The 72,089-nt window shown below is 38.0% G+C and overlaps 2 protein-coding genes and 1 pseudogene across 2 annotated transcripts; all 3 read left to right on the forward strand.

The window, feature by feature from the left end:
• The first annotated feature begins 9,135 nt into the window (after window positions 1-9,135).
• On the forward strand, window positions 9,136-18,235 carry LOC149249906 (putative protein phosphatase 2C 44). Its single transcript, XM_089453513.1, has 3 exons — window positions 9,136-9,351; window positions 17,642-17,915; window positions 18,084-18,235. The coding sequence occupies exons 1-3, from the start codon at window positions 9,214-9,216 to the stop codon at window positions 18,233-18,235; spliced, it is 564 nt and encodes a 187-aa protein (XP_089309639.1). The 5' UTR covers window positions 9,136-9,213.
• Window positions 18,236-20,146: 1,911 nt separating this feature from the next.
• On the forward strand, window positions 20,147-20,551 carry LOC149249907 (protein-tyrosine-phosphatase IBR5 pseudogene; annotated as a pseudogene).
• Window positions 20,552-25,454: 4,903 nt separating this feature from the next.
• On the forward strand, window positions 25,455-25,859 carry LOC149249908 (protein-tyrosine-phosphatase IBR5-like). Its single transcript, XM_089453514.1, has one exon. The coding sequence runs from the start codon at window positions 25,455-25,457 to the stop codon at window positions 25,857-25,859; it is 405 nt and encodes a 134-aa protein (XP_089309640.1).
• The last annotated feature ends 46,230 nt before the right edge of the window (window positions 25,860-72,089 follow it).

The following is a 72,089-nucleotide window of genomic DNA, read 5'->3' on the forward strand; positions in this document are numbered from 1 at the left end:
AGTCGAGCCATTATAAGCAATATTTTTTTTCCAAATATAAAAATATAGGTATCCAAAATGAAGCTCATATCTCTAATGAAAGATGCTACATGAAAGATCTAATGATAGTGATTGACCAACTCTCACAAGTAATACCTAAATATCGGAAAATAAAAAATGAACCGAGAGAGGTCATTATGAAGAAGGAAGTAATGGTGAATCGACAAAGTTTCAACTATGTCATATATAATATGAAGTATATTACTTATTGGTCTCTAATAACTTGTAGGCTAATTATTGAACTCTACCTTTTTTCAACATTTGTCCAACAAGATCTTATGGGTTTGTCATCTATTTGTCCAACAAGATCTTTTGGGTTTGTCATCTACTTGAGTGAGAAATTCACAAAATGCATTTCACTTATTACAATGATAATAAGATCTTCCACATTTGTCCAACAAGATCTTATGGGTTTGTCATATAGTTGAGTGAGAATTTCACAAAATGCATTTTAACGTTAAAAGAACTTTTTTTTTAATATAATTTATATTATTATAATGATGATGTCAAAAACTATATTAATTAGAGGAAAAATTTAATTTTAAATCAATTAATTAAAAATATATTAAATTTATAAATTTAAATTTAATATATAAAATTAAATATATGAAATCTATTTTTTTATTAAAAAATAAAATTTTAAATTTATAATAAAAATTAATAGAAAATTCTACACTATCTTTTATATTAAACATTAATTATAAACACATTTAATCTTCAACATGATAATTTAATTTTCTAAATAATAATTATTTATACCATAAATAAATATATAAGATGATATTAATAATAATAATAATAAAAATGACCTCAATGACAATCATAAGAAAACTCGGTCATTGATGAGTCATGATCATTCACATAATGAGCTTTCATTACTTCCTATGCAGGCGATGATGGATATGAGTAAGTTATTTATCAAACGTTGTGCTAGAAAAGAATCTATGGTTTAATTTTGATCACATTGTTTAGTGTATTCAATTAGTGAATGGAAATACATTACGTTATTAGATTACCTATTACATCACGACCACCTTGCAATTCACACCACTACTATCACATAAATGGGGCATATTAAAAATGCAAGTCAATAAGCTTTTTCGTTTCTTCGCTTTTTTCATATTTAAGTTGAGTCTAGGTTAAGGCCACTCTCAATGTTGGATGAAAGAATGATCTTCCACTAATGGGATTCCATCACTGAGATTGTGCGAAGCTCGATTAAGCTTGGACACCCCTTGGAATAGTTTAACTCCCCCAAAGGTGGCTTCCATCCTCAACTCCTTTCCATGAGGTTAGAGCCTTAGAGATCGCGGGGACTAAACCCCACACATCCCAATTGGTATACACCTCATAGGTAAGCCAATATGATTATTTAATAGAAAGGGGAGATATAATAAATCCCACAAAGGAGGAAATTTATGGTGAATTACACATGGAAAATGCTCAAAAACATAATGATCCCTATGCATAATACCATTTCAAAAGGTGAAATGATGATAGCCATGTTGGGGTGCTCTCACATCATTATGTGGTTTAATTTCAAGTGAAATTTAAAGTACCAATTATTCTATTCTACCATAATAATATTTACTTTTCTTAACCTCCTTCACTATAACCTCTGATATGATTTCAAAATCCTTAGATCCATTGACAAAATCAAGATTGTACAATTCAGGAACCATTGTCATGCAACATAAAAACATAGGGACTAGTCCCAAAATCCATAGAAATAGAGGGAAGCAATATAGAGCATTCAAGTTGGTATTATGTTGAAGATTCAACCCCTATCAAATAGCTAGAGTAACATAATCAAGAGTAATCAGAATAGACTCATGTAGTAGATTATTTTAGATAAAGTGACTTGATTGGAAAATATATTGATAGAGAGCTACCACACAAAAACAAAATGCGACATAACAAGCATCTATTTGAAGTAGAAGGAACACAATCAAAATACCTAGATGAATTTGCCAGAGAAAACAACATTGTACTACAAATCTAGTAGCGTGTGACTTGAAATGACATCCTTCCATTTATTTTTGATAGATGAAAAATGATAGAGTGGCTCCCCCCTTAAAAAACGTCTTTGATGTAGTTTAGTTAATTTTTTATTTAGCTCTACTATACTTTACCTACAAGATTCTTCAATCAATCATGGTATTGATTTGGATCTGAGATGCCAAAATTTCCACAGTAGTCATTTTTAAATGTCAACGTTTTGAGTCTATACCAAGACCCATTGCCTTGACAATGGGTCTTGGTATAGACTCGAAAAATTGAGATTAAAAAATGACTACTATGGAATTTCCAACATCTTAGATTCAAAATCGACCCCACAAAAATCTTCAAACCCTAATGTTATTGATTTATTTGTAATGTTGTTGGAGTCACTAATATTTCATAAATATTCTATATTTGTTGTGCTTTAATTTACATGGTGAATGAGCCTAAAAAACATGGGAAAAAACTGAGTATCAATGATATTGAAGTTGGTTGAATATAAAATATCTTATAAATAGAATATGATAAAATCCCGCTTAAAAATAATATAATATTTTCTTAAGAAATAATAAAATGCATAAATTGTATTTTCATATTAAGAATAATAATACCTCTTTCGAATTAGGAATGGTCCCTCCTTGAACAAAAGCCACAACAAGGAAAATATCCATCAACAATGGTACAAACCAACTTAGATGGGGATACAAACTCGTTGGTACCTTTATAGTTAAAGAGGCTTATCACCTTATATTGGAGCACAATTAGATCAATCATGATACAATTTGGCTGCATATATGGACCCTAAACCTCTAACCTAAAGTTTCCCACTTCCCGTGGCATGTTTCTAGACACAAACTTCTTACTTAGGATCAAATCACAAAATGAGGCTTTGAGGGGAAATTAGTTTGTCATCTATGCATAAATAATTAGGAAATTATAGAGCACATCTTCAATGCTTGCACTTTTGAAAAACACATCTAGTCTCATGTGGAAATTTGATTTGGGCAATATGACGGGCACAATTCAGACAACTTAGAATCCTCAAGAACATGACAATCCTTAGCTTTCCATAACCCCATCCTTAATTAAGCCTGATTCCTCACTCATGGATTTGTTCTCTGGTTGATTTGGAAAAAAAGAAACAACCACATTTTTTGCAGTTAAAGTCTAAATGATGACATAGTATGGCATCGAGCTTCCAAAATATTCAAGAATCCACTTTGTTTTTCCCTTGGTCCCCTGAATACTGGAATACTACCTCTAAGGAATCCATTCTCCCTTCCCCTGTCATCCCCCCCACCTCACCCCACACCTTCCCCTCATTCACCAGTTATTTGGACCCCCCCACCACCCCCAACTCCTAGATTCCTCAAATACAATTTTGATGGGGCTTCCAAAGGGAATCCAAGTTAAACTAGTTATGGGGGAATCTTCAAAGATGAGGAAGGGAATCTACTTTATGTCCTAGCAGGCTCCATGGGTTTCAATTGAAACAATGCTACTAAACTCTTTGCTATTGAAAAGGGACTCCTAGCTACCAAGAACTTGGGATTCAACAAAGTGATCATAGAAGGGGATTAATATTGCTTAATAGTTTCCATTCTTATGAAGATCCTCAATGGAAAAAGGATGGATGACTTGTCCCTCAATTGGAGACTTGATAACTTCTTGTCTCGTATTACCTCTCTCCTCCCCCATATCCCTATTCTCATTCCACTCCACTTTCGTCACTTAGGGAACAAGGTAGCCAACTTTTAGGAAAATTTTGGATGCTCAAAGGAAAATTTATCCCTCTCTTCCCATTGTTCCACCATCCATTCCTACCCCCTGTCACAAAACTATTTCCCCCTCCTCTCCAAGGATCGAGATCACAATGTTACTATGACTAGTGAGCCCTCCCTAGATGAAGTGACAAATATAAGGCAACTTTAGACACGTGTAATAAATGGGGGGTGGGGGTTGGGGAAGGGGTGGGGGGTGGGGTGGGGGGATCCATTGTCATCAACCTACTCATGCGAATGGGGAGGTGTGGCTATCCCACACTTTATTTAATCTATAACATAGCTTCATGCTTCCCCATGTCAATTCCATTATGATGGCGAATTCATTACTCATAGTTGGTGTAGGTGGGAAACTTAATGAAGGTAATTGGGATATTTTCATTCCATTTACTCCATTGTTGCACTGGTTTGAGCCTCTATTTTATGTGCTCCTCTTTTTTGTATCATCAATATCCAAATACATATTGTTGTTTCCTCAATCTGTAAGGGGGTAGGACCAGGTTCTCTTAACTTAGCCTCTCAGGATTTTATCCCAAACTTGTCTAATTTTCCTCTGCTTGAATCCAAAGTGTGTCTGTGCAAGGTGGTGGCACCAATTTGAAGCTTTCATGCTGGGTAGATAGAAGTTCATATTGTAAGTGACCTAAAAAAGTGGGAGTGGAGATTATGCTCCAAATGGGCTTCATTCTGCAACTTCTATGTGCAGGTACTCTCGACTTCCGTTTCCCAATGTAGTATTTTACTAAGAATATCCAAGTGTATGTATTCTATTTTGCTTTTTGGAGCATGAATGTTCTTACACTATTTGTTCACTGTTGTTTAAACTGCATGGTGTTTTCTCTATCTTTTTCCAACACCTTTTAAGCCAAAAATTCATCTCGGCTATTAGCCCCTTACTTGTACATCTCTCCTTGTAGTGTTATTAATTGTCTTAACATTATTTGGTCCATGTAAACCCCTCTATTCAATAAATTTCCATATGGGAGTTCTCCCTTCCATGACTTCCTCTTTGTTACCATAGTTGCACTTTGTTCCTCTCCTCTTGCGGGCTTCTCTTATCCCTAATTTTTTCGCTCCTTCACAACATGTCGAGATAGAAGGCTAGAAGTCATGAAGGTTCCTCTATTAGGATATAATGGAGTGACAAAGCTTTCCCTTGGGCCCATAATGAAACTAGAAGATACCACCCCAAGAACCTATTAAAATTTGGAATGAAATTGAAACTACTATAATTGAAGTCCATGTCAACATAGATGAATTTTTAGATGCCAAGGTGTTGGCCTCTATGGTAGAATGGATCCCTGATCTACAACACACCCATAGACACTATAACCAATACCTTTTCACTATATAGTTATATTGGAATATCATGTCCCTCCTTAATAAAATTCTTTTGGAGTGTAATGAAGTAAAACGAGAGATTTTGATGCAGTTAGATGAATTGCAATTGGAGCATCAGGACTTAGGACTCAAGCATTGCGATATGGCTATGCATCTTATCCATATAGAGACCATTATTAGTGGGGAAAATAGTCTAACCTCACCTGGGACTCCAAGAGAGCCTGTTGATGTGTCCACGTCCTCATTAGATGTTTTCATAACGTTCAATTTTCTTAGTGTGACCTCCCAGTCGTGTGATAATATACCTTCTCTTGATAGGTTTTTTGTTTTCACTTGTATGTTAATGTTAAGCATGGGTTTTTCTATATAATTAACATTGATGAAGGTAGTGAACTTGACAAACACTGGTACAAAACGTGTTGTTTTATTGTTTTTTATTTTTTTAAATAACGGTTATATTTCTATTAACAAAACTGGATTCTGGCCGGAACTGATACAATCAGAAGCAACATCAAGTTCATATCCCTACTAAATAGCTCTGACCATAGACATAAGATTTTCAAAATTTTCTTGCATATTTCTTCTACTACATTTTTCTTATATAACCGCCAAAACCCCCCAATTAAACTTTACATACTTCCATAGCAGGAAAAACTATATAAATTAACTATCTAATCTGCACCATATGGCTCATGCTGTCCAATTTCGTCCATCTCTATTGCCTCAACTTCTGTTGACAGACTTGCATCCTCCTTTTCCAGTTGTGCAACCACTTGTTGAATGTCCAGGTGAGCCATATTCTCTGGAGCATGAGTGCCTTGAACGCCTCTATCTTATTCATTATAGCCAACCTCCCAAATCCCAAACGCCTTGTTCAGGACAAAGACGAACACTATTCCCACCTTTTCCTCCGAGTTTTCTAGATCCAAATTCTCAATATTTGTCATAATAACGTTCGAGGCTACATGCATTATTTCCATATCCTTCCTCAGACCTTCAAACTGACTCATCATGAGAGAGCAATGGGACCTAGCTTCAGAGATTATTTTCCCTCCTATGTGTGATATCATTTGCTTTATTCCATGCCTGAACGCTCCAGAAGAATTCTCAGAAGAGTCCCCATAACCGTTTCCAGATGGGGAATCCATAAATTTACTTTTGGCAGGGTGCAATGCTAACCAAAATTCAAAATCCTTAGCCAACCATCTCCTTATAACTAAGATCAACTCCACATTGATGGAACCAAAGGTCACTTCAGAATCAATGCTTCTTGTTAATGCACTTCGTGCAAATGAATTCCTTTCCATAGCTTCCTTCTCTAAGAAAAATTCCCACATGATCGACCGGTGACAATCCTCCTCGAACTTTGCATGGATAGGTTCTTCACATCCCCTCCACATTAAATCTTGGCTGATTGCCTCACAGTTGTCTGGGTTCTTGTCAAGCTTCACCATTATTTTCCACCTAGGGGATGAGACTATCATTCATGTCCCCAAGCCTTCTTCTGCGTATCATATGTGCCAAATAGTTGAGAAATAAATTAAACCTCCTGACAGTTGTATCGCTCTTATCCAAGCCATTCATGCAATTCATGGACCTACATTTAATTCAGATCATGGAACTTGACATTTAGATGGGGTACCCTCATTCACCTTTGAATCCCCTTGCTCTAGGGAAACTGCCTTATTTTCCTGCTCATCCGCGACCTTGTTGTGTTCCCTTTTTATGTGAAAGAATTCTATAAATTCGAGTTGTTCCATCAATAGTATTATTATTTGCATGGTTGGGCTTAGATCAAAAACTTGTTGTTTGGACCACTTGATACATTTTTGAATGGTTATAAGGGAATCACCCAAAAATGATAAATGGGAGATGCCATCGTCTAGAGCCAGTCTTAATCCTTGCCATAAACCATGTTCTTTCGCTCAATTGTTTTTGGCTACTCCTAGACCCGGGAATTTTTTTTCTAGGTATCATTTTCATTTTGTTGCTCCTATGGGGCTTCTTAGATTCAGAATTTGAAGGGACCAACATCGTAATAGTGTTGTTTGGTGGCTTGGGCCTGTAACACATGAACTGGTACTTAGCCCCAAACAACTCGAGAGTGTACAAATTTCCGAGGACAAAGGATAAAAAGGAGTTACTATTAAAATTTAAAATTCCCGCTTAACAAACTCTACCTGGGATTTCTTGAAAATTTTAATTTACCAGCCTCTGCATTTCATCAAAAGATAAGAGCCTTACTGTAAAATAAGGATTGAAACTGAAAAGTAATGAGCTGTTATCATTTTTTTCTATTCCACCAGTCACAAAACATTAAACATGTATGTACCAGTTCACTCTACATGATTCATGATTTATTGCAGAAATGGTAAAAAAATCAATGCTTATTTCTTCTGATCTCAACAGAACTTTGCATTTTGAAATCTTATAAATCTATTAAAATAGTAACAATAGTACAAAATTATATCTTATTTTTGAGTGATCAGGAACTTTACAGCCCTAAAAGTTTTATTATGAGTAAAAGCTTATAATTTCATTGTCTTCTAACAGTTTTGTGTGAACGAACTCTAAATTTCTTGCACCATTCTGACTTGAAGTAAATGCACAGGTGGTATATTGTAGGGAGACAGAGTCAACCTGCAATTGTTTTGGAGAAACCTATAGAGCTTGTCAATCAGTAATCCTTCAAAAGGCCTAGCGCTCTTATTAGTCTTCAATGTGATTTTTCCTAGAAGATACACAAACCCTGTATTCTTTGCCAATTCAATCTACTACAATTCCTCATCTAAGAGTAGTTACTTTCTTCCACTGTATTTCTGCTTGCATAACTTCTGTCATGTGAGGAGGAATGAGTTCCTCTAAGCTTGAGATAGTCTTTTATGCTTTCAAAAACCTGGCTGATAAATTCAGAGCCTTCAATGTTTGGGGCATCTTTGTAACCATATTGGGCTACACATTTATATACACCTTTTGGCTCTAGTTTTCCAACCATAAATCTCTCCGACAAAAGTATTGTCTTGACTGGAACCATTCTTATGGTGACAATGATAAGAACTTCATGCAGAGACCCCACATTCTTTACATAATGCTCAATAATCGGTGGTAAGTCAGAAATAAGGTCACTGCAAAAGAAATGAATTCCTGATACAAGTGAATTAATCCCAACAATCAATCCATTCAAACCTTCTATGCTGAGTTTTCTCTGTGCTAAATATTTATACTTTTTCTACCTTCCTTATTTCCAAGAGAACATTATGGTCAGAAAAATTGTTGCAATGACGAAGGGACACCAACGACCTTGTGGCACCTTATTCAATACAGATGATAGATAAACTCCTTCAAAGATAGCAAAAAACAGAGTGAAGGGTAGTATAAGAAAAACATGCATGTTCCAAACCACAAGCATGACCAAAATTGTTGCAATTAGGAAGGGACACCAACCTCCCTATGGCACCTTTTTCAATATAGATGATAGATAAACGCCTTCAAAGATAGCAAAAAATAGAGTGAAGGGTAGTATAAGAAAAACATGCATGTTCCAACCACAAGCATGACCAAGGCTACTACGCACGTTGTAATGAACATGACCCCAACCACTGCAACCTCTGCACCACCAAACACCTAAAATTATCCTTGGAAACACAAAAGAATCGATAAAAACTACCAAATTCGGTTGTCAGATATAAATTCGTATATTCTTACCATATGCATTACCAAATTGTGTTCCATCCCGGAATCCTACGACAATTGCAAGGCAGATAACCATGAGAACATAGTTAACTTTAGGTGAATAGATCTAACCCTCGTAGTTTTGTGAGGTATGAACAATATTCACTCGAGGGAAGCAACTAAGAGCCATGGACTGTCTTATGATTGAGAATGTTGCCGTAATCAATGCTTGACTGGCTACAATGGCTGCTAAAGTGGCAACAATACGGCAGTTGGCTTCACTCCATCCTCATTTGATACAAGAAAAGGACGTTGCAAGTTACCAAACAATAAAGTAATTCATGGATTTCATTTAGTGAAGGGTAAAACAAGGCATGATATGGAGGACTACCATGTCGCAGAGTATAGGCATGTAGAAGATCATGATTTGGGGCTTTTTGCTATCTTTGACGGACATTTGGGACATGGCGTCCCATGTTACTTGCAATCAAATCTTTTTGACAACATTTTAAATGAGGTAGGTATGAAGTGCTCGTGCCTTGGATGGTCATCTCAAATTTTCTTGGACTTTTTGCAAGATTTTGTATTGCATTTCAACCTTTTTCGTAAATTTTTGAACTGATCAACTTTATTCAATTTTGTTAATGATGATGTTTTAATACATTTTTTAAACATTTTTTTAAAGGGTTTTATTAAAACTAGTGTAGATTCATCAAATTTGGGTTCATCAAGTACTGAGAGGGATCAAATTTCTTGAGGTGTAAATTTTTATTATTATTTGATCTCTCTTGGTATTTGAGAGATCCGGGTTTAAGATGGATCTATGCTATTTTATTTATTTTTTAGATATTGCCATATATATATGTAACAACATCTATGTAATACTGGGCTGTAGAGCACCTTGTTACTGTCGTGAAATTCCCAAGAAAATACTATATTTTTCTTTTGGTAAACTGACCTTCCAATTCATGAAGTAAAACTTATGATGAGTGTGCCTTTCGTCCCTAAATGTGTAAAATTTTTACAGCTAAGAATAACTGCAAGTAATATTGAGAATTTATAAAATTTAAATTTCTCAAAAAAAAAATGATATTAGTTTATTTAATAATATTACTGATTTAAAAATTTTAAATATTGTGTGGGGTTCAAAGATTTTAGGGTCTATTTTATTTATGGTGGTTGTGAAGGGTTGTTTTGCAAAAGACATTAATAATACATATATTTAGGTCAATAATTCTAAGCATTCACAATCCATGAAGCCAATTAAAGAGTTTGAAATGTATTTAAAAGCTAGGGGAAAATTAAAATACAAAAGTCAATAGTTAAAACCATTTCTAACCCATCACAATAGAAATTGGAATTTTACTTTGAATCAACTTTTTGTGAGTAATTTATAAACCATGGATATAATATTTTCCAAATACAAATTCCCTAGAACCTCTTGAAAGAGACTTTTAAATATCAATTTTCTTCATAAAATTTGAAAAAATTCAGTCATAAATGGTGCGAAAAAAGGTCTTGCCTACTACCACTACATATGGTTAATTCTAATTTTTTAACAGTGAATTACAAAAACACTATTAACAAAACTGCATGCAATGTTCATTATTGAAATGTATGGCATGGGCTAATTATACACCAACAATTTCAAACATTTACTCTCTATACCAAATAAAATAAAAATCAAATTTGTTAAAAAAAACTAATAAAAAATTAAAATAACAAAATTTATTTTATTACACAATTTTGATGGTACTCAATCCACTATTATTATTATGTATATAGATCTGGGTAAAATTGGATCCTGCTTCCGATATTAAATATGGGTCAAATTGGATCCTGCTTCCGATATTAAAGATGTAATGTAGAATAAGCCTAGAACCCAATGGCTATTGAGGCCATTGTACCTCAAAAAATTACACCGTACAAAACAATTATTCAAGTGACACCTTCCATTAATTCCATTTCAGCAAACAACAATCTCAGTTGTATACCATGAACCATGTCGTCAAAATTTTGAGGTTCAGGGTAAATAACCGAGATTGCTTTTGCTGAAACGGAATTGATGGGAGGTGTCGCTCGAATAGTTGTTTTGTACAATTTAATTTCTTGATGTACATTTGGATTACGTGGTTCATGGTATGTAACTGAGATTGTCGTTGCTAAGATGGAATTGATAGCAGATGTCTCTTGAATACTTGTATTGTACAGTGTAATTTCTCGATGTACATTGGCCTCAAATATAGAAAAGAAAGTATAGACACTAAGTGCTCACCTAGATGAGGATCTAAATTGGTGAGAGTTAGTCCTAGCTATTTAGTATTGTTTTTATATTACAGTACCATTTCCTATTAACATACGACAGAAGATAAGATAAGACTAGTTTTATTAATGGCAGTGGGTGACCAAAAGAGAGGTCGACGGGGCTCAAAAGTACACCAGTTACAACATACTGTGGAAGTGCCCATTACTTGTCATTAGGTATAGATGTAAAAAGTATAGGAGGGAGAAGAAGCATCCACATCTGTATCAATCACTCTGTAGCTACTGATGCGCTCCTTGATAATGTCACCTAGGGAGTGCCTGGGTAGTACCAATCTATAGTCTACATATTTAAATTAGTGCTGGAAAGGGGTTTAGCAAATTTCAGTCCTTTCATTAGTTGAGTAGGGTTTGATTCCCAACTTAAATCGTAATCTAGAATGAGATTCTTGATTTTGCCCACAATGAAACTCTCTAAATTAGCTAATTTGTAAGTCTATTTCAATTGTTACCAACCTATATCCTTTCTGAGCTGGATGATAGGTATCACGCCTCGTTACCAAATGCATATATTTTTTATTATCTTATTTTTGAGCCCTGGGGTTGGCTTGATTGGCCTTGGAGTTAGACATTGAACTTCTCAGAAATGGGATGTCACAAGTTCAACTCTTACAATTCCTTTGGGGTTATGCACTGTAATCAATGCTGATGGTCTACCTGGTTTACCATCTATGAATCATGGGGAATACTTGTAATCAAAATTCAACATCTATTTAAATTTTATAGTTGATTGTATTGTGACATGTATTGTTTTGCAATCGCTAGTCAATCAAAAATTAAAATTATACATTAAATTGGAGCAGGTTCAAAGTTTCTTTCCATTTTCCAAATTGCATATGTTTATCTCAATTCCCTAACTTGATTGTAACTTGTGAAACAATTTCATTTTCTCCTCTATTGGTTCTATTATGGTGTTTTTACTTGCATTGACTTCATGGGCTAATTTCCTGTGTTTTATCTTTGGCATATGATATATATTGTTAATTGTAACAATGATCTGTATCAATGACCAATATTTTTCTAGTTGTGATATATTGCCATGTCCATTTCTCAAACCTCAAAGGCGAAGATTCTCCAACATTTTACTTCTCACATATAATGAATTTCTTGTTTTTCCCCATCATATTTCTAGTTGAATATGTTTCATGCGTAAATCCACTATTTTTCAAATAGCTTAAACTGTTCATATATTTCCTATACTTATATGTTCATTTGTCTCTTGCACCTATCCAAAGAAAAAACGTCTAATAGTAGCATTACGTCATGGCATAAAGCAATAGTGCTTCCTTATTGCAAAAATTGCGTTTGTGACAAATCGTTATCATTTTTGATAATTTCCTTCATTTATATAAATATGATGGTTCTCAAATGACTCTTTAGAAAAAAAAATTGTATATTAGATGAGATTTCTGACTCTGATGCACATCCAGTAAAATGCTTTTACAGCTGATCTGCCATTCGTTGTATTGATTGTCACTTGCTATTTTCAAAGTTTCGTATGGTGTAAAATGCTAATTAAGTTTTTTTTTTTTTTTTTAACAGTAACGGATATCTTTTATTAGAAAAATCTGGTTTGACCAAGGTCTAAACACCCAGTTTTACATAACATTCCTTTCTATTTTCCTGCCTTAGGAGGTTCTGCAAGCTTGTAGACTGACACCTCTCCTCTGCACATTTTCCGGCTTAGGGACAAGGATTTTCGTGGCTTTGTTTGAAACCGCAAGCCTGTGAATCGACACCTCTTAGGACTCTGCGCATTTTCCGGCATAGGAACAAGGATTGCCGAGGATTTATCTGGAACCATTGAAGATCTTGGCACGTATTGGTTTGCTGTTCACTGTAGACTTATAGTTTTCTTTATCAGATCATTGCTATCCTTTGTGGAACCCTCCAAACGAGCCCAATGGCGTCGGCAGAGCCCTGTCCAGCAATATTCGTTTGTATAGTCCTCCAACCGTTCCTTTTCTGAGTGCAGTAACGTGACAAAGTCCAACTGATTGTTTAGGTGAGATGCATATGCCGCCTTCAGATTCGTTGGAGGAAAACTTGGCATTTGCAAAAAGGGGCTCCTCTGTTCCGAAATAATTTGCAGGCCTCCATCTTTTTCCAGCTGCAACTTCCCTGTGAGAATTTATTTGCTAAGGAGTAAGTTCCCCAAATTTTACCTGTACACCTCTTGCTGAGCCCTGTATCAGATGATGTGCCGAAGATATCAGTCTTGTTCCTCTCATGCTTGTTCAGTGTGGTATGATCCTTGCTTTCTGCTTCTTATTCTGATCTGCCCTTTAGCTAAGATATGCTATGTGGCTTAGCGCTGTTTCCATTGTAGTTTAGAGTTCCCGGTTCTAATAGGCAACCTTTGTTTGCCATTTCATCTGCCTCCCTATTCAGACTTCTGAGGATGTGATAAATTTTGTAGGAGGTGAAGTCTTGCAGGATTAGCTTCAGCCTATTCAGAGACTTATTGAGGATTGCATTGCTGAACTGGTCATCTGAATTGATCTTCCTAATGAGGATTTCGGAGTCTCCGAATGCTTGCCAGTCTTTGATGCCTTTATCCCGCACTATTTGGCAGGCTTTTGTGAGGGCGAGAAGCTCTGCCTGATTGTTTGTGGAAATGCCAAGCCCCCAGCAGAAATGGACCTTTCTGAGATTGTCTGCAAAGTATATGACTCCACCAGCTCCCGCAGCCCCCGGATTTCCTTTGGAGGCTCCGTCAAAGAAGATTGAAGTTGTGTTTTGCTTCTTCCACCAGTTCTGGAAAGCTGCTTCAGATTCTCTGATTTTCCATGAAGGAGAGGGGAGGGGAGGGGGAAGGGAGAGGGCTTTGCAAGAGGGATGAGGGCTGTGGAGGTTCAGCCAAGCCTTTTCAGAAGGGAGAAGGGAGGAGTCAGAGAAATGGGAGTGCTGGAGGACTGATTCTATGAGGAGGGCTTTAGCAATTGAGGCGGATTTAGCAGGAGAGCGAGAGGAATTATTGAAAATTAAATCATTCCGGGCCAGCCAAATTTCCCAGCTTACAAATTTAGGAATGGAAAGCCATATGTGAATCCACAAGGATTTATTTGGAATGGGATGAGGATAGTGATGAATCCATTCAGAAAAGAGAACAGCGATGGAGCTGTGATGGGGCGGGGAGACGGGCAGACCCAGAAGGGTTAATGTCCATACTTCTTTGGCAAAAACGCAGTCAATGAACAAGTGGGAGGCTGTTTCTCCTGAGTTCCTGCACAATGCACATCTATGGGGCCCAACAAAGTTTCGTTTTGCCAAGTTGTCCCCTGTGAGCTGTTTATTCTGAATGAGGGTCCAAAAGAAGAGATTGACTTTGGGAAGTCCCTTGGCACTCCATACCTGTTTCCAGAACGATGGCGTTCTCAGTCTATCTTTTTTGATCTACAGGGCAGAGTAACCCAAGGATGGTGTATAAAACCCAGTTTCACCCCACCCCCATCTATCAGCGATATTGCGGTGTATCGGCGCTGCATTTAGGAGCAGTGATTTGAGAATTTCAGTTTGGTGTTGAAACTGCGCTGGCACTGGAGGGATCGCCCATTCGATCCAATTTCCTTTGTTGTCCCACTCAGAGATATCATTCAACTTTCTTATTCCTGCATCGTGAAGCCAGTTTCTGATGTCCCGGATTTCTGCATGGGAGTTAAGAGGAGGGCTGTTCATGATGCGGTCTTTCCAGAGAAGGGTCTTCTCCCCATTGCCCGGGATGCGGTATAGATGTTTACTGAAACTGCTTATGCTTTTCCTGCAGAGATTCCAGGTGAGAGTGCCTGCTGAAGTATTATTTGCTGACAGGTGCCTGAGGGAGATCCCCTGCGCATATTTTGAGATGAACATTTCACTGACCTGATGTGTAGGATCTGAGTATATTTTCCACAGAAGCTTGCATCCAAGTAGCAGATTAGAGAGAGCAGGATCTCTGATCTGGAGCCCACCATCGAGAGTTGGCCGCTTGACTAGTTCCCAGTTTGCCAGATGAATTTTATTGTTGTTGCCTCCGCTCCTTTCCAGAGAAAGTCTCGTAGAAGACAGGAGATCTTATCCGTAATGTGTTTCGGGGCCAGAAGAAAGGAGGCTTGATAAATGGGAAGAGCAGATAAGACGGATTTAAGAAGGATAATTTTTCCTCCCTTGGTTAGCCAATAACCTCCCCAGGAAGTGATCTTGTCTTTAATTTTGCTTATGATGCCATGCCACAAAGATCTGTTATTGACTCCGGTTGTAAGGGGTAAGCCGAGATATTTGATGCTGTCCCATTGTGCGAAGCACTCAAATCCAAGGATCCGGGCTATATTATTGAGATTTTGTTGGCTCACATTCCATCTGAAGATTGAGCTCTTTCTGTTATTTATAACGGCTCCTGAAGCTCTACAGTAACATTTTAAAACAGCATTAAAATTGGCTGCGATTCTAGTAGAGGCTCCTCCTAGAAGAATGGAGTCATCTGCAAATAAAGCATGATTTATTGGGTTTAGATCATTTGCGATTCAGATTCCTGGGAGTTCTCCTGTGTTCATTTCCACAGCCAGCTTCCTGCTAAGAGTATCTGCCATGAGAATGTACAAGAAAGGTGAGAGTGGACAGCCTTGCCTTAATCCGCGCTGAGCTTGAAAGAAGGATGTTGGGCGTCCATTAACCATGGGGGCGATCCAGGGGCATGAGATGCAAGCTTTGATAAGATTGATGAACTGAGGAGGAAAGCCAAAGGATTGTAGGACTTTGAGAAGAAAGGAATGGTTGACTCTATCGAATGCGTTAGCCATATCAAGCTTGATCAGCATCCCCTTCTCTTTCCTCTGTTTGCTGGAATGGATGGCTTCCTGCACTTGGATGATATTGTCCAAGATATGTCTGCCTTTGACAAACCCCCCTTGGGCATTGGATATCAGCTTGTCCAGAAGGGGTTTAATTCTGTTTGCCAGAATCTTGGACAGTATTTTATAGGAGGCATTGCATAGGGAGATGGGCCTAAACCTGCTGAATGTTTCCGGGTTGACCTCTTTTGGTATCAGAGCGAGAAAGGTGGAGTTGGTGCCTCCCCCAATCTTGGCTTTCCCAAAGAAACCTTGTATCATTTCCAGCAAGTCTATTTTGATGATGTCCCAGCAAACTTTGAAGAAATGTATTGTGAAACCGTCTGGCCCAGGGGCCTTATCTGGTTCCATTGCCCAAATAACCTTGATGATTTCTTCTTCAGAAACTGGTTTCAGTAAAGCCTGATTGTCTTCATGGGTGATGAGGTGGGGAATATGAGAGAGAAGGTCCTCAATGTCTTCTTTGCTTCCTTCATGCCTTGTGCCATATAGATTTTTGAAATGGTTTTCAGCTGCAATTTTTATTTGGTCGAATTTATTATAGATCTGCCCTTCATCATTTTTAATCTCAGTGATATGATTCCGAGATAGGCGGGCTTTGTATTGTCGGTGGAAAAAGGCAGTATTTCGGTCTCCTGCCTTTAGCCAGAGGCTGCGAGATTTAAGTCTCCAGTGCTCTTCTTCCCTTCTGCAGGATTGGTGGATGTTTCTTTGGAAGGCTGCTTCTTTATTTAAAATTTCCGGGGTAATGTTGAGCCCTTCCATATCAATTTGCAAGGTTTCCAGCTGCTGAACATCGAGTTTTCTCTGCTGGATGGTGGGGTTATGGATTTTCCTTAGCCACTCTTTTAGAGATTTTTTGGTGGCTTTTAATTTTTGCTCCCAAACAAAACTTGGGGATCCGTTGATGGGGATATCCCAAGCTGATTGGATCGTGTCCTTGAACCCTTCTTTTTCAATCCAAAGAGGACTGAATTTGAAGGGAATGGGGCCAAGATCTTCTTCAGGAGCCAAAAGGAGTTGGATTGGCTTGTGATCCGAGGAAAGCTTGGGGAGAATTTTTGTTGATATGAGAAACTTTTCCATCAGCAGGGAACTTTGAATTAGAAATCTGTCCAGCCGGGCAGCGATGTGGTCAGACCCAGATCTGTTGTTGGTCCAAGTATATTTGCCTCTCACCGGGGCAAAATCAAGTAGATCTCTCTGCTGCATTATTTCCTCTACCAATGGGAGCAACTGATCTCTGCTGCTGTTTCCCCCCCTTTTTTCTTTTGGCTTCATGACTAAGTTGAGATCTCCTCCCAGGACAATGTTGTTTAGGGAGTGTTGATCTAAGAAGGCCGAAAGAGTATTCCAACAGTCTCTTTTTTCTACATAATTTACAGGAACATATAAATTGAATAAAGCTATAGTTAACTTACTTTCTAAATGCTTGAGCTCCATGAAGATCCAGTGCTGGGTCTCATGGGAGTTTGACAGGTGAAACTAATCTTCCGACCAGAGAGTTGTAACGCCCCCCGAGGTTCCCCTTGAGCTGACTGCTATGCCATCGTTCTTCTTCCATTTAGATTTGCTGATATCCTTGAGGGCTTGCCCATCGATTAAAATGCTAATTAAGTATTTTAATGCTAACAAGTATCTCTGATAATAATGGAGCCGAAGTTCTGGACAGACCCAGAAAGTGCCATCAAGAATGCATACAACCGGACTGATGGGAAAATTTTAGCAAAGGCAGCTGATTTAGGGCCCGGTGGCTCCACAGCAGTCACTGCTATTTTAGTTGATGGGAAAAAACTCTTTGTAGCAAATACAGGGGATTCCAGCGCTGTTATATGTAAAAACGGCATTGCTATTGAGCTGACTGTTGATCATGAGCCAAGTATTGAATGCCAAAACATCGAGAGGGGTGGATTTGTGACACTCCTGCCGGGTACCACTACAAATGTTGTGCAGAGATTAATTTTAATGAGAACATGCTTAAATAATTTTTTGATTTGTAACTTTATAATTCTATCTTAATGGTCTGGCTCAAGAGTAACATTTGAATGGTCACAGGAGAAACTGTATACTTAATGGCGTTTTTTTTTTGATATATTAGGAGATGTACCTCGAGTTCATTTAAGTTCAAAACCAGATGTGAGAGACACGACCACAGATGCAACCACAAAATTTCTCATTTTGGCTAGTGATGGATTGTGGAAGGCAAGGCATTTTTTCCAATCATTTACTTATTTGCATAGTTACTGTTAGATGCATATTTTTTTTCGCAAACTCATCTCATGGGAGAAAGCATCTAGGAAATTTTTTGATTACTGTATTGTCATTAATTTTACTCGAATACTTCATCTGAATACCAGAGAGGTTCTTTTTTGAAGTTCTTAAAGAAAGATGCCCCAAGTAACTGCATTGCAAAGAGAGGATTTCCTTTCCCTAGGTGCCAGATCCGAGGGGCATTTATCTGCCCAGTCCCTGGAATTGCACGTAGTGTCACCCCTTAACTTATGGTATAGGAATGCAGAAAACTGTAGCGAGAATGGAGGTAAGGTGGTTGGCTTAACATTCCGTCGACCTCACCAGTTGAATCAAAGATGCATTATATTATTACAAATTAGCAATGTATACATGGGCAAGAATTCTCTTCTAATCGAATAGAATGCTAAAACAGATAGTATGTGGAAGCAGAATGATAAGTCAAGCAAATTGATAAAATGTGTGTATTGAACCTCATAGCTATCCCCTTTCTCCAAGACCTTCACAAAACAAATTTGCAATTTGCCTATTTCAGACATAATCAGCCTTTGAATGCGTAATGATTCCTGCTGTGTTGGCAATGCTTCCAAATCAGAATCAAATACTTGCAGACAGAACTTTTATTTTCAACTTTGCCATACTGCTGCAAATGTTTGGTAATCCTCCGTATCTCTTCCAACGTTGGTGAATGAATGCCGCTTTTGTGAATAGATTCAAGTACAGTTTTTTGTTCCAGCGTTGGCTTCCATCGATGAGTGGAGCCTCTCGTTGTATTTTTCCCTACAGAGATGGATAGATGAATTAATATAAGAAAAAGAGATGGATCAACAAAATTCAAAAACACAGGCAGATCCATAAATCTAGCACTCTAAAAAAACAATAAATACCTGATAGTTTTCTGGTCATTGTTGGGTTATTGTAGCCTTCATATTATTCACTAGCAATTGTCCCAAAAGGTACAAAGAGAGGCTGATAGGATTATTAAATTGGAATTGTTGAATTTTTCTAGAAGAGATGTTGCGCTGGTTAAAGGCTTTCTAATTGTTTTTTATTATAGTAAAATTATGTTAAATTGGCAACTAGGGCCAAACTCCATGTGGGTCGGCTTATTTATGGCAGCTGATATTTTTATTGGATCCCTCTCGTCGAGAGGTGTAGGATTGATCCAAAGATCATCCGATTCCGATAAGTATTTATGGAGATATGAATTTATTTTGTTTATGTAATTATAGTCAAGCCGACTAGCTCTTATGTAGGCTCTAGAAGCCCAGCCCACGTGTCTATTCAACCTCTACATTTTTAGTATAAATAGATGAGGATTTTATGTCATTTAAACACATATTCTTGAGTGATCTCCTCCTCTCCACGTCTTGGGTTTTTGGAGAAGGAGTGATACACCAAGAGTGATATGTTGGCCTTATGAAAATGCCCTAGCCGCAGTACAACGCAGTCATGGTAAAACGCTGGTTATGGAGACAGTCATTCCACAAGGCATTCAACGTATCTATTTCGTTGTCATATGGAAGCACCGCAGTACAATCTTAATGCTGTTCCGCAGTGATGAAGCAAAGGAACACCGTCATATAATATAGACTTCAGCCTTATCCTCTTTTATGCTTATAGACTTCGTGATATCCTCTTTTATGCTTATAGACTTCGTGAAAATGAGATCCTGGTAGGCTAACTAGAGTTATTTAGGCTATTGTTTTCACAACTGCGATTAATAGATACATTTCCTCAACCCACAAGGTCAGCTTGCTCTTTCTTGCACTGAGGGACGTGCAGGTCTATCGGGAAAATTCCATCAACCCGAGTTCCAATCGCAGGAAGAGCCATTAAAGCGGGTCGCAGCCCTAATTTGATCTGTTCCGGATTTGGAGAGCTAGAGATCGATTACTGTGTTAGGCAGCCATGCGGAAGCGCGAGCGCGAGAATCCCTGTGCTATCTGTGGGCATTATCACAAATTTGAAGAGGGAGAAGTGTGCACCGTTCGCGAGCATCAATTGCAGGGAGCCAACGAGAAATCTGCCCACGCACCCAGTGCGCTTCCCTCAGAGTTTTTAGTGGACTTTCTCTATGTTGGTAGCTACGACAATGCATCCAGAGCCGAGCTTCTCAAGATCCAAGGAATCACTAGGATACTCAATACGGTGCCCAAGTGCCAAAATCTATATAAGAATTCCTTCACTTACCACTGCCTTAAAGAAGAACAAACTTTACCTTTCAACGAGGCTGTTGACTTTATTGGGCAGAGAGACCATGCTGGCAAATTCCGCAGCAAAGGAAGGGCTGATCAGCAGCCCTATACACAGTAATAAGGAGGCCCTGATACGTTGATAAAAAGGAGACCAGATCTGCTGTTCAAGTCGCAGTCCAACCATGAGTTCTAACCACAGTTGAAGTAAGGATTCTGTTGTGCCCTAGATGCAGTAGAAGGAACCAGAATGCAGCAAGGTTAAGGGATTGTTTGAGCATCCCTTGTGCAACCATTTGAGAGTGGTTTCTTCTTGTTAGAAGGCCGAGTTAAATGGAGCAGTGGAACAAACTTGTTGAGGTATCATTGGAAGAACAAGTATAACGTTTATGCTGCTACAGGAAAACTATGTGTTAGGCCGCAGGCCATAACACCACAGTCAAGCTTTTTGTATGGGTATGTGAGGGCTCAGATCATTAGCATAATACATGGAGCTGTCGTGTCTAATATTGTTGAGATCTCAAGCTATTAGATGGTTGTATGACACTGCTGTAATGTGAGATGGACATAGCTATTGTCATGGGTTAGTATGACTATGTTGAGGGTATGTCAGATGACAAGGATGCAGCAAGGTGATGGTTGCAGCATGATGGGGCAACAAAGTGATGATGGATGTTGTTGATGAGTGCAGCATATAAGTCATTGAGTGCAGATCATTGATCTAAGAGCAGCTCAATGATTGGAGCAGCAACATGAAGTGCATAACATGGTCATGATAAGTGCAGGATGGTGCAACAAGAGGACAAGATGCAGCACCTTAAGAATCAGTTGAAGCAGAATGTCTTCAATTGATCTCATTGTTATACTAAATGGTCTTTGCTCAGATCTAGATAAGTCAAAGTGTTGACTTCTGTTGTAAATATACTATCTCTCTCTCTCTTTCTCTGCTGAAATTTGAAGATAAAAGAAGATTTGATCAAAGGGTTTCCCCACACATTGTGGGGTTTGTCCCTGGCTTGCGCCACATCTTGTGTCCTCTTGTCTTGGCTTGTCTTCTACGTTTTATATTTATGTTCTATCTGCAGTTTATCATAATGATGATGTGATTGCTAACTGTGAAAATTTAAATAAATTGCTCTAGCATAGAACATACCTAATCTTAACATGGTATCAGAGCAGAGGTGAAGACAATGCCCAAGCAAGAGTGAAAGAGCAATCACCGAAGACAATTGGGACAAGACAAAAGGATCAATAGGTTCCTCATAATTCACCTAGGGTGAAGTCGAACCAGAGAATGTTATCAGAATGGCGCAGTGGAAGTTTCTGATGGCCCATCTAATGATCACTTCATTGGGAAGTTCGGATCTAAGGGTGGAAGGAAAAGCGGATGCCTTGTTGAAATAAGTTCGGCCGTTGTGCATGGTAGAGACACATCTCTTGATCAAGATAACAATCATTCCTGAGACATATTCTATGATCAAAAGAATGACTGGTAATGCAGGTCATCAAGGAAATGATCGACTCTTCCTCGAAAGCAAGGAACCCCAAATCTCTTTTATGTACCTGATCGAACCTGATGTCCATCTCGGAAATGGAAGTCAAAGGTTGCAGGGTGGCACTTATCGATGGAAAGGTACGTGTTTGAAAATAGATCTTTTAAAGATGTTTTTGAGTTCAGGGTTGTATCAAGTTACAGGAAGTCCACTGGGGACCATGTCCATTGACTCAGCGTCTATGAGTCAAATGGTGACTAGGATGCCTGAATTCAAAAGGAAGCATGAAGGTACATGTCTGAAATGTACCAAAGGAAAATATTATAAGGGTACCATTCCCCTTATGCAGCAGGTTCACAGGTTTGGAACAACCCGAGGAGTTTGAGAATCATGATCAAGGAATCTCATGTATATAGGTGGAAGAAAGCCCTCTATGGCTTGAAGAAAAACACCTCAGGCATAATATGAGAGGATTGATAGTTGTCTAATGCAGCTGAGATTCACTAGGAGTGAAACCGATCCAAACCATTACTCAAAGGTTGTGGATGATAAACCTCTCGTATCGGCACCTATGTCTGACAGGTGCAGACCCTCTCATTTATAGGAGACAGAGGGAGTTGGATTTTGAATGTGGGAAGATAAGATGCAAGCTTGTGACTGCCTCGAGGATCTTAACTTTTAGAAGTTATATGGTAATAATGTCGGACCAGATTTGGGAAATGCCTCTGAGTTTCATAAACTCATTCACGTTGATGTTCTTGGAGAACCTCCGTCCAGACATCTATGTTGCAGTTAGCATGGTGAGCTCATATTTGGCTGAGCCTCACTAGATTGGTGCCAAGAATCTTCTAAGATATCTTCAGGGCACAATCTCTCATGAATTGAGATACACTGCCGGAAATATGAAACCACATGATTATTCGAATGATGAGTGGGCAGGAAGTATGGAGGATCACTAGAGCACTTCTCAGTGCTGTTTGGAATCTGCCTTGATATCCTGGAAGAGCAGGAAGCAGAAGTTGGTGACTCTGAGCACCACCAAGGCAGAATACATTGCTGATAGTATGGCCTTCTGTGAGGCAGTCTGGTTGCTGAAGCTCTTCAGTGAGCTGTTTGTACACATGATGAATACCACTGTGAATCTCTGTGACAACCAGAGATGGGATTTGATTATTAAGGAATCCCGTATTTGACAATTGCTCCAGCAGATAGACATCAATTACTTCCTTATCTGGGATATGGTAAGTCGATGATCAAGGAGGCTCCATCACACTGAGATGATGTACAGGACAGAGCCCTGAGGAAAGATCAAATTTGTGATTTTCCCAAACGACTTGGAGTCGTCGAGAGACCTTTGTAAAAGGGTCCTGCATGCTGCATACATTGAGCTCTAGGAGATTTGGGGGGCTTGCAGTTCTATTGGAGCAACATACGACCACAGGGTGACTTACCCTCCCCTGGTGGTGCGCATTGAAACAAGATGATTCGCTCTCTTGTGGGACAAGATGATTCGCTCTCTTGTGGGACAAGATGATTCACTCTCTTGTGGGACAAGATGATTCACTCTCTTGTGTAGCAGGATGATTAGTTCTCCTCTGAGGCCTGGATTGATGTGTTCTCCATGGCGATTGTAGTAGGATTGATGTGTTCTCCTGTGAGGCCTGGATTGATGTGTTCTAGATGGCGTTTGTAGCAGGATTGATGTGTTCTCCTGTGAGGCCTGGATTGATGTGTTCTCCATGGCAGCCTGGATTGATGTGTTCTCCATGGCGATTGTAGCAGGATTGATGTGTTCTCCTGTGAGGCCTGGATTGATGTGTTCTCCATGGCAGCCTGGATTGATGTGTTCTCCATGGCGATTGTAGCAGGATTGATGTGTTCTCCTGTGAGGACAGGATTGATTAAGTTCTCCTGTCGAGGCTTCCTACCCATGCAGTCTGGGACCCATGGGAAGTACCTCTCATCTGATCAATGAGCAGGGAAATGAAGTTAGGGACCATAGTAATACCGATGGAGCATCGTTGTATCTATCGTACTCCCTACAATAGGATGTCCTCCATTGATTTGGGATCAATGATATTGGTATGGGACCAGTGGTAGGAGTTGTACATGCTATGACACTGACTTCGGGTCAGCTGAGACTGGTCTGGGACCAGTGGTACATACTCCGAGACTGACTTCGTGTCAGTGCAGTATTGGTCTGGGACCAGTGAGAGTGGTACATACTATGACGCTGACTTCGGGTCGGTTGAGATTGGTCTGAGACCAGTGGTACACTCTCTGAGACTGCGATACTGGTCTGGGACCAGTGGTAGGAGTGGTACTTACTATGAAGCTGACTTCGAGTCAGTTGAGACTGGTCTGGGACTAGTGGTATGCACTCTGAGACTGACTTCAGGTCAGTGGAGAATGATATGACTCATTCTCGATCAATTCTTCTTCTTCATAGTTCAGCGGAGATGAGCAGAGCAGAGCCAGCAGAGCAAAGCTAGCAGAGTTGAGCTGAGCAGAGCAGAGCCAGCAGAGCTGAGCAGAGTAGAGCAGAGCCAGCAGGGCTAAGCAGAGTTGGGCAAAACAGTGCAGGGCACTGATGGCAGAGATAGTACGGTCGTACACATGGATCAGCGGATGGAGTTCCCCCTAGTTGAGAGGGAGTGTTAAATTGGCAACTAGGGCCAAACTCCATGTGGGTCGGCTTATTTATGGCAGCTGACATTTTTATTGGATCCCTCTCGTCGAGAGGTGTAGGATTGATCCAAAGATCATCCGATTCCGATAAGTATTTATGGAGATATGAATTTATTTTGTTTATGTAATTATAGTCAAGCCGACAAGCTCTTATGTAGGCTCTAGAAGCCCAGTTGACGTGTCTATTCAACCTCTACATTTTTAGTATAAATAGATGAGGATTTTATGTCATTTAAACACATATTCTTGAGTGATCTCCTCCTCTCCACGTCTTGGGTTTTTGGAGAAGGAGTGATACACCAAGAGTGATATGTTGGCCTTATGAAAATGCCCTAGCCGCAGTACAACGCAGTCATGGTAAAACGCTGGTTATGGAGACAGTCATTCCACAAGGCATTCAACGTATCTGTTTCGTTGTCATATGGAAGCGCCGCAGTACAATCTTAACGCTGTTCCGCAGTGATGAAGCAAAGGAACGCCGTCATATAATATAGACTTCAGCCTTATCCTCTTTTATGCTTATAGACTTCGTGATATCCTCTTTTATGCTTATAGACTTCGTGATATCCTCTTTTATGCTTATAGACTTCGTGAAAATGAGATCCTGGTAGGCTAACCAGAGTTATTTAGGCTATTGTTTTCGCAACTGCGATTAATAGATACATTTCCTCAACCTACAAGGTCAGCTTGCTCTTTCTTGCACTGAGGGACGTGCAGGTCTATCGGGAAAATTCCATCAACCCGAGTTCCAATCGCAGGAAGAGCCATTAAAGCGGGTCGCAGCCCTAATTCGATCTATTCCGGATTTGGAGAGCTAGAGATCGATTACTGTGTTAGGCAGCCATGCGGAAGTGCGAGCACGAGAATCCCTGTGCTATCTGTGGGCATTATCACAAATTTGAAGAGGGAGAAGTGTGCACCGTTTGCGGGCATCGATTGCAGGGAGCCAACGAGAAATCTGCCCACGCACCCAGTGCGCTTCCCTCAGAGATTTTAGTGGACTTTCTCTATGTTGGTAGCTACGACAATGCATCCAGAGCCGAGCTTCTCAAGATCCAAGGAATCACCAGGATACTCAATACGGTGCCCAAGTGCCAAAATCTATATAAGAATTCCTTCACTTACCACTGCCTTAAAGAAGAACAAACTTTACCTTTCAACGAGGCTGTTGACTTTATTGGGCAGAGAGACCATGCTGGCAAATTCCGCAGCAAAGGAAGGGCTGATCAGCAGCCCTATACACAGTAATAAGGAGGCCCTGATACGCTGATAAAAAGGAGACCAGATCTGCTGTTCAAGCCGCAGTCCAACCATGAGTTCTAACCACAGTTGAAGTAAGGATTCTGTTGTGCCCTAGATGCAGTAGAAGGAACCATAATGCAGCAAGGTTAAGGGATTGTTTGAGCATCCCTTGTGCAACCGTTTGAGAGTGGTTTCTTCTTGTTAGAAGGCCGAGTTAAATGGAGCAGTGGAACAAACTTGTTGAGGTATCATTGGAAGAACAAGTATAACGTTTATGCTGCTACATGAAAACTGTGTGTTAGGCCGCAGGCCATAACACCACAGTCAAGCTTTTCGTATGGGTATGTGAGGGCTCAGATCATTAGCATAATACATGGAGTTGTCGTGTCTAATATTGTTGAGATCTCAAGCTATTAGATGGTTGTATGACACTGCTGTAATGTGAGATGGACATAGCTATTGTCATGGGTTAGTATGACTATGTTGAGGGTATGTCAGATGACAAGGATGCAGCAAGGTGATGGTTGCAGCATGATGGGGCAACAAAGTGATGATGGATGTTGTTTGATGAGTGCAGCATATAAGTCATTGAGTGCAGATCAGTGATCTAAGAGCAGCTCAATGATTGGAGCAGCTCAGTGATAGAAGCAGCAACATGAAGTGCATAACATGGTCATGATAAGTGCAGCATGGTGCAGCAAGAGGACAAGATGCAGCACCTTAAGAATCAGTTGAAGCAGAATGTCTTCAACTAATCTCATTGTTATACTAAATGGTCTTTGCTCAGATCTAGATAAGTCGAAGTGTTGACTTCTGTTGTAAATATACTATCTCTCTCTCTCTTTCTCTGCTGAACTTTGAGATAAAAGAAGATTTGATCAAAGGGTTTCCCCACACATTGTGGGGTTTGTCCCTGGCTTGCGCCACATCTTGTGTCCTCTTGTCTTGGCTTGTCTTCTGCGTTTTATATTTATGTTCTATCTGCAGTTTATCATAATGCTGATGTGATTGCTAACTGTGAAAATTTAAATAAATTTCTCTAGCATAGAACATACCTAATCTTAACAAATTATATTGATAATTCATTGGTTTTACTTTCAAAAGCTTGAAGGAATTTGAAGAGCAGGTATAGAATTGCTTTGTGGGATTTGATCCCAAAATCATTGATTTGTAAATACATACAAAATGAAATGTTAATTGGTTGAAACCCTGCACAAATATTTGATATAAGCAAATAAGCCAAAAAAGTTGAAAGGCTTAATTGGTTTGTGGAAAACCTTGTTTTCTTGGACTGGATCATTGTGAAATTACTTTTCTTTAGATGTTTTGTTTATATCTATGTTACGAGGAACACCTTGAATGTCTTATTTCATTTTAGAGTAAGATAATAAAAAATATATATTATTATTACTAACTCTCATATGAACGTGGCTTAAAAATAATAATAATAATTCATAAATTCAAGAATATTTTAATATTTCAAAACATTAAAGATAGGAAAATGTTATCTTAAATTATTTATTTTTCACTCAACTCTATTAAGTTGTCACATTATATGGTATTCTGTATCCATCCCATTGCTCAACTATATTCCGATTAGCTACTTTGATATTATGCTGCACCAAACAATATTGTAGTCTCATGAGATCAATCCTTTCAGTACGAAGACGTCCTTTCATTGCTACGGTGATCCTAAAACACTTTATAATTCCATGGAAAGAAATGCAGTAGAAAATGAAACCAGAGAATTTATTAACCATGAGAAAATCCTTATGCATCAATTTGAATACAATTTTAAAATTGTATTATTATCATAATATTATTCTATCGATTAAATTTACTAATTTATAAGCTGCGCGCGAATTTATCATAAAAGACTTCATCAGAGAACATATGTTTGAATCCTTCAATGCAGTAAAGCTTACGGTGCAGAAATTATATGCCAATTAGAATTTTACCACGATCTAGGCATCATGTATATTGAAATTTCATAGAAATAAATCAATGGCATCGATATAAAAGTATTCAAATACTAGAAATTCAATCATACTGAAATGAAAATTACTACAAAATGCTTCAATTCATAAACTCTCTTCATATGAATAAACAATTCTGTCAAATTACTTATTATTAATTAAAAAACCCTTACATCAACCTTCATCCCTTGGAAATCTGCCATCCATTTGTAAAAACTGTTACTAACTTATCTTATTACTAACTTACTCCAAAACAGTTGATATATCGAAGGAATATGTAATGACATTGGTGTTTACTTTTCCCTTCACTCATTGATTTCATCGGAGACTTTTGGTATTGGAGGATGACCATTATGGCCTGGAGAGGGCGCAGAAGGAGCTACAGCAGCCTTTAGCTGGCGTACTGAATATCCTACTTCATCAACTACCGCTACTTCATCAACTACCTCTGTTACAGCAGATGTGGTCCCTGGAACTTCAACTATCACCATTAACATTAAAATCCAAGCTGCTACCCATCGCTCCTATCCTCTCCTCAACGTTGCTGCTGCTACTTGATATGATTAAGCCTGATTGATGCAATTCGAATACGCTTTACTTGGTGCAGATCATATATCCATCTATTTAATTAAAACGTTTCTCTTTTCCTTACTAGTTTACAACTTAAAAGAAAGAGAGGCCTTAAAAATTAGAGAGCCAGCAGATCACTGGTATGTTTAGAATGTTTCTTTCTTCCTTACGCACTAATTTTAAATTGGGTAAAAGAGCCTGCAAAAAGCGAGTGAAATCATATATTCAAAAAGACAGGAAAGCCTTTTGCCAAAAAAAGAAAAAGAAAAAAGTGAAAGCGGGTCATTGCAAAAAACAGGAAACTCTGCTTAAAAAACCAGTGAAAGCAGATCATCACAGAAAAACAGTAATCTAGCACTCTAAAAAAACAATAAATACCTGATAGTTTTCTGGTCATTGTTGGGTTATTGTAGCCTTCATATTATTCACCCCACCGATGGATTCGATGATGAGAGGAGGAGCTCAATGAAAGTAAGATGAGATATATGAAACCCGCCTATGGATGAAAGTAAATCGAAAGTAAACCCAGAAATGGGCAGAGAAATTAGAGGAATTAATGGAAATATGGATCGGTTGATTACTCTGAAATGGGATGGGATCAATTGTGATGCGAAGGCCGTTGAGTGGACCAGGTCTCCTCGTAAAGCATTCCAAGGGAGCCACGTACCTCAGCCAATTACGTGTAAACGCTCCTTTCTTGCGCCGCGGCCAGATGCCAGATGCGATCCTTTCTTGCGCTGCGGCCAGATGCCAGATGCGATGCGCGGCCAGGGATAATGAATCGAACACTTCGAATCAAACGGTGAATATTAATTCCATCGTCTAACAACGAAATCAATGGCGCAGGAAAGTACAGAGTGGCATTGGAGGGGAGTCCTTCCTAGAGGAACGCCTTACGACGTAATTAAGATAGAGAGAAATTTCACATAACCAATCACACTATTGATATCTTTATTGATAACATCAACTACAAATATATATGACATAAAACATTGACTTCGACACATCTAGATCACAACTACAACTCATACATAGGAAACAACAACTTCTATGATTGACGCTTGGGAAAACTCAATGAAAACTTGACAACACATGAAAGCATTATTTACAATAGGCTCTACAAAGATTCCATATTTTGGATCTTCCTCTTCCCATCTTTCTTCCTTCGGCCTGAGCAGGGGATTCTTGTGGAAGTATTTTCTTAGAAAGGCCTTCTTTCACGATTCTTTGGAGTCTGTCAACAATCCATAGACCAACTTAGCTCCTAAAGCCAAATTCATATATTCAGGATCTTTGATTGGGAATCCTCCCCATTTTTTTGGAAGTCTGACTATATTCCAGTTAACTAGATGAAATATTTTCTCATTGTATTTTCCTCCTTGCCATAATTTTTTTTTATCATGCAATTGATATTATTCATTATGCTTTTGGGGGCCAACAATCCAGATCTAATATATATGGGAGGGAAAAAAGGACAAACTTTATAAGAGTTGTTTTCCCAGCTATGTTTAACCACCTTGCTCCCCATGAATGTATTCTTTTGTGGAATTTTTGAAGAACCCCTTCCCAATCTTCATCATAGGTGGGACCTCAAGAGATTGGTAGGCCAATATATGGAAGGGATCTCCAATTTTTGGCCAGAGGGAAACTGAGTATGTGAGAGGTTTCTGTCAAAGTTCTTTCAGAACTATTCTATCCAAGGATTAGACTTTTTTTTCTTGTTAACTAAAACTCCAGGCAATCTCAGGTAGCAGTCCAAGACCTCTTTAAACTAGGTTGTAATGATTTTGAATGCCCCACCAAGGAGAAGAGTGTCATCTGCAAACTGCGAGTGATTTATATTCTTTACATTCATGTCTATTCTTAATCCTGGAAGATGCCCATTTACACTTTCCTCTTTGAGATTTTTACTGAATTTTTAAACCATAATGATGTATAGGAGAGGGAAAAGAGGGTATCCCTTAATCAAGCCCCTAGAGGCCAAGAAAAAGGAAGAAGGGTGACCATTAACCAAGGGGGAGATCTAGGGGTTTCCAATGCAGGCCTTTATCCATTGAATGAAATCTTGACCAAATCCAAACTTAGATAAAATAGAGAAGAAAAAGGAATGGTTTACCCAGTCAAAGTCATTCACCATGTCCAACTTGATAACCATTCCTTCATGTCCTGCTTCCTTGCTTGAGTGGACTACTTCTTGCACCAGAATTATATTGTCCAATATGTTCATGTGTTGCATAAATCCACCTTGATTCTCCGAGATAAGAGAGGGAAGGAGATGTTTCAATCTATTAGCAATAATTTTGGTCAAAATTTTATAAGAAGCATTACATAGAGAGATGGGCTGAAATCTAGAAAAATTCACTGGATTCGACTCTTTTGGAATTAGAGCCAAGAATGTTGAGTTTGTGCCTCCTCCCAACTTTTTCTTCTCACGGGAGTAATTTAGCATTTTTAGCAGGTCAACTTTGATCAAGGGCCAAAAGGCATGATAAAAGTAAATAGGAAATCCATCCGGTCTCAGAGATTTTTCTGGATTAAGGGATCTAATTGCCAAGAGAATCTCTTCCTCCACAATTGGCTTCGCCAAATCAAGATTTGCAGAGGAGGAGATTGTTGTAGGAAGCAGACTAAGGAAATCATTCACTTGATTCATGGGAACCTACTCTTTAGAGTAAATATTTCTGAAGTGTTGGTAAGCCTCTTGTTTGATTTATTTGAAATCATAAACTTTTGGTTTTTCTTCTGGCACTATCTCCTTAACCCTATTTCTTCCTTCCCTTGCTTTCATCTTCTTATGAAAGAATGAGGTGTTTCTATCCCCTTCTTTTAGCCAAAGACTCCTTGATTTCAGCTGCCATAGAGCTTCCTCTTGTCTACTTGCTGTAAATATTTCCTTTGTCAAATATCCTTCCTTTTTGATATTCCAATATTCTATAGTCACCTGTTCTATCAATTTATAATGCGTTTCCAACTGAGACTGTAGTTATCTTCCTTTTTCCCTCGGGGGTTTATATGTTTCCTTCAACCATTTTCTGAGTACTTTTTTTACATTATGGATCTTGGATTCCAAAACGTAAGATGGGGAGCCCTGAACTGATATTTTCCACACTTCTCTGATAAGGTCCTGCACCCCTTCTTCTTGGACCCAAGCTAGATTAAATCAAAATGGGAGCAGCGCATAATTTTCCTATTTATCTATATGCAGAGATATTGGGTGATGATCTCATGTTTCATTTGGAATGATAACAGATGTGCATTCAAGGCCTTTAAGGAGCCAACCACTGTGAATAAAAAATATATCCAATCTCGCTTCTATATGAGCCTCTCTCGCTCTGCTTATCGTTTAGGTGTATTTACCTACCTTCAAGATGACATCTATCAAATCCCAATCTGAGATAATATCTTCCATGCAATCCCTGAAAGGGTCTTGAACCAAGGATCCTCCTCTTTTTTCTGAGGCACTGAGAACTGTATTAAAGTAGCCCCCTATTATGCAGTTATGACACCTTCCTCTCGACCTTAGCTCATCTATAAAGTCCCAGAACTCAGCCTTCTTCCCATATAATATAGGAGCATACACATTTATCATTGAGATACGTTCACCTTTCGCCTTATCTTATAGTATTTCCAATATCCAATATTGATTCTTCATGTTTTCTACTAAAGAGAAGTGGGAAGGAGATCAAAAGATGCAGATTCCTCTAGAAGCACCCCTCACATGCTGAGAAACTCTTACACTATCCATCCATAAGTTTTCAGCTACCTTACAGACCTCTTGTCCCTCCATTTTTGTCTCTTTTGGAAAAAGAATAAAAGGGGATTATTGTTTTACCATGTCTTTTATTGCCAAGGATTTAATGGGGTTCCCCAAACCCCTAATGTTGAAAGATAAAATTATCATTTTAAATTGTGGGTTTGCAATGACCCACCATCCTTTCCAACTTTGTTTTTTATCCCTTTGCTTTTTATTATCTCTAATATTATGGGCTAATTTCCCAATTTTTTATTCTCCTATGCTTCCTTCTCCCTTAGGGTTTGGATTTTTGGTCTCCCTTTCTTTCAACAACTCTTTGTTTCTTGGCTACTTCCTTCATTGGCTCAATTTTGTTTTTGGGCCATGTGTCTTGCAACTACTACTGCTATATCCTTTTCCATGCTTGATGGCCTTTACTGCTGGGGGGGAGTCTTTGGGTTAGGTGACACTTCCTTACTAGGCATCAAAACCGCTGGACCGTTCCGTAGGGGAGCGCTTTCATTCATCTCCCCTTCCTACAATTCTTCATCTTCATTCTCATTGTGCTCTTTCTCCAAAGCTTCTCCCTGAACTTCTTCATTTGCCTTTGGTTCTTTCTCCTTGTCCAACACATTAAACGGGTTTGACGATGTTGTTGCCACGTTCTTGTCTTTGTTTGTTGGAGTTTTGAATCCCACTACTAGACCCTTATTTCCTTTTGTTTTCTGGCTCTGCCATTGCTCTTTAGCGGGCATATAATGTTTCTGAACTAGAGACTGGAGGTTTCTTCGAGCAGTCTCGAGCGAAGTGACCATATTCATGGAAATGTATGCACTTGAAAGTGATTTGTTCATGATCCTCTGCCTATATTTCCATTCTCCCAGGTTTAAGTTGACTTCATCTTGAAGCCCTTTCTCCAGGTCCACTTCCACACATATCTTTCCGCAGGAAAACTGATACCCCCTCTGTTTAGATTTATCAATAAATTTTCCAACCCCATTACCAATCACCCTAAGGCAATCATCACTCCAGAATGAAAAAGGGAGGCAAGGGAGTTTAACCCATACCGATATGGATGTGGGAATGTCTTCATCTTGGTTAAAGTCAGGTGTCCATTTATTTAAATACATTCATTGAGACCTAATAAAATTAGGCCCATTGTGGAATATAATGTCTTTGTCTTCATGAAGTTCAAACAAAAATGAAAAGACGATATACCCCGGTGGAATTTTCGCCATGGCGTTCCCTCCTCAGCACCAGGAGACACAACCAGGTTTAGAGCACTTGATGGAGCCGAGACCCGTATCAGTGGCTCCGCATTACAAACCTGCAGGAAAACTGAAGGGAAAAGTGGCTGTGGTGACGGGCGGGGATTCGGGCATTGGGAGAGCGGTGTGTTACCATTTTGCTTTGGAGGGCGCCACAGTTGCCTTCGTCTACCTTTCACCCACCGAAGAAGTAGACGCAGAAGAAACTCTGCTGAAACTCAGAGAATACAAGACTGCCGATGCCAAAGACCCCATGAAAACCCCAGTTGCAGATTTGGGATACGACGAGGCTTGCAAGAAGGTGGGGTTTTATATTCTTTCTCATGATTCTGAGCTTTGGTATTTTATAGCTATAAATCCCAAAATAGAATCAGTATTTCTTGGATACGGGTTACAAGATTTTAAAGATCATGAGAAGAATTTCATGAGAAGGCAAAATCGAACCATGGCCGCCGTCCAAAAACCGTTTGTTGTCCTCGGCGCCGAAAGGGTTGGTCAGATCTGCTTCGCAGATGTGACCCTAGCCCCTATGCCCAAGCGGCCTCGCAAGTTTTATGGGTTTCTGATAACAGGTGGCAGCGAGGGCTCTGGAAGCCGGCAAACACTGAAGGAAGCGGACGCAGATGAAGACAGAGCACGAAAATTACAAGGGTCAAAGCAAAGAACTGGATCAGGCATTACATCCACGGCAGATTATCAGTTACCCAGATCTGACATTAAATCACCAGATCAGGCGCCCAGAAGAACAGGGAGCCTAAAAAGAACCCAGATCTGTGGACATGCAACCGTTCTACAGCGACCTCAGAAGGGCTCGGACCTTAGGGAAGCAGACTTCACACAACTCTTTCTAAAAGCACCGGAAGGAAGAAGTTACTGCATAAGATTATGGAAGGGCAGCAGTATCCTAGAACTACGAAACAGAATACAAACCCTTCTTGGCATCCCCGAACAAGGGCAAAATCTGATCTACAAGGGACGCAGTCTAAGGGACCACTACACCCTCCAGGAATACAATATAACTACAGATTCAACAATCATCATAAACCTTCGTCTGAGAGGAGGAAGCACTGGATCCAGCTCAAAGAATACAGGCTCCTTTAGGGACGCGGTGAAAGGAAAAGGGGAAAACAGTAAACCAAAACCAGGTCCAGCACCAGAGCTACCAGGTCCCTACATAGTGGAACAAACACTGGAATCTCCAACGATCCAAGTAACTACGCCAGAGGTACCTGATCTACACACTGATCTAGCCAAACGCGCTGTTATATGTAGATTTAATGGTTTCTGGCCAAAAACAGATGCATTGCATCACTGGATCTTCTCAACATGGTCACCTGACTGTGAAATTTACCTTGTTTCAAAGGGTTTCTTCATAGTCTGTCTTAAAACAGAACAAGAACGCGACAATATTATAAATCAGGGGCCTTGGTTCTGGGGCAATGCTGGCCTCTTTACCACCCCCTGGTTCCCTGAATTTGATGCAAATACTATGAAGGTAACAACAGTACCTGTTTGGGTGAAGCTACACAACCTCCCTCTCCATTTCTGGCACTACAAAGTTTTATCAGCCATTGGAAATTCTTTGGGGAAATTCCTCAAAATAGATGAAGAAAGAGTAAACCAAGGAATATTCACCTATGCTAGAATCTGCGTAGAAGTGGATCTAAGTCAGGGGCTACCGGATCACATTACATTGAACTATAATAATACACAGAGGATACAACCGCTTGATTATGAAAACACAGCATTCAGGTGCCTAAGATGTATGCAAACAGGACATCTCCAAAACACCTGCCCACTGGGAAAGAAGGACCCCAAAGAGAACAAGAAACAACAGAAAAAGCCGAAAGGATGGCAGCACACCAATTGGAGGGAAAAAGAGGAAATGCAGACAGAACCTACAGGAAAACAATCAAAACCTGATGCACCAATGGAACAGGAATACACACAGGAAGGAAATGCCCCAGACACACAATTGGGGCCTGACAATATGAAACAGCAACAAGAAATACAGTTGGAAACAAGTGGCATCAAACGAACTCATGGATCTGAAGGCTCGGAATCCGACAAGGAACAACCAATAACCACAACAGAAAATCAGCTGGCTATCACTGCACCAAACTCCAACTCTGATGGCTGGCGAAGGGTGGAGAAGAAGAAGGGCAGGAAAGCATAGACCAGCTGACATTCTTTTTATTTTATTTTTATTATTGTGTAATCTCTGTTCGCCTGCAAATACAGGGACAGTCATCTGCATATGCTTAAGCATCTACAAAATGTAATTTTTTCATATTATGAATATAATTACGACTTTTTTCTACGGGAAAAAAAAAGAAGTTCAAACAAAAATGAAAAAAAACCATTCCCAACTGTGGAGATAACAATGTTACCTTTCATCTTTTCTTTCTAGGAGCTATTGATCCAAGCCTCAATCGTTCTCAGAAAGGGCCACATGCCAATGAACTTCCATATTAGAGCTCGTCTCGAGTAAGCCAACATGGCATGCCTAGCTCCAACCAGCATAGTGATATATCGAACTTCATCATTTCTCTTCACAAATTTGGATTGATTCTCGATAGCTTTTTGGCACTTTGGCAGAGAAGAAACCAATGCCTAAAAAACTATTGCCTTGTCTTACGAAGAAGGAGGGGGGAGGGGAGGGGGAGGGGTCCCCTCTGATGTCACCATTCGCTAGGGTTTCTGTAGAGGGTTCAAAGCGGAACTCACAAGTAGGGAGAGTAGCTCCAATATTATCAAGTGTTATTTTTATGTTAAGTTTTGAACTAAAGCTCTATTTTTTTGCCGCTAGTTTGGTTTCCCTAATAGCATACCATGGTGATGAGACATGACATATTTGTAATTCCTTTTGATATATAATAGAAACCATTGAATTTACAATTTTTTTTTAGGAATTATAATACCATAAGTAAAATAAATGAAATTGTGGTGTTAGAGTATGTCATAAAGTTGCTCCTACTTGTCTAAAAGCTTGTTTTCCTTAAATGTAAGGAAACAAGTTAACGAATGAAGATCTAGAGTCATCTAGCAAGAGTGAAATCCGGCCACCTTATGAACCGCCAATAGGTAATTCCAAGTGGCATGATTTTCTATAAATAATGATGATGAGTTATCCTGCATTCATGGATAACAACCAATGATGGTTGTCCCCATTGCTGGTTTGATAACTGAGTTATGATATGTTTTCTCATTGTTTAGAAAAAGAAACACACAAAAAATAAGTAAATTTGGAATAGGCCGTTGTCTATAATCCAAAAGTTGTTCTAAATAATGTAAGGAAAAAGTGTTTCAGTTTCTTGTGGACTTGGAAGAAGGTCATTGAAGGAATTTCTTTGAAGAAATGATTTAAGATTACTAAAGCCAAAAAGAATGGAGGATGGGGCCTAAAAATATCTATGTTTTTAGTCAAGCCTTTGAATGGGGGAATATTATGAAGTATAAATATTTGAGAGGAACATCGATGTAGGATTGGTTAAGGCCATAAATAAAAGAGGAAAAGGGTCCATTAAACATTTGGAAAACAATGCTCAAAATTCCTCCTTTAGCAAGGAAATGGATTGCATGGATTGTTGAGAAAGGTAGAAAAATTATGATAGATGAAGATCCCTAGTTAGGGTGTTGTGAACCTACAATATTTCTATTCCTTTACTCACTAAATTACATAATATGGATTATATAATATACAAAATGCTACCAATCCAAGTTTATTCTAGATCGATGAATGTAAATCAACTAGTTTTTAAGGAATGGAAGGAGTTATGGTACACAAATGGGATTAATTTGTTGTTCTACAAAAACATAATGTTGTTAGGTACGAAAATCAAGAAGAGGATCTCAAATGGCAAAAAAAAAGCAACACGGATCTTAACTAGAAAAATAAGTTGCAAAGCAAGATTGGAAGAAGTGAGAGGGGGGAAGAGTGATGGTGAAAGGTTGTTTGGTAATTAGCTATCCCTTTAAAATCATAAATATTCCTTCGAAAGGCTTTGGAAAATAAGATATTGACTTGTGATAATGGAAAAAATCTAGGTTGGTAATGCTTTAGTTGGTATGAATTTGGTAAGGCAGACATTGAAACAATTATTCATCTTTTTATTCAAATTAGCATGGGAATAAGTCCTAGAAGTTGTGAATGATTTGAGTGGTTTGAATAAGTGATGTCATGATAATTACTTTCCTCATTATAGAGAATTGCCATGCTTTTTACTTTGGTAACTTATGGATTTTAAGGAACAAAATGATCTTTAGGAAAAGTGATTTTAACTAGTTCGGTGGTGTTGTGGCGGCTACAACCACCCTCCAAAATTTTGCCTTAGATTCGTTTTGGAGCCTCCCTATCAACCATCCTTAGCAACATGTCTTGCACTGTTAGGTACATAGGCTTCAATTGAGTTTCAAAGGCTTTCCAACCTGTGCATGTCAACTTGCTTGTCTCCCATCACAGGCTGCCATTCCAAACTTATGATATTTTCTGGCTGAGAGGTTCACTCAGAAAATTGCACAATTCTGGAGGGGAACCAACCTTCCCTCCAGAAATTGCGCAATCCTGCTAGGCTGCCTGCTGAGCTCTAGAATTTCGCTATCCATCCAGGCAACCCTCCCTCACAAAACTACACAATCTAGCCAGTCACTGGGCTTTAGCCCAGAAATTGCACAATTCTGGGAGGCAGTGACTTGCTGACCCCAGAAATTGCACAATGCCTTAGGGATAACCAACCCTGCTCAACCCAGAAACTGCAAAAATCCCTTTCCCAGGCTTGTAGAATGTTGCATGTGCCTTCAGGTTGACCGGTTCCCTCCGGGACTGAGCAATCTTGATTTGCATGCATGGGCTGCTTTTTCCCAAAATAGCAAAAAGCAACATGCAAAAAGAATCCCTAAATTTTAGGGATCTATTTTTAGCAGCTAGAGGTTACATGCAAAGATCGTTTTAGAAACTTCCCTCCAAGTGTCGCTTTTTCCTAGATTTGTGGCATGCACATCATAAGCCTCAAACTTATTTATTCGATGCTACAAATCTCATTCCTCACATCGATCTTGGAGCTCTGACATCCCACAACACATCTAGGAGTCTTCGGCACATTCAACTCAGTTGTTTCTGGGTAAGTCCAATTTTCATGTTATTTGCTGCTTTTCTGCCGCTTTTCATATTTCTCTTTCTATGAATTCTATTTTCTTGGTTTTGTTGAATGCCTTCTATCATTTTAATGTATATTAGCTTGTAGAAGCAACATTTCAGTTTTTATTTGCATCTCACTACTGTCGCATGCATGCAACTATTTTGCACTGATGGTTGTCGTTACGATGACTCGTTTCACACACATGCATGCGATACCATTTTCTAAATCCCGCATTCACTGTTTTCATGCATGATCATTCACTCTTGCTTACACTCAGTCTCGCCATGCATTCAAACCTTCTCATGTTTTCAGTCGCCTGTCGGTGGGTCTGGGCTGCCTTGGCTCGGACCTTGCCTCACCTAGACAAAAATGCACATTTCTAGAAGTGAAGGCTCTGCCTTCCCTCCAGAAATTGTGCAAACTTGACCAACAATGACCTCTAGGCTTTCATTACGCAATTCTGGTAGGCAGTGCCTTGCTGACCTAGAAAATTGCGCAATACAGTCTCTGGGCATGCATGTCCTTGCTGACTGAAATTGTGCATTGCACAGTTTCAGTCCTCAGCAGGTAGATTGAACTGTGAATTGTGCATACCTAGTAGTCAGTTAGCCTCTTGATAGCCTAGACTGTGGTTTACATAGTTTTGGCAGTCATCCTCCCGACCTCCTGGTGAAAATTGTGCAATCTTTACTACTAGTCACCCAGGTGTGTTGCATGTCAATCCTCAAATTTGTTTTGGTTTTTAACTGACAGATTGCTTGACATTAGTGTCACTATGTCTCTAGCTATAGCAGGTGTTCATCCGTCTCTCAACAATTCAGGTACAATGGCCCCCAATAGAGCAAGGTCAAAGGACACCATCGGAAGTGAAACTGGAGATGCAGTTGAACAAGTGTCTATGGGCCTTCCCATTTACAAAGACACTAAGCTGGTCATAGACAAAGACCTCAAGATGAAATGGTAGGGCATCAATGATATATTCTCAGGCACGTTTGAGGAAGATCTGGAAGATGGCAGGGTTTATGTCAACATCGACAAATCTTGCTTGTACCAGATTGCATGCAGGTATCCCGCATTTCCATGCGCGAACATGATACATTGGATTGTCTCGCACACTGATCCTGAGACGATGATGTTGAGTAGTGTCAGTGGGACAAAGCTTGCTACCTTCAGGGCGAAGGACTATCATGACATGTATCACTTGCCACAACCGGTGATTACAATGGAGAAACCCTTCAGCACAAGTAGCAACACAAACTCCACAGGTATCTTGAATAGTTGGGTGAAAGAGCTAGCCAAGTTTCGAAAAACACCCAGCCTGGTTTACAAGAAAAAGATACTACGGAAGGCATATTAGTACTTGGTCATCTTTTCATGCTTCTTATATGACCAAGAGAGCACAAAGACCTTCCCGCAGAGCTGGGTGATTTTGTTGGACCAACTAGCCAGCGAAGGAAGGCCATGCAACTGGTCCGACATGTTGGCTCTCAGGTTGAAGGAACAGGTGACAGGAGCCCGACATCCGCCCAAAGGTCAGCAAGCAGAGATATACATGTTCGCTTACATTCTGGATGCAATCTGTGGCCGCTAGCAGTGAAGTGGGCATGGAAACCTTCAGAAACCTCTATGCACACTTATTACAGATTGTTCTCCGAATGCAGCTTCCGCGAAGTCATCACACAGTTGTCAGACCACTTTGTCACCCCGGTGTACAAAATGATATTTGAGCAGGATCCACCTTGCATGTCGCAGGTAGCGATGGAGGCATTGATCGACATAGCAGACTGGTATGCCTCAACCCTTGGCACCTTCATACGGATGTACAACTCAGAGAACCCTCCACATGTTTTACCAAAGTTTGCCATGGATAAGCTTGTCATGCAAGAAGTTTTGTATCACATCTCGATAGGGTTGTCAGCTAGACTGCACAGGAAGAGGAAGGCACATTGGCCCACTCTTCCTTTGCGGACCGGGTTATACAAGATACAGAATCTCGAGAATGTTGATGCCGAGATGGAGGAGTTCAAAAGATTCACTTTCGGCACCAGAATTTTCAAATCGTATGACCCGCATTGCTTTGTAAAGAACCACTATGAGAAAGTGCAATTTCCGTAGATCCACGGGGCGTGTCATTGGTCTAAGGAAGACCCATGGAGATATTGTTATAACTTCTATAGGCTCAATGAACCGGTTGGAATAGCTATGGAATGGTTAGCAAAGCAACGCGAAGCAACATCTCAGAGAGCACCATCATCAGTAGCAGCAGAGGGTAACGGACCTACGCATGACAAAGGCAAGAGAAAGGTTGATGACAATGCAAAGGCAAAACAAAGCTGCAAGTTCAAAGTAGATCCACTCGTGATGAAATAATCTTTGGAGATTGAGGCTAAAAGGAAGCAACACGACAAGAGGAATGTGCAAAGGCAAAGAGATAAATAGAGGATGGAGGAAGGAGAGAAGGAGTTGCAAGAGTTGAAGCATGAACTCTAGGAAGAACAAGAGCTACACAGAAGAGAGAAGGAGGCACAACAAGGACAAACACAACAGGAGGTGTAGCATGCAAAGATCAATGAAACTGCACCCATACAGGTTATAGACTCATCTGAGCAGCTAGCACAAATTCAACAGGGTGAGCCGTTGCGGGAGCAGGACTTAGCTCAAGAAATTGAACAAATGTTAGAGTAGATGGATATGGATCTGGTGCAACCAGAGTTAGATTAGGATACATACCTCATGCCTCATATCCAAGAGGTCACTCCACTGGCTTCACCAGATCTGGAAGCAGAGCAAGTCCCAAGAAATCAAGGAGACACAAAGATCCTTGAAGATAATCTGAAAGCGAATATGCACAACATATCTTTCAACGAGTCGCAACACAGAGTTGTGCAGTCGTGTAGAGTGCCTACTCCAGATGTCCACACATCTCTAGTGCAGTTTGAAGAACGAGTGATCATATCCGATGTGCGCAAGCATCCAATAGCATTGGGCGATTCTACCAGAGCATATGCCGAGGCCACTAGCTCGAGTGTTTGATTCTTGATAGCTGAGAATGAGCGCATGGCCAAGGAGTTACAAGCGGCTAAGCAGGGATGAGAACATGTTACATCATCCGCCGGAGCAGAGTTGAAGAGAACGATATTGGATGAAGTATCGTCCCCCAAAATAGTCATGCGGATGTTGTATTATAGATTTGGCATCGTGCATAAGGCAACTGTCCAACTCAATGGTTGGCAGAAACGCTGTGCTAGGAGAGCATGCATCTTGTCAAATTTGCACACTATTGTTGACCACACGTAGACATGGACAATGAGATAAAAAAAATCCTCGTTGCATTTTCCAAAGATGATGAAGTCGAAGGCGGTAGAGTTGAAGGCACACATCCGGAGTCAGATCCGAAACTATGAGGAACTCCCGCAGCTCATCACTAGTTTGCAGGCTTCTCATGCATGGGTATTCAGAAGCATGGATGTCGTAGAGTTGAGGCTTCTGTGATCCATATCAAGTTTACAAAAGATTTTTCGGCGAAAATCACATGAAATATCATTTGTCGACGCGTTTCGAACCAACCAGTGTGGTTCATCGTCAGGACAAGTTGAAGAAACAGATCCAGCTTAGCATGTTAAATAGACCGAGCAGAGCCTCCAACGGCTAGTTTGACCAACCGCTAATATTGACTAATGGACCGGGATCAAAACATTTTTAATAATAAAAAGGAGATAAGTTATAAAAATAATTCAAATTAGTGATAATAGTTTATTAATAAATAGTTAAAAATTATAAGTTAATTATTCTTTAAAAGGAAATTAGTTGCAAAGGACCACTTCTATGAATAAATTAAATGTGAATACGAGTTAAATGTGAATAAAAATAACTAAATAATAAAAATAATAAAATAATAATAATAATAAATAAATAAATAAAATAATAAAAATAAAAATAATAAAAAATAAATAACAATAAAATAAATAAAATAAATAAAAATACAAATAAAAATATAAAATAAAATAATAATAAAAATAAAAATAATAATAATAATAATAATAATAAATAAATAAAAAAATAAATAAAAAAAAAATAAAAATAAATAAATAAATAAATAAAAATAACTAAATAAATAAAATAATAATAAATAAATAAATAAATAAAATAATAAATAAATAATAATAATAATAATAATAATAAAATAAATAACAATAAATAAATAAATAAAAATACAAATAAAAATAAAAGTAATAAAAATAAAAATAAATAATAAATAAATAAAGATAAACTAACTAAAAAATAAAATAAAAATAACTAAATATATATATATATATATATATATATATATATATATATATATAATATAATATTAATAATAAAATAGATAAATGAATAAATAAATAAAATAATAAATAAATAATAATAATAATAATAATAAAATAAATAAATAAATAAATAAATAAAATACAAATAACGGATTAGCGAGCATTCAGCGGACTTAAGACATGGTAGGACCAAGTCCTCAGCCCTGGCTGAGCATGCGGGGAAGACTATGCATCATGTATGTATAGAAGAGGCTCAAGTCATTGCTAAAGTAGCGCAGTTTCACCATCGCAAATTTAGAGAAGCCCTGGAGATTGAGAAAAGGCCGAAAAATCTTAATAGGGATGATGGCTGGAAGATTAGCAGTTGCTGGGTCCCAGCCTTGTCTGCCTAGCCTCCTCATTCCCCTTTTGTTAGGTCTTAGGGTCTCTGTCTTCCCTCTCCTTAAGGTATGTTTTTGGCGGATTAATCCTATTATTATGGAGTGTATGGTTTATTAATTAGTTACTAAGTAATTTCGGGCTAAGTATTAACCTTATCCCGTTTTTTATTCTAAGGGGTATATTTCCTTAGATTAGATTTTTGTCTCCATTTTTATGCATTTATATTTATTTCCTCCTTTCCTTTAGAATTTCCCTTTAACTAATTTCTTATATATTTGACTATTAAACCCTTTTTTAAACCTTATTAGTAATAATCTATTTACCTAATGACATAGTTAATCTTAATATCTTTTTAGTGAATAAATATTGTTTATTTAATGAATATAGATTATTAAATATAAATTATAAGAGGAGATATAGTTTACAAAATGACCTTTATGTTTAATAATAAATAAGAAATTATTATTTTATATATAATAATTTGATATAAATATATGATATACCAAAATAGTGAGTGAGTTTAAGTTAGTTATATTTTTTGGATATTCTATTATTAATAAACAGGTACTTTAATTATGGTATTTACCTAATAATAAAGTTTTAACAAGAATACTATTTTAATAATATTGGAATTATAAATAAACATAAATTATTATTTTTATGGGCCATTTTGATTAAATAATTAATGAAAATAATATATTAGAGTTTACCTTTGGACCATTAGCTTTAAACAATTATTATTATATTAATACACAATTTACCTAATGTAACAAAATTTCTTAGAATAATAATAATTGAATACTATTTATTAAAATAACATTGGAATGATAATATATATAGATTATTTAATTAAATATGAACGATTATACATGACCATTATATTTAAAAATGGATTATATAAATATTATAGTATTCATACTCAAATTAACAAAGGAACTCTCTTAGTATATAAGCTAATAATAATAGATTTTATGTTTCTAAGAATATTAATAAAATAATTAGTGGTTTGACTAAGACCTTTGGTCAAAATTAGCCGTTGGCATTATAGCCGTTGGAGTCTCTGCACACTCTATTTAATCAAGCTAAGCCGGATTGGTTCTTCAACTTGTCCTGACGATGAACCACATTAGTTGGTTCGAAACGCGTCGACAAAAGATTGGTTATGTGATTTTGCCGAAGATTATTTAAACAAAAATAATGCCAATAATAATAAATAAAAATAAAATAAATAACAAAAAAAAAAAAAAAAAATAAAAAAAAAAAAAAAAAAGAGGGAAGGATGAAGGAGGCGGAAAAATGACTAAGAAAGGAGTGCCGGGACCCAACACCTACTGATTTTCCAGCCATCTTCTCTATTGAGATTGTTAGGCCTCTTTTCAATCTCAAGCGCTTCCCTAAATTTCCGATGATGGAAGTGCGCAACCTTAGCAATAACACTAGCCTCCTCAATACAGACATGATGATTGGTTTTTTCAGCATGCTTAGCTAAAGCGGAAGACTTAGTTCGCCTATGTCTAAGGTCCGCTGAATGCTCACTAATCCTTTGATTAATGGAGCGACCAGTCTCCCCAATATAGGGGGTCCCACAGGAACAAGGGATCAAATACACACCTTTCATATCTTTAGGGTCGATAGGATCCTTCACTGATCTAAGGGATGCACGAATGGTGTTCAAGGGCCTAAAGGTCACAGGGACATTATGCCTCCTGAGAATCCTTCCAATCTTATCAGTAGTCCCTTGAACATACAGAATATGGACACCTGGAACCCGCTCCTTTGGTTCCCTTTTAGACAGAGAATTCTTGGAAGCTTTAAGGAAAGCCTTCAGACCCATGTATCTACTATAACCATTCTTGACAAAGACATCAAGGAGATAGGATTTCTCCTTCTCAAAGCTCTGCTTATCAGAGATTCTTAGGGCTCTAGTAGCAAGGGTATTGAGAACACCCATCTTTTGAGCTGGGAAATGGTGGGAACTGGCATGAAGATACTGCTCAGTATGGGTTTTCTTCCGAAAAACTTGGTGGGCGAGGGAACCATCACTATTCCTAGAAATAAGAATATCGAGGAATGGAAGGCAACCATCAACTTCCTGAACTTTAGTGAACTATTTATTAATAAACTATTATCACTAATTTGAATTATTTTTATAACTTATCTCCTTTTTATTATTAAAAATGTTTTGATCCTGGTCCATTAGTCAATATTAGCGGTTGGTCAAACTAGCTGTTGGAGGCTCTGCTCGGTCTATTTAACATGCTAAGCTGGATTTGTTTTTTCAACTTGTCCTGACGATGAACCACACTGGTTGGTTCGAAACGCGTCGGCAAATGATATTTCATGTGATTTTCGCCGAAAAATCTTTTGTAAGCATGGATGTCATTGTGTGCATGCACGTGATCCCATCTATTGGCACACTCACTAAGGCGAAGTCAAAGAACCAAGTCCGAATGGAGCTGGACATGTACTTTGATGAGTTGACGCATGTAGCCACCAGTGCAGACTTGGAGATCAGTGCACACACTATGCATTAGCATATTGCTGGTCCGGCTGCACTCAAGAATATGATGCACATGTTAGCAAAAGAATTGGATAGAGGTTCCAGATCAATGTACCTAGATGCAACGGAGGCGAGAGTTCGCTTTCAGTGGGATGTCACCATTAAGCACACAGACACCATCACGGACTACCAAGCTTGGCATCAATTCACCACCGTAGATCATCGTGAGGATGTCGAAGAGTTGGTCTTCCCACAACTATCTGAGTCTTAGTGATATCTTGCATGGCTTTCTCAATCCTATTTTGTCTCACATGGGTACATGTGCAGATCTTGTAAAAGTGAAAGACCAAGTGTCGATGGTTGAATGTAACAATCATGTAGTAGTTGAAGAGTCATGAGGGTAGGTGAAGAGTCACAAAGGGGAATGTCAAGGGTCACCCCACCCTTTTCTACTTATAGAACCTCATAACTCATTATAGGGGCTTTTGGGAGCCAAGCTTCCTATAGGTGTATCTTAGAGAAAGCTTGGAGTGTATTGTAACGAGATTTGGCTTCTCCACAGTGCAGAGCTAGTATATATCTTTGGAGGAGTAGGCGGCTGTGACTGTAACGTTCCACTGTTGGAACTAGTTGTTGGTCATGGTTGCATGTATGATTGGAACTTTCACTTTCTTAATATAACATAGCCAACACGTTTCATGCATATGTTGTTGTTGTATTTCAACTGTCTTGGTTACACTAATGATATATGTATATGTTTGTTTACGCATGTATGTATGGACTCTTTCTATATATTTATGTATGAATCTTGTTGAGATGTGATGTTGTTTTAACCATCACTTTGGATTGTTGGTTGACCTACCTTCCATCTTGTGATGTATCTTTTCTCGTGTGTTCCCTTCCAAGTTGCATGTTTCCACAGGTTTCCAAGGGGCACACTCATTCCAGTTTCTGTGTGTTATAACCCTTCATGCACCTTCCCTGGCTTGCCATGCCGGTCACACTCTTGCTACTGATAAGGACATCCTGCTTGCCTCTGCGTGCAACCGCGGTCAAGGCGATACCGTATGACCCACTGCTGGGAATCCTACACCAAACAGTCTGAGGTCTATTTAGGAATTCTTACCAAGGAGATCCCCTGACATGTTGGTGGGTCCAACATTGTCAACAGGTGGCCCATATAATAAAGGTTTCACTAAATGAGGGAAGTTAGAAGGCTCACTCCACAAAAGTTGTTACGATACCAGAAGAGATTGCTATTAATCATGATATAGCTTTGGGATTATTTAATAAGGCATGCCAAGGAACCCCAAGAAAATATGCGCTAGAGTTCTCCTTTATTTAAATCCATGCCATATAGTCTCATTTTAAATATGGTGTTGGTTATCAATGCAATAATATAGTTGAGTTCTTTGATCTTTGGATTCTACAAAATTACTAGGTGGATTTGGAAAACTTAAAGTTATGGGGATTTCATAGATGTGTATGGATTGGGAAATTGGAATATGAAGATTTGAACATTTGGATTTAAATCCTATAATGAATGAAGTTTTGGAGATAAGAATCTTGTTTGAAGTTATTTCTTTAGTAAACAAGCTATCAAAGGAAGCCTTGTCATTGTAGGAGGGCATGTTTGCAAAACAATAATTCATGGACAATTTGCTTGTCTCAAGGACTTTGAATTATCTTTTTTTTTTATTTTCTATTGGATAATTTTGATGTTTCTAATCTCGGGTCACTCTTGGGTGTGCATATCTTTCCTATCGAATCAATCCTTGTTGTAGGTCTCCTAAATTATTTTGAGGCTAGTTTGAGAATGGTATTGTGTAACCCTTAAATTTTCTTTTGTTTGGAAGACTATAATTAGGACCTAAAAGGACTATAATGGATAGTCCTTATGCACCCTATTTTTAAGCCTTTATGGCTAGACAATGTATAATTTGATTTAACTTTAGATTAATTAAATATAAGATTTTTTTTAGTTGGAAAAAAACAAAATTGGAATAAGGTGAACAAAACATATATAAAAAAATGATACTATTAATTTGGCAGCTCAGGGACAAATTCCCTCTGGACAATCTTCCTCATTAAGAAGGAGCCCTCCTAGCCTTTGGAAGAATTTAATTTGGTAAAGGAAAAAATAATTTTTAAGGAGGAAACCCACATGTGCACAAAAGTACAGGTCGACTTCAAGAGAAATTGGACACCCTTGGAAGCATATAAATACAATATAAGCTAACCTCATTTGTACATCATCATCAAGCATCTTATTCTCTCTCTTCTTTGGACTGGTTTGTACAGGTTTGAAATTGGTTCGTACAAGTTCGAAATTGCAATGTCTGAGCTCACATGTGAAAAAATAAGATATTTTTCTGGAGCCATAGGGTTGGTTCATGGAAATATCGGCTGCAAATGCTCACTTGATAGGGTATTCCTTGTAGCTAGAGAGCTTCATATGTACTCACTGTCACTAGGTCCATGCAACTATGATCCTGACCTAAATTCTGTTGATCGTTAATCGTAAACTTCAAATATTTTGACTTTGACCATGTTTATCTACAAGGCTCATCTATTAGATATTGTTTGGTTGGATTTGGGATTGAATTTGACTCTTGGTGAATTGGAAAATTGTACTCTCTTTGCTGAACATTTTATGAAAATCTAATAAGAAGAAGAATTTGAAAGGGTTTTCTCTGTTGTGGGTTTTTCCCTAGTCTTTGACCAAATCCTTGTGTCTCTTATTTCTCTTGATTTCCTTCTACTGTTTATTTCATTTATTGTTCTATCTACAATTTATATTGATCATTGGAAGATTAAATTGTGTTGATATATTTTTAATTAAAAAAAAGAATTGGTCTAAAGTGATTGTAATAGCATAAAACATTGGGAAATTAACATGGTATCAGAGCTAAGGTGAAGACAAGCCCAAGGACATAAGAGACAAGATCCATAATTCTTGAAAGAAGCTAAAGGAGCCTATAATATGTCTACCTCTTACTTCAAAGATAATGAGAAGCTAGGTGACTCATCTAACTTTACTGCTTAGAATATTAGGTTGGAAGTTATATTAGATGACAACGATGTTTTGGAATATGTGAAATGAAAGGTACCTTGAGCCTCCATCAAATGCTTCTACTATTGTCAAATCCAAATACAAGAAAGGTGAGCTCAAATCCAAGAAAATTATCATTGATGGTTCGCAAGATCATTTGCTTGTTTATGTTAGTAACTTGAAGAAGTCTAAGGATATTTATGACAAGTTGGTCGAGATGTATGAAGTCAACTACTTGAATCATATCCTATCTTTGAAAAATTAGCTCAAATAAATGAAGACGAAAAAATGGAATCAGCGCAATACTATATCATTAGAGTATCCCACCTAAGGGATCAATTGCAATTTGTTGGTGAACAAATATCTAATAGAGAGTTGGTGGTGGTGACTCTTCAAGGTATTCTTCCTATTTGGGAAACCTTCATTACTACTTTAAGAAACAATAATGTTCTTCCATAATTTTATGAGCTTGTTGGTAAATGCACTCAAGAAAAGGCCAGGATGATTTCGAGAATAAGAATTCAAAAGCAAGAAGAAGGAGATCCCTCTGCATTTGTCACTCAAGACAATAAGAGAAAAGGAAGGGGAAGATCATCTAGTTCAAGAAGACCTCCTCCTGAATCAATTGAATCTAATAGAATATCAAGGGATATTGAATGTTACAATTATAACAAAGATGGTCACTATGCTCAAGACTTCCTGAAGAAGAGAGATGCTTCAAGGTTCGATTATGACAACAATTGTGGCTTCAACAATAACATGTTCAACAATAGAACAAGGGGTGATGATCGAAGAAGAGGAGAAGATAGAAGAAGAAGGGATGATATAAGGAGAAGAGCTACTTCACATTACTAGGAATAAGACCATCATCCTGAAAAGAGGTCAAGGAAATCCAAGTATGAAAATAATGCAACTGTTAATCAATCTAAATATATTCTTATTTCCGCTTTTTAGTGGGGCTTGTAGACATTTCTCTAGGTACAACGAAGTCCTCTCTGACCTGGATAAGAGGGAGACAAGTATGAAAATCATTCTCGGAGACAACTCTACTTCATTTGGACTCTGGTGAATCCATTCTTCTTCATGATGTGATGTACATTCCAGGATTAAAGAAAAACTCGGTATCTATTTCTGCTTTGGAAGACAAGGGTATGAGAGTAGCTTTCATCTAAGGAAAAGTCGTCACATGGACTATGGAATCCAACATGAGGGACGATTTTACCTTGGGATCTCGAGTTTAAGAACACTACAGAGTCAATGTAATAGCTCTACTAGTAATGACCCAGAACACTAATCATCAAAGTGAGCTATGCACAAAGCTATGATAATGAAGGTTAGCACATCTACATTATGAAGCTCTACCTAAATTGAAGAAGTTAGTCTCTGGGATGCTATATTTTCATGCCAATCATGATGGAGTATGTCCAGGATGTGCTAGTGGAAAGAAGACAAGGGGACCATTCCCCTCTAGTAGGAACAAGACCAATGATATTCTTTAGCTCATTCATTCTAACCTATGCAGACCCATCCCTATGCACTCTATTGGTGGACATGTCTACTATATAATCTATATTGATGAATTCTACAGGAAGACATTGTTGGAAATAATACTGAGAGGGGGGGGGGGGGTGAATCAGTATTATCAAATCAATTATTTTTTATTTCACATTCAGATTTGTATATGCTACTTCACCTATGGGAAGCTGCGTATATACGCTACCGTGTCTAAAGAAACCAGCGTATATCAGAAAACTTAAGATTCATTAATTGTTGATATTTAATTAGTGCATCAGGACTTCATTAATCATAAGAACAGTAAACAGGAGCAGTAAAACAGAACAGATCATCACACACATGGACACAAAGATATAAGGTGGAAACCCAATGTGGGTGAAAACCACCTGCTGCAATTCGTCTCTATCTTCTTTTAATTAGAAACTTCTTTTTACAATGATTTTGTACTGGTGCAGTCTTATACCAGTACGCAGGCTGCTACTTGCAGAAGGCTACAACCTTCTCTCATTCTCTAGCTTCTCCTGGAAGGGAGCTACAACCCCCTTAGCTCTTGTACTAGCTGAGGTACTAGTACGTAGGTGCTGACCTCCAAAAGGCTACAACCTTCTATTTTCTTCCAGGGACCACGTTTCATAAATTTTCAGACTGGATCCATGAATAACATCAATGAAACATCAAGTATATCTATATCAACCAATCTCCTTTGCACCAAACAAAACTGAATCAAATAATCACTTCTCTGAATGCTGTACCCAGAAAACAGTAACAGTAACTAGACACTAATTCTGAACCCAGACCACTGCAGCAATAAACAGAAGTAGCTAAAACATTTATCAAGAGACGTACGCTACTTCAATGTGTACAACCTGCATGCATACGCTTCTAAATTAAGGCCAACCTGCGTATACGCTATTTTGAATTACAGAACCAGCGTGTATACGCGCCTTTGCTTTGATGAACCTGCATACAGATCTATAAAGATAATTCATCCTCTTTACTTATTTAGACACCAGTTATACCCAGATTATCAGATTTATAGATCAAGTCATGCGTAAAAAATAACAGATCAAAATCACACAAAGATACTACTATTCAAGCCTTAAGATCTTGACCCATCAATAGTACTTATCCTTCTTCTTGCGCTCAGGTTCCTCCTAGATTCAGATCCAGCTATCCACCATAACCCAATGACCAGTATTTCAGATTTATCTCTTCATCAGGTATTCAATACTTAAGTCAATTTCCATGCCTAATGATCTCCTTCCCCTTTTATAGTATTAGGCCTTACACAATACCATGGTCCAAAACCATAACGAATCAATACCTTGGACCAAATACATGGGTTCAACACTTCAGACGAGATACTATGGTCCAAAACCATAGTTCCAAATACCAAGGACTAAATACCATGGACAAAAAATAAGTTTTCCCACACGTACGCGCTTTTTCGTGCATGAAAGTGCATGCATACGCATACACGACTTTTGATAGGAAATCCTGCGTGTATACGTGACTTAGTCAAAGGAAACCTGTGTATATCTCTTTTTCTTTCATTCTTAGAGCCTGAATGATGATTTGCCATCTGAGTGAGTTGCCATCAAGGACAACACCTGAGTCATAGTGCCAAACCTGTGTCATAATGCCAACAATCTCCCCCTTTGGACTTGATGGCAACCCCAAGTCACTCAAAGTCATTCTCCCCCTTTGACATCAAGGGCAAAGGGTTATGCTCCCCCTGAGTTCATGCTGAAATCTCTGCTCTACTGTGCTGTCCATGCTCCCCCTGATTATAGGCAAGGTCTGCAAGAAGATGTTCTACAAGAAGATACATAACTTTATACATCATAAATGACCTTCCTCTCACCAAAGACTCATACATACATCCATCTCCCAACCAAGTGGGGATTGACTCATTCACCCAACCAAGTGGGGATACACCAAAAGTTTACACAAGATAAAACAAGAACATTACATTATCCATCCCAGGCATAGTGGGGAAACCAAAGTAGGCCGTTACATGACCTTGATAAGAAAAGAAATACATGACATAGAGATGAAATATCTACAACCAGACTATGATAGTTATCAACAACTATCATCAGCAGCATCTGTCAATCATCATTCAGACCAACAACCATGTTCTTCTTCTGCACCTGTTCCCCCTGAAACCAAAACACTGTGATCTTGAACCAAGATCTTCTAGGTAATACCAACAATGCATTATTAGAAGAAAATATATGCTCCCCTGAACCTGTGCCAGATGGTCTCTATCAGACCCATATCAGACTCCTTTCATCTTGAGCCTGGCCCACTGTTTGTCTTCAAACCAACATATACGTGACTGTATCCACATAAACCGGCGTATGTACGCGGATTCTCCTCATTAAACTCACGTACAACCACTTTTCTCTGAAACAGACAAGTTTCAACAGCAAGATGATGCATCAACTACTCCCAGCTTCTGTTTGAGGTATTCAAATGTCTCCTTGGGCAGTGGTTTGGTGAGTATATCAACGACCTGTTCCTTGGAGGGAACATACTCCAATTTGACCTTTTGTTCAAGCACTTGTTCTCGAAGAAAATGATATTTGATAGCTATGTGCTTGGTCTTTGAATGCATGACTGGATTTTTTGAAATTCTGATTGCACTTGTATTATCACATAAAATAGAGATAGGTGGAGTACAAGTGATTTGAAAATCTATCACTATCTTCATGTGTATAATAGCTCTTCTTACTTACATTCTTTTTTCTGTTCCATCTAACTGGTTCCTTACCTTTGTCAAGCTTATCTTTATGAGGACACTTGGCTGCATAGTGATCGACTCTTCCACAAGCAAAGCATTTAAAAGGTAGCTTACCTCTGAATCTTCCAGAACCCCGTCGAAGGTTCTTGACAAAGTTTGATTCTTCCTCTCCTTCTGACATATGTCCTGACTCAATGTATTCTCCTTTTCCTGAGGCTTTGAATGCAGATTCTCTCATGTCTAATGGTCCCCCTTTTCTCATTTCGAAAGCAGTTAGGATTATGTGCAGTTGTGACATGGTAATGCTTTGAAGATTCTGCTTTTGTTCTATGGCCAAAACTTTTGATTCGAACTTAGAAGACAAAGATCTTAGAACCTTTTCAACCAAAGTAGCTTCTTTTATCTCTTCACCCAAGTTTTTCATACCATTAACAATCTTAGCTATATGTAAGAAATAATTAGCCACACTTTCATCATTATGCATTCTGAGATTTTCATATTGGATTATGAGAATTTGTAGTTTTGCACGTTTTACCTGATCATCTCCTTCATAGCTCAGAATGATCTTGTCCCATATTTCTTTTGCGGTTTTGAGCTGCATAACCTTGACGAATTCTGATTGAGATAAACTCCCTAATAGAGTATTGACAGCCTTTGCATTTGTTTCATACTGCTTTTTACCAGTCATATCTGTAGGAGTTGCTGATGGAAATGTGTATCCTGTTTCCATGATATCCCAAACTTCTGTACCAAGAGATTGAAGATAGGCTGTGATTCTTACCTTCCAATAGACGAAGTTGCTTCCATCAAAGATTGGTGGCCTGATAGATGCATCCTTTTCATAGTTGCTCATGATGATAGATTTTCCTTCATGCGATCAAGCCTCTTCTGAAGGACCTGCTCTGATCCCAATTATTGGAAATAATACTGAGGGGGGGGGGGGTTGAATCAGTATTATCAAATCAATTATTTTTCATTTCACAATCAGATTTGTATACGCTACTTCACCTATGGGAAGCTACGTATATACGCTAATGTGTCTAAAGAAACCAGCGTATATCAGAAAACTTAAGATTCATTAACTGTTGATCTTTAGTCAGTGCATCAGCACTTCATTAATCATAAGAATAGTAAACAGGAGCAATAAAACATAATAGATCATCACACACATGGACACAAAGATATAAGGTGGAAACCCAATGTGGGTGAAAACTGTTGGGCCGTTAATATGCCATTATTATTATCACTTTTTAACACTTATTCCACCCATTTCTACTATTCTTCATCATGTCATTTATTATAATTTATTATATAAATCCATTTTATGATGATTTATGCTTCTATGGATGAATATTATTTATTCTCCTTTATTTCTAATAAATTGATGATTATGCATGATTTTATCAATGATAGTTTTAATAAATCAGTTGTAACATTATTCACCATTTTTAGCCTCCAAGATAATTTCCAGATTGAAGATTTGATCATTAAAAGTGCCAACTCAGAAATTCGCTGGAATAAGAAGTGACGGTTTTGCGGTTGAGATTCTGAGCAAATGAAGCAGAATCTGGAAAATCTGGAACATGGGTTTTGTCCAGAACGGACCCAATTAACTTTATTAAAGAACGGTTTGCCCAAATTCGGCTTGTACTGAGAGAAACGCAGGGTTCTTTGAGCACAATTTTCTCAGATTTGTTGTTGCGGCCGTCCTCCAAATCTCAGTTGCAAAGCCAAATTCGTCTTGCTCTTGTTGAAAGCTGGATGGAAATATATCTTCTTGTTTATCAATTGGTTGGAAACAATCTAATTTTGTAATAGAAATCATGTTGTACTTATCTTGATTGTAACTGCTCTCTGATCTCTCTTTATTTAAATCAGAAAAGAGATCAGAGAGGGGGATGATTTCAGAGGGATTCGAATGATGGAATTGAGGATGAATTAGAGATTCAGAATTGAGGATGGCAGAGAGAATGGATAATGGCTGAGAGATTGAGAGATTTCTTTTTGTAATCCACTGTAACTCTGCTTTGATATTTTAATATAAATCTAGTTGTCATTTCATCTTTGATCCTGAAGTAACCCAGCAGCATCCGTTGGCGACTAAGGGCCCAACCTCTGGTGGAGTACGCTGCTGCTGTATTATATCTTTATGCTTCATGTGTGGTTTGATCTCTTTCTTTTACTCTGTTCAGTAATCTGACGCACTTTACTGTTTTACATATCAGCGCTATTAGATATACTTGATTGGATACTATCGTTATCTGCAACAGGAATGCTATGTTATCATTTTAACTTTGTATCGCATTGTTGTTCCTTTTGATAATTGATATAACATTGCTATTCCTTACAGATTGTCATTCGATTACAGATTAACCGCGCTGTATGTTCCTAAATCGGTACAACTGTATGATGTATTCTTAAATTGTGACTGTTGTTTATTCGAGATTACTGTTCCGTTACAATTGCTGTTACTTTATAACTGTGATTCATGCATATTGTATTGAAGCTCGGATTATTGTCCCTTTTAATGATAAGTGTGTTGTGTGCTTGATTTGGATTGTTGTACATTCATATTTAGTTGCTGTTCCATTTCAATTGCTGGTCTATTTCAAGATTGCTGATTTGTTGTTTCATTTACTTGCCATTTCTTATGGACAGACTCAGGCTGTAGTGAGTGTCAGCTTCTGCTATTTGGCTCCCAGACCTATGATCTACTCCCATCAGTTATGAAAGGGATAGGTTATTGCCACCAAACCCTTGGCTGATGTGCTGTTCTATTTCATCGTTATTTCCTTTACTTGCCGTTTCATTTATATTGATCAAGGACGATCTCAGGCTGTAGTGAGCCCCAGCATCTGCTACCTAGCTCTCAGACCTCGGATTTTTTCTCATCAGTTATGAAAATGATGGGTTATTGCTACCGAACCTTCGACTGATGCAATGCTTGGTGTGATTTAGCCTTTTGAAGTAGTTAAGTTATAGACATGCAACCATTTACTTTTGTAGCTTTTTAAGCACTATACTATAAAACATTACTCTTGAGTAAATAGCCGCCTCAGACTGAGTACACTCTTGAAATAAAAAGTCGTCCCTGGGTTGATAATTAATGTGAAGGTAATTAGGAGTTAAAAAGACACCTTTTTATCGCTCCACATTTTGGCGCCGTTGCCGGGGAGAGTGTAGCCATTTCTAAAGAGTAGTGTGAATCTGATGAGTGCCTGCTAGGAGAGAATTGGGTATTAAAAACGGAAGGTAAGAACCTGCGTACGGAGCATGTAACAGCCCTGCTCCCCCGCCCGCTTTCCAGCAGATTTGTTAATTTTTGTTGGGTAGAAATAGATGTTTGAATTTTTGTGTGAATGACTAGGGAAAAAATAGAAATTTTGAAAAATAAATCACATGATTTCACTCAAGTGGTGATGTAAGCACCACCCATTTCACTAACTAATTGACAGGAACATTGGAAGAAGGAGCTTCGAAGGAACACATGAAGAACATCTTTTGTTATGGTAAGAAAACTGCCCAACATTTTTTTTAAATTTCCTGCTCAACTAATTCCACACCCCCACCACAATAAACCAGTACAACATGCTTACAATGTTGAACTGCCAAATTTACCCACCCTTCCCACCCATTCTATCTCACATGCGCCATTAGAGAAAACTTACAATGAGATTCAGAATGTTTCAAATTCAAAAATTGTAGAAGCTATGGAAGAAAATGAGGTTTCTTATAGTATGTATCAACAAGCTATTTTAAAAGCTCAAGAACTTCATGATCTGATGGATATGAGAAATCAAGAAAGTAACGGATACATTGAAGATTGGTTTCACTCCATCACGTGTTTGCATCATCACTCCATACTTCAGCAATTTTTGATACCATCTTTTCAAGGGAAGTTGGTTTCTCATACCCTAATTTTTATCAACATGCATTTTTCAAATTTGGGTATGTGCATACGTAAAGCCTCAATTCTAAAATGGTTCCACTGGAAATACTCTTATACATAAACATATTCGATTCTCAAAGAAGAGTAGGATAGTGGAGAAAATAAAATAAATAAACAAATAAAACAAACACATCTTTTTTATTTTTATTTTTGTAAAGCTAGTTGTTTTTTGTTGCAACATGCTATGGAAATCAACATCGGTGATAATTTTTTTAAATTCATTTGTGTATGTAGATGACTTATAATGGAAATAATAGTTCTACAAACACTTATATTCATTTTTATCATCAATATGAAAAAATGGTTGAATATCATTTTTTTGGCTTTCGGGCTTGATGAGATTTCTGGAAAAACAGTCGGGACAGTCATGTTTTGAGGGACCAAAAGTGAATATTTTAAAAACCTGTTTCTACCCTAGGTGGCCCTTGATGTCTACTTTCTAACCCAATTTGAACCACTCAATTTGGATTTGAAACGAAAAAGTTAGAAACAAAACATTGATAGGGTGTCTAGCGGGCAGCTCAGGAACAAAGTTGGGACAATCAGTTTTTGGAGGCATAAATGTTTGAATTTTTAAAACTTGTTACTATGGTAGATTCCCCTATGAATCTAGTTTACAATGCAATTGGAATCACTCATTTTTGATATCGTATGGGGAAGTTATGATCAAAATACTGACTGTCTATCGTAAATCAGCACCCTTAAAACTATGTCTTTCTGGCTGTTCCTTACAGTATTTGACCTATCAATTCTTCTTTTCTTCAAAACTTGTTTCTATTGGAGATAAATAAATGAATCTACTTTCATTTCCAATTTTAATAATTTCAATCCGACATCAAACGAAGAATCTATGCTTGAAATATCAATCGTTGGTCAAGATTGGGTAATTGAAAATGACTCTATTATGCAGGTTGTTCTAAACAAATTTGACATATCATAGCATTGAATTTTTAAAACCTGTTGCTACTGGAGATAACCCTTTGAATTAGATCTCATTTTGCTTTGGAATCACTCAATTTCGACGAAAAACAAAGAAGTTGTGATTAAAACACTGCAAGTTAGCATGATTGGCCACTGCTCTCCCGCAAGTGACAGATAAATTTTACTTTGTTATTTTCTCAATGGATTTGTTATACAGAGTAACTACTTGTTGTTTTTTGCATAATTCTTGGATTAGGAGAGCCCGATCACCTCTCTTTCTCCATGATTTAATGTTTTATTGCAGGTAGACACTCGTTTTTTTGCAGGTCCTAGGAAAAAAAGAAGGTCAATTTATGGACGAGTGATTCTTGAAACAAATTTTAATAAAACAAAGGAATTTCATCCAACTCATTACCCAATAGATTCATAATAGAACAAATGAAGAATTGATTTCAATTTGAAGATTCATGTCTTATCACTGCTGCCAAAACATTTTTCAAAGAGATCATTTTTTTGACATAACATCATAGCTGTTGTAACTTAATTTAGTTATTTACATATTGTTTTTAAATAAAACGTTGTTTCTTTTCTGATATTTCTTATATTTTGTGTTTCAGGTGTTGCTTCATTCAAACTGTGACCCATTCTCAGCTTCAATACAGTGAACAGCAAATTCATTCTTTGCGTACTTGCATTTTATGCTTGTGCATTTTGCTGTTCCTTTTCTGAAGGAACAACATTTGTGTGCACTTTTGTTGTTTCTGCTATTCCTTTTTTAAAGGGATATCATTTTCGTTTTGATGTTCTTTTTTTCAAAAAAAACAACACCTTTTGTGTCAGCCATTCCTTTTTCATTTACATTTTGCTGTTCCTTTTCCAAAGGAACAACACGTTTTTGGTTAGCAATTCATTTTGCTGTTCCTTTTTCACGGTTCATTTTGCCGTTCCTTTTCCATGACTTATTTTGCTGTTCCTTTTTCAATTTTTGTTGTTCATTTCCGAATGGAACAACACTTCTACACTTTCACTTTTTGTTGTTCCTTTCCGAATGGAACATCACTTCTGCACTTTCACTTTTTGCTGTTCCTTTCCGAATGGAACAACACTTCTACACTTTCACGTTTTGCTGTTCCTTTCCGAATGGAACAACACTTCTGCACTTTCACTTTTTGTTGTTCCTTTCTGAATGGAACAACACTTCTACACTTTCACGTTTTGTTGTTCCTTTCCGAATGGAACAACACTTCTACACTTTCACTTTTTTCTGTTCCTTTCCGAATGGAACAACACTTTTGCACTTTTCATTTTTGCTGTTCCTTTTCCAAAGGAACGGCACTTGCGTTTTTGTTGTTCCTTTTCCAAAGGAATGACACTTTTCATTTTTGCTGTTCCTTTTCCAAAGGAACGACACTTGCGTTTTTGTTGTTCCTTTTTCAAAGGAACGACACTTGCATTTTTGTTGTTCCTTTTCCAAAGGAACGACACTTTTCATTTTTGTTGTTCCTTTTCCAAAGGAACGGCACTTGCGTTTTTGCTGTTCCTTTTCCAAAGGAACGACACTTGCGTTTTTAGCTGTTCCTTTTCCAAAGGAACGACACTTTTCATTTTTGCTGTTCCTTTTCTAAAGGAACGACACTTTTAGTTTTTACTGTTCCTTTTTCCAAAGGAACGACATTCGCATTTTCACACTTTTTTTGTGTGTATTTTTGCTTTTTTTGTGTGCATTTCCTTTGCTGTTCCCTACACAGAACACCACTTTTTGAGTGTTTTTGTTGTTCCTTCAAAAGAGCAACACTTTGGGATTATTTTCGAGAGCAACCCTTCCTTCCTCTTGTGGAATTATTCTGAGTTCATCTCAACCACATTTTACTGATTCCATTTTATGGCATGAAGTATACTACTTTTATGAGGACAAGAATCATGGATTCTTTTGAAGCGAGTTAATATCATTCACGTTATGATCTTTAACAGGACAACTCCTTGATGATAATTTTTTTCAAAAGGGACACAATTATTTATATATTACTTTACTGCATTGTTTTCTGCTGTACATGATACTGATTGATCCTCTTAATACCATGCTGGTTCCATCCTTCCTGGTTATAATCTTCTCAGTCTGTAATAAATGAGATTATGGGTATATTTTTTTATATTGACATGTTCAACTTCTTCCGCCATCCTTGCTCTTAAGGAGTACTGAGCCTCCCTCTTTTTATCATAAAAATGTGTAATAACAACAAAATTTTGTTCGCAGATGGAGGATAGGGGGTCTCATTACGAGCCAGGCTACCATGTTCATAAGGCTGTAACAAAGTGACATTCCCATTATGGCCACCACACCAGGGTTATGATCCACTGGATAGCCAGATTATCCTTGGAACAGGAGGTCTCATCACGAGTCGGCCTGATCACTTCTGCTACATCCCAGTGAATGGCAGTGTGGTTATCTGGTTACCATGCCAGCGCACTGGTCTCTTCTGTAAGAACAACACTGAAACTCTCTAGTTATAAATTGAGGATTCTGGCTCATATGGGTTAAAAAGCAACCCTGCCGAGGCTATGGACGCCTGCTGGCAGCAGAGGCTCTGCTTATGGTATTGAAGTTATATCTTATCGTCAATTATTACTATAATACCCTTTTCTTATTTTTTTCTTTTTATCAGAGAAGTTATTTCCTTAACTTTTTCCCTGTTTTGAACCTTTATGCATGAGAAATTGTTTTATGATCAATCGCATCATTTTCAGCTAGCATACTATCAGTAAAGCATCTTTTTGGCATATTGTTGTTCTTTTTATCTTTTTCATAACTTATCATCAATCCTAAGCGTCCTATCTCTTATTCATAACTATCTTTACATACTCTGCTCTCATTATAACCATAACTCTCGCTGTCCTATCATTGATAAGTGTACTCTGCTTCATTTACTGATATATTGTTCATTCCTGTGCCTTGCCGTCAACATAACCCCTCTCATACGTTTTATGGTCATAGAATTCATTTTCCAATTGGAGGGGGGGAATGTATGCATTATGGGATTGCATGCGATATGATTACTGCACTCTGCCATAACTTGTTGATTTGACAAAATATTAATATTGCATGTATACAAAAGTTTTTCTGACTGAAATTTTTGCATGCATCTTATCTATTTCTCTTCAAAGCTAACACTATGGATTCAAGAACATTGTATGCAAAATAGTGATTTGTTTACAGGAGAACAACAAGTATGGGGGGAAATTCTATTCATAGCATGACCACACTATTGCACTTAACAGAAGAGGCTCGCGAACGTGAACAATTCTTCAGACGTGATGTGCTTACTTGGATTCCACCTTTTGCATCACTTTCAGTGCCAACTCTGCCTACATCAGCTTCAACAACCGCCAGTCCATATATGTCATTCCACATCTTTGGAGGTAAAACTTGAGGTAAAATCACATAATTTTCTGATTTATTATGAATTTAGGAGAATTTCATAAAAATCCATTTTGAGCATTCTTTATCATCCTTCACTCCACATCTGTACCACTTCCCATTTTTCACCGACATATCATCTTTCAGTTTGGGGGAGTGTTGCTTTCATTCATTTCTTTCTTATGACCATGTCATTCATATTCTTTATCATCCATTGCTATTCTTATTCATTCTCAACACCTCCCTTATTCCATGTTGTTTTACACCAAGCATAGAATTCAACAGATAGTAGCAACCACCTTTATTTGTTTTCTAGCATCGCATGAGGGCATGCTAATTTTTCAAATAGGGGGAGGAATTTCTACGCATGATGGATGTTTTCTATTTTCTTTCTCATTTAAGGCATACAATTTCAGTGTAGAAATTGATTTCCATAATATTTTTAAAACTATGAACTCAATTCTTGTAATCTCTAGGAAACACAGACATACTATTAAAATACACATACCTAGATAATTTCAAGATAAATTGGTTCATAAAATTTCGGAAATCATGCACTCTCACCTACAACCATTTTGTTTATATCTCATGATCCGTGTATCAAAACAGTCTGATTTTTTGGATCATAAAGGAATTCATATATTATAAATTTACTTGCCAAATTTCAACAAAAGCTGGTTTGTAGTTTTTGAGAAAATGGTTAATGAAGTTTGCTGTTACTTATATCATATTTTGTTGCAACTTCATATATACATATAGTTGAATGTCAATGTAAAAATTGTTATGCCTTCATCAAGATTACTAAAAGTGAATATTCATTAATTAAGGAAGAATTCATTTGTTCTATCCATTTCATGAGCTGAGATGAACATATTTTTTATTGCTTGGTTAACACATGGGTTTTTGTCTTTGGGTTGCATGAGGACATGCAATATATTCAGTTTTCGTTGCATGAGGACATGCAACATATTGAGTGTGGGGGTATGTTGGGCCGTTAATATGCCATTATTATTATCACTTTTGAACACTTATTCCACCCATTTCTACTATTCTTTATCATGTCATTTATTATAATTTATTATAGAAATCCATTTTATGATGATTTATGCTTCTATGGATGAATATCATTTATTCTCCTTTATTTCTAATAAATTGATGATTATGCATGATTTTATCAATGATAGTTTTAATAAATCAGTTGTAACATTATTCACCATTTTTAGCCTCCAAGATAATTTCCAGATTGAAGATTTGATCATTAAAAGTGCCAACTCAGAAATTCGCTGGAATAAGAAGTGACGGTTTTGCGGTTGAGATTCTGAGCAAATGAAGCAGAATCTGGAAAATCTGGAACATGGGTTTTGTCCAGAACGGACCCAATTAACTTTATTAAAGAACGGTTTGCCCAAATTCGGCTTGTACTGAGAGAAACGCAGGGTTCTTTGAGCACGATTTTCTCAGATTTGTTGTTGCGATCGTCCTCCAAATCTCCGCTGCAAAGCCAAATTCGTCTTGCTCTTGTTGAAAGTTGGATGGAAATATATCTTCTTGTTTATCAATTGGTTGGAAAAAATCTAATTTTGTAATAGAAATCATGTTGTACTTATCTTGATTGTAACTGCTCTCTGATCTCTCTTTATTTAAATCAGAAAAGAGATCAGAGAGGGGGATGATTTCAGAGGGATTCGAATGATGGAATTGAGGATGAATTAGAGATTCAGAATTGAGGATGGCAGAGAGAATGGATAATGGCTGAGAGATTGAGAGATTTCTTGTTGTAATCCACTGTAACTCTGCTTTGATATTTTAATATAAATATAGTTGCCATTTCATCTTTGATCCTGAAGTAACCCAGCAGCATCCGCTGGCGGCTAAGGGCCCAGCCTCTAGTGGAGTACGCTGCTGCTGTATTATATCTTTATGCTTCATGTGTGGTTTGATCTCTTTCTTTTACTCTATTCAGTAATCTGACGCACTTTATTGTTTTACATGTCAGCGCTATTAGATATACTTGATTGGATACTATCGTTATCTGCAACAGGAATGCTATGTTATCATTTTAACTTTGTATCGCATTGCTGTTCCTTTTGATAATTGATATAACATTGCTGTTCCTTACAGATTGTCATTCGATTACAGATTAACCGCGCTGTATGTTCCTAAATCGGTACAACTGTATGATGTATTCTTAAATTGTGACTGTTGTTTATTCGGGATTGTTGTTCCGTTACAATTGCTGTTACTTTATAACTGTGATTCATGCATATTGTATTGAAGCTCGGATTACTGTCTCTTTTAATGATAAGTGTGTTGTGTGCTTGATTTGGATTGTTGTACATTCATATTTAGTTGCTGTTCCATTTCTGAATTGCTGTTCCATTTCAATTGCTGGTCTATTTCAAGATTGCTGATTTGTTGTTTCATTTACTTGCCATTTCTTAAGGACAGACTCAGGCTATAGTGAGTGTCAGCTTCTGCTATTTGGCTCCCAAACCTCTGATCTGCTCCCATCAGTTATGAAAGGGATAGGTTATTGCCACCAAACCCTTGGCTGATGTGCTATTCTATTTCATCGTTATTTCCTTTACTTGCCGTTTCATTTATATTCATCAAGGACGATCTCAGGCTGTAATGAGCCCCAGCATTTGCTACCTAGCTCCCAGACCTCGGATTTGTTCTCATCAGTTATGAAAAGGATGGGTTATTGCTACCGAACCTTCGACTGATGCAATGCTTGGTGTGATTTAGCCTTTTGAAGTAGTTAAGTTATAGACATGCAGCCATTTACTTTTGTAGCTTTTTAAGTACTATACTACAAAACATTACTCTTGAGTAAATAGCCGCCTTAGACTGAGTACACTCTTGAAATAAAAAGTCGTCCCTGGGTTGATAATTAATGTGAAGGTAATTAGGAGTTAAAAAGACACCTTTTTATCGCTCCACAAAAACCACTTGCTAAAATTCGTCTCTATCTTCTTTTAATTATAAACTTCTTTTTACAATGATTTTGTACTGGTGCAGTCTTATACCAGAACGTAGGCTGCTACCTGCAGAAGGCTAAACCCTTCTCTCGTTCTCTAGCTTCTCCTGGAAGGGAGATACAACCCCCTTAGCTCTTGTACTAGCTGAGGTACTAGTATGTAGGTGCTGACCTACAGAAGGCTACAACCTTCTCTTTTCTTCCAGGGACAACGTTTCATAAATTTTCAGACTAGATCCATGAATAACATCAATCAAACATTAAGCATATCTGTATCAACCAATCTCCTTTGCACCAAACAAAACTGAATCAAATAATCACTTCTCTGAATGCTGTACCCAGAAAACAGTAACAGTAACCAGACACCAATTCTGAACCCAGACCACTGCAACAATAAACAGAAGTAGCTAAAACATATATCAAGAGATGTACGCTACTTCAATGTGTATAACCTGCGTGCATACGCTATTTTGAATTACAAAACCAGCGTGTATACGTGCCTTTGCTTCGCTGAACCTGCGTACATATCTATAAAAGATAATTCATCCTTTTTACTTATTCAGACATCAGTTATACCCAGATTATCATATTTATAGATCAAGTCATGCGCCAAAAATAACAGATCAAAATCACACAAAGATACTACTATTCAAGCCTTAAGATCTTGACCCATCAATAGTACTTATCCTTCTTCTTGCGCTCAGGTTCCTCCTAGATTCAGATCCAGCTATCCACCATAACCCAATGACTAGTATTTCAGATTTAGCTCTTCATCAGATATTCAATACTTAAGTCAATGTCCATGCCTAATGATCTCCTTCCCCTTTTATAGTCTTAGGCCTTACACAATACCATGGTCCAAAACCATAACGAATCAATACCTTGGACCAAATACCTGGGTTCAACACTTCAGACGAGATACTATGGTCCAAAACCATAGGTCCAAATACCAAGGACTAAATACCATGGACCAAAAATAAGTTTTCCCACACGTACACGCTTTTTTGTGCATGAAAGTGCATGCATATGCATACGTGACTTTCGATAGGCAATCCCGCGTGTATACGCGACTTAGTCAAAGGAAACCTGCATATATCTCTTTTTCTTTCATTCTGAGATCTTGAACAGTGATCTGCCATCTGAGTGAGTTTCCATCAAGGACAACACTTGAGTCATAGTGCCAAACCTATGTCATAATGCCAACAAACATGGATATTCTAACGCCCTCCTCCCACATCTACATAAGAAATCAGCCAACTGGGGTAAACATGCAATGAGAGGCCACTATGATATGATTTTACCTCCTAAGTCACATTAAGGAAGTGGAATCGACAAAAACACACCATAAAAACATTCAACATCAACTTCAGGACCCTCAGGAACCAATCCAACGCTTTAGACAACTTGCCTTTGGGTCCCACTGAACTTTTGGGCAACCTAAGCCTCAGTCTCCCTCATGCTATAGGCAGGAAAAAGTCCACAAACCAAAATTTGATCTCAGAGGCTTGCCTACCAGTGTCCAAAGACTCATTTAGTCAGTGCTATGCCAATGTCCCCGGGATTTAGGCCACTTTTTTTGTCCCAAAGCCTAGGTCACTGCCCAAAATTGAACCATCTCTTTAGAATAGTAAAATAACATGGAAATGATAGTACTAAAGAAAATACTTGTTTAAGACCTTGACTGGACCCCTACTAGCCATGACATGCATTTCATCAAACATATCATGAATATGTAATCTACAGGTGTAAATAATAGATCTAAGCATAGCGGTTTCATAATTATCTGAGATTCTCCATGAAGAATTGATGCCTCAACACATTAACTGCCATTCCATCCATTAGTCCATAGATAAATTGATCATTCCATTACATGTAAAAACATGATGAGAGCCATACATAGTTGCTTCCATAAAACATATACATAACCAACATAATAGGGACATAAATACCAATGAACTCACCACCATATAAACCTCATATAATTCAGTGTAATGCTCATAGAAATACAAGAATAAATAACCTCTTATTGATGATGCAAAATCCAACCCGGGATGGGAATTCCACGTTCCACCCGACTGTAGAATAGATGAGCCAAATCTCTATTTATCCATTCACCCCCATGTCATATTCCAAGCATGAATTTGGGATCTCATATAACAAATCGATAAAAACTCATCCAGGGCTTCTAAAGGCCATCCACCTCAACCCATGAAACAATGATTCCACCTCATGGTTGGACATCATGAAACCATCATCAGATCAGTCTCCCAGAGCGTTTGTTCCAACATGAATCCCAAGAATAGTAACGCAACCCACAGCTACCACCTGGCTTCAGAGCATTTGTCCAACCAAGGCTTCCAGGACTAGTAACTCAACCCATAAATTTTTCGGGCTTCCAAAGTGTTTGTCTAACTAGGGCTTCTAAGACTAGTAACTCAACCCACCAAGGCCTTTCAGAGCGTTTTTCCAACCAAGGCTTCCAAGACTAGTAACTCAACCCAAGCTGTTACAGGGCTTCGAGAGCATTTGTTCAACCAAGGCTTCTAGGACTAGTAACTCAACCCAAGCTGTTACATGGCTTCTAGAGCGTTTGTCCAACCAAGGCTTCCAGGAACTAATAACTCAATCCAACCTAAGGAAACATGAGAACAAACCAAAAACAAATAATGAAAGTAAATCCATAATCACCATGTCTATCTAGGAAATGGAAAGGCTTGGAAATCCACTGTTAATCCAGGGAATCCTCCATGCCAATGATAGATCATGACCAAGAATCCACATGCATATGCCATGCATGCCAAAATTAGTGAAGGAGACATACATGCATCTCGGCACCTGCAAGAAAATCCGATGTAGCTGCTTATCCTGATGCCCTCTTGCACTTTCCTGCTCTTCCTTTACCTTGTTGCTCCAAGAATCTAAGTATACCACATCCTCCAAGAGTGCTCCAAGAAAACTCTAAGTCTCCAAGTGTATGTGAGAGAGAGAGAATAATGTGAGAGCTCCAAAACTGAACTGACCAAGTCCAAGCCAAGAACTTACATTGACTAAGAGCTTGCCAACTGATCCTCAGAAGCCTTTTTATTAATGAGGCCTCTATTTTCTTCATTTTCCATTATTTTCCTTCAATTTCCTCCTCACAAGAAACCTGTGACCTTTCACCTTCCTTTTCTCCTAATTTCCTTTATTTTCATAAATAAATGTGCCTAAAATTCCATTTTGCCTTTCTAAAGCCTTAGCCATTACCTTTGCCAATTTCCTTAGCCATAATAAATCGAATCAACACCCACTAGGATGTTTCCCCCACCATTTGGTTTGGAATACATGTCCCATCACCGTGGCCATATATATATTTTTACATGAATTTTTAATCAAGGATGTTACATATATGCTATTTGAAGCACAAGGATGAGGATTTTGATATGTTCAAGGACTTCATAGCACTGATAGAAAATAAAACAGACAAGAAAATCAAAATCTTCAGGTCTGACACTGGTATAGAGTACATTTCAAATAAATTCACTGACTTTTGCAAGAAGGTATAAAGAAGGAGACCACTGTACCTTATAATCATGAGCAAAATGAAGTGGCAAAAAGAAAGAATAGGTCCATCATGGAAGATGCCTGAGTTATGTTGCATGGCCAAAAGTTGTCAAAAATCCTCTGGGGAGAAGCTACAAATACAACAATATATGTTCAAAACTGGGTTCCTCATCAAGCACTAGACAACAAGACTCACAAAGAAGTATTCATAGGTGTGAAGGCTGATATTGGACACCTTAGGATATTTGGTTTCCTCGTATATTTCCATGTGCCGAAGGACAAGAGGAACAAGATGGAAGACACCATAAAGAAAGGTAAATTTGTTGGTTATTGTGAAAATTCTAAAGAATTTATAATATACATAGCTAGTCAAATGAATATCAAGTTTAGCAGGGATATAACTTTCGATGAAGATGCTACCCTTGGAAAAGAAAGGAACCTTCCTCCACCTCCTCCTAATGAGAAGAAAGATGATGATATGGACATATTAAAAGGTCCTTCTGTGTTGGAATATGAGAAGGGAATTATTGATGATCCCATGGAGCCTATGGACACCTTGGATCCTCCTCTAAGTGATCCCCCTACTAGGAAGAGACCATTATGGCTTTGTGATACTTTACATGATGCAAATAAATATTTTCCTGCCAAAAGGACCTTTAGAGAAAGTAAGAAGTCATGCCAATATCAGGGATAAGTTGTAGCTATCAACCCTATGATCCAGGTTGAGTCTTCTACCTTTGAAGAAGATGTGAAAGAATAGGTTTGGAAGATTCCATGGCCGAAGAATATGAATTGATTATGAAGAAATATGTATGGGATATTGTGTTAAGACTCGAGGGATATTCTGTTGTAACTTCAAAATGACTATATAAGATCAAGCATGGAGTTGATGGAAGCATTTAGAAGTAAAAAGCAAGGTTCATGGCCTGAGGTTTCCCCCAAAAAGAGGCAGAATACTATGATGATATATTTTATCCCATTTCCCACTACATTAATGTTAGATCAATTATTGCCCTTGCTACTAGACAATGATGGACTCTTCACCAAATGGATGTAAAGACAACATTTATTCATGGAATACTATAGGAAGAAGTATATGTTGAGAAACATCATGGATTTGAAGTGAAGGACATGAAGACTCATGTTTGCAGGTTGAAGAAAGCATTATATGGTTTGAAGCAAGCTCCCAGAGCTTGGTATGCTTATATTGATAGTTACCTCGTGAAGCTTTGATTCACGAGAAGCAATGTCGATTTGAACCTCTACTTCAAAGCGATCCAAGGGATGCTTTTGATTTTGGTTTTATATGTTGACGATCTATTCTTGTCAGGTAGTGAGCCCCTGATGCTCGAGCGTAAGAGGGAATTGGACACCAAGTTTGAAATGAAGGATCTCAGTATCATGCATTACTTCTTTAGATTATATGTTTGGCAAAGACCTAAAGAGATTTTCCTTTCTCAAGGAAAATATATCATGAAGGTATTGGAAATATTTGGAATGAAAAAATGTAAATCCTTGGCCACTTTGATGGAGATAAACTTAAGAAGTTATGTGGAGACGCTGTTGGACCTAACTTAGTATCCCCTTCCGAGTACTAAAAATTGATTGGGGCATTGATGTTCCTTGTGAACACTTGTACGAACATATGCTTTTCCATAAACACTTTTAGTCATCATGACTAAGCCCCTTCATGCACATTGGGTTGCTACCAAACACGTACTGAGATATTTGCATGGGATGATTAACCTTGGTCTGAGATATACTGTCAGAGATGTACAAATTCATGGTTACACTGATGCTCACTAGGTTGGAAATGTTATTGACATGAAAATCACATCAAGGTGCTACTTTAGTTTGGGGTTTTGTGCCAGAATATGAGAATGACATTGTTGATGATCCCATGGAGTCTATGGACCCCTAAGATCCCCCTATATGTGATCCCCCTACCAAGAAGAGACCATTATGGCTTCGTGATATGTTACAGGATGATCAAAAATATGTTCCTGCCAAAAAACCTTTAGAGAAAGTAAGAAGTCATGTCGATATCAGGGATAAGTTTTAGTTATGAGAACTATGATCTAGGTTGAGCCTTCTACCTTTAAATAATATGTGAAAGAATAGGTTTCGAAGGATGTCATGGCTGAATAATATGAATCGATTATGAAGAATGATGTATGGGATGTTGTGACGAGGTCTAAGGGAGAGCTTGTTGTAACTTCCAAATGTATATATAAGATCAAACAAGGAGCTGATGGAAGCATTGAGAAGTATAAATCAAGGTTCGCGGCATAAGGTTTCTCCCAGAAAGAGGGATAAAATTATGATGATATATTTTCTCATGCTGTCCGCTACACTACTATAAGATTGATTATTGCCCTTGCTGCTAGTCAAGGATGGACGCTGCACTAGATGGATGCAAAGACAACATTTGTTCATGGTATATTATAGGAATAAGTATATGTTGAGAAACCTAAGGGATTTGAAGTGAAGGAAAGGAAGAATCATGTTTGCAGGTTGAAGAAAGCACTATATGGTTTGAAGCAAGCCCCCAGAGCTTGGTATGCCTGTATTGATAATTACTTGGTGAAGCTTGGATTCATGAGAAGCAATGTCGATCTGAACCTCTACTTCAAAGTGATCTAAGATATGCCTATGATTTTGGTTTTATAATTTGACGATCTATTATTAACAGGTAGTGAGCCCCTGATGCTTGAGTGTAAGAAGGAGCTGGCCTTTGAGTTTGAAATGAAGGATCTTAGTATGATGCATCACTTCCTGGGATTATATGTTTGGAAAAGACCTAGACAGATTTTCCTTTCTCAAGGAAAATATATTGTGAAGGTATTGGAAAGATTTGGAATGACATAATACAAATCCTTGGCCACTTTGATGGAGATAAACTTCAAGAAGTTATGTGGAGACACTGTTGGACCTGACTTGGTAGACCCTTCTGAGTACCATTTGATTGGGGCATTGATGTTCCTTGTGAACACTCATACAAACATATGATTTTCCGTAAACACTTTGAGTCAATTCATGACTAAGTCCCTTCATGCACATTGGGTTGCTGCCAAACACGTATTGAGATATTTGCATAGGATGATTAACCTTGGTCTGAGATATACTACCAGAGATGTACGACTTCATGGTTACATTGATGCTAACTGGGATGGAAATGTTATTGACAGGAAAATCACATCAAGATGTTGCTTTAGTTTGGGGTCTGCGATGATATCTTGGATGAGTAGGAAACACAAGTCTATGGCTTTAAGCACCACTGAGGCAAAGTACATTTTTACTAGCATGGCTTGCTAAGAGACAATTTGGTTGAGAAAAGCTCTCTGGAAAACTATATGAGCAGGTCCTGGATATGACAATCATATACTACAACAACAAGAGTGGGATCCGATTGGTAGAGAATCCGTATTTCACGACAAGTCCAAGCATATTGAGATCAAATATCACTACATTGGAGACATAGTGTAGAGAGGTGAGACTCCACATTTCGACTGATGAGCATATAGCATATATACTCATTAGAGGAAATTTCAACTCAAAAATAGTGGCCTAAAAAAAATTTAAGAAATTAATAAAATAATGCCAGGTAGACATTTTGTTATTACATCACTTTTATTATTTTACCTTTTTCAAAATTACCCAAATAAATGTGACGTTTATCAAAATAACAATATATGTAATTTATATTTATATTAATTTATTAGCACAATATTTAATAAAATTTAAATTAGAAAAGAAAATTTAAATTTAAAATTAAAATTAAATTTAAATTAAAAATATATATATTTAAAATTTAAATTAGTTGCGCGTCATTAAAAATAATTAGCAATATATATTATATTTAAATTAATTTATTAACACAAAATTTAATAAAATTTAAATTAAAAAGTGAATTTGAAATTAAAATTAAAGTTAAACAAATAGATGCACTTTTATCAAATTTTTCTCGATAAAGACTAATTCTATTAAGTAAAATATAGTACAATCAGGAGAAGCAAGAGACCGGAAATGATGGATCCATCAACCTCGGTCCCGGAGGAAAGATTCAAACTCAAAGCTACAACAGATGACTTGAGATCACAGACTGACTAACTGACTTTTACCCCATAGGGGCAGAAATTACAACACATTGTTTTTTCCCTTTCTTTTTGTTGACTTTTGTCCAGCCATCATGGGGAGAATGAGCTAAGACAACATGAAGACTGGAATTCTCTATCATCAGGA

This window comes from Pinus tabuliformis, chromosome 7 (assembly GCF_031772625.1).
Source record: "Pinus tabuliformis cultivar Carrire ecotype Pingquan chromosome 7, CPIR1, whole genome shotgun sequence".
NCBI classification, from domain to species: Eukaryota; Viridiplantae; Streptophyta; class Pinopsida; order Pinales; family Pinaceae; genus Pinus; species Pinus tabuliformis.

Excerpts from the sequence above, each read along its gene's own strand:
- LOC149249906 (XM_089453513.1), top strand. The coding sequence starts at position 9,214 with ATGGAGGACTACCATGTCGCAGAGTATAGGCATGTAGAAGATCATGAT. Across the intron at positions 9,352-17,641 it reads TTGACAACATTTTAAATGAG|CCGAAGTTCTGGACAGACCC; the intron begins GTAGGTATGAAG and ends ATAATAATGGAG. Across the intron at positions 17,916-18,083 it reads ATTTGTGACACTCCTGCCGG|GAGATGTACCTCGAGTTCAT; the intron begins GTACCACTACAA and ends TTGATATATTAG.
- LOC149249908 (XM_089453514.1), top strand. The coding sequence starts at position 25,455 with ATGCGGAAGTGCGAGCACGAGAATCCCTGTGCTATCTGTGGGCATTAT.